Raw genomic sequence first — 70881 nt, forward strand, 5'->3', positions numbered from 1 at the left:
CTATTTAATAATGGGCGCCCTAATAATAAAATTCAAACAGAAAATATAGTATTACGATTAAAAACAAATAAATAGCTGGAAATTGTACTCATAAAATAACCCAGTTCAATGTATCTTGAATAGAAATCTAAGAAAAGAGTCGTCCTCAAAGACGGTTGATGAAACAAACCATTGAAAACTGAAGAGCTTGCTTGCTGCTGCAACGGGAACAAGGTGACTTAGACACGGTGGCAAGATAAACGACGCCGTAAAAATTAGATTTGGATCCATTAAAAATAAGCTTTAAACCCAAAAAATTCAAAGAAAAAAAAGAACAGGGACACGTAACAGGGAAGACAAAGGCCACAGGAAAATTCAACCCCAGTTTTCTAATGATTATAGTATTGAATACCCATCTTTGTCAAAGATTCTTTGATAGCTTAAGAATAATATTTGGATTTAGGTTAAAAAAATAAAATAAAATAAAATAAAAAACACATTATTGAAACGATAATGAATAGCAATGCTGAGATCTCGTTTTCAAGTTGTTAAAAGGCCCCGTCGCATTAATATTTCTTGAAAATATATTTTTCCCTGCTTTCAAGCTTCAATAAACAGAGTCATGGCTTTCAACTGCCAAACGTACCGCAAAGTTTTTCACATGATATTTCCTTTTCTCAGATTTTTCACCTTTTTTATTTACTCAATCCCACCATTCCCACCCACAATACCGAACCGTAACAACCTCACAATCAACATCCAAAATAAATAAAATGTTTCCTATAATTTTTTTTTTACCGCACCCAAACCTAATCCATGTCGCATAACCTAAACCGGTGGAGTATGATATAGACCGTAATCTTTCATTGTTTTGTAGGGACATAAATTTTCTATAAACTGGTTTGTAGGGAATTTCATACAATTTATGTATAAGATTGACGTGTGTTCCTTGACATGTGAGAAGAACATGTTGTTTTAATAGCATGTGCTTTTCACATGCTTAAAAACCGGACACTAGGTTGTACAAAATTTGTCTATTTTATAATTAGAATATTAATTATGATTAAATTTATTATTTTTATAAATTTATAAATTAAAAAAATAATAATAAGTAAATCCATATGGGTAACGATAGAAAAACAATAATTACACAACTTGTATATAACAATTACTCATATGGAGTGGAGCCTACCACCACATGAGCCCACCCCATATGAGTGATGGTTGTGTAGGAATTGTGTAGGCGTTGTTTTAAAAGATACTCTTGGAGCTACCTGAATCCCTAGCAAGCTCGAAAGTCTTTGCCCTTCTTAGTTAAATATAGACAATTTATTAAAATATTAATTAAATAAATGTTCCTTAAATTCAATGATAAATTTTCATATTTATTGTACGGAGATAGACAAAAAATATATAAAAAAAGACATAAATTTATTACAAACTGATTTGTAGGAAACTCATAAAAATCAGCATTTGAAAGCGACATGTGTCATTTAAGTTATTTAAAAAGCATGCGAGAAACACATATAATTAAAAAATAGACAGAAATTTCCTACAAATCAGTTTATAAGAAATTTTGTACAACCTACATGTAAGATCGATACTTTCCTTCACATGTAAGAAACACATTTATTATAATAACATATGCTTCTCACATACTTTTTTTAATAGCATTAACAAAAAAAAAACGTGTACTTCTCAATCTTATATGTGGGTTGTATGAAATTTCTTACAAATCGATTTGTAAAATTTTTTTATCCTTAAAATAATGTATGCTTCTCACATGTAAGGAACATATATCACTATTAAAAGTTGATTTATATAAAATTTCTTACAAATTAATTTATGCAAAATTTGTGTCCATAAAATAATAAACTAAACATTTCTTTAACCGTGATAACTGCTCGTAATCACCTTAAAAGTAACATTATCTCATCCGAATAAAGCGACGTTAACGATTGTCCCAGAACCGCTTTTGCTTAGCACAATGATGGTCCCAAAAATAAAATCGGACGTTGCACATTCACCCGGAAGAAAAAGGCAATCAATCTAACGGTGATGAACCAAGGTACCTGATTAAAACGTACAACCCACGTGGCGCGAAGTTAGCTCGCTTTATATATCTCTCTTTATCACGTGACTCGACCGAGTTCACCTCAGCTTTCGGAACAAAAGCAAGGGTGAAATCGTAAATTCCCCCCTCCTTACCATAGCTCCGCATACAGAAACTTCAACGACGTTGACGCTCCATCAGATTTTCCAGGCGCTTTAGCACATTCACACAGAGAGGGAGAGAGACAGGGAGAGAGACAGAGAGAGAGGGAGAAACGGTTGGTGTTTGAAGCTTGGAACCGACTCTCTCTCTCGCACATTGTTTTCGGTTTTGTTTTTTTTGAGATCGTGGAGGGTGAGATTTCGCCGATTTTCACTGTTCCATCAAACTCCGTTCCGTTTTTCTTTTCCTTCCTTTTTCTCACAGTTTCTTTCATTTTCCAATTTTAACCGCTTTATTCCAGCGTAGAAGCTTCATCGTCTCTGATTTTCCCTCAAATTTGCGCTTCGAAGCTACGTCTTTGGATACTTATATTTGGTTTCCTCGTTCTTAGCAAGTCTGCTTAGCTCGGTGAAATTGTATACCTTATAGAAAAAGCTTTTGAAGATCTACTGACCACTTCTGATTTTCAATTCTTGCGAAGTTCGAAGCGTATGTTGGAGATTCGAGAGGTAACTCGTTCGGATTTGAAGGGGCGTTAAGTATTTTTATTGAAGGATTTTACCGTTGGATTTAAATGCACGAAATACGGGGGTTTATTTTATTTTTCTGAGCAATTCAGGGGTTTATATAAAAGCGTTAGAAATGCCTCTTCAGAATAATATAAATATATGCTAGTTTTTGAGGCGGGTTTGGATTTTTGTGTTGCAGGACAGCAGGAGCACGGAGTTCGAGGAAGAGAGAGTAGCAGAGGGTTCAGAGAGGAGGCGGAAACGGCGACGTCTGTGGGGGCTCAGCGAATAATATCTGGGAGCTGCATTTCCGAACGAATTGGATTTTGGAGCTGTTCTCTTCGCTAACGGTTTCCTGAAAAGGACAAACAAGCCAGAGGTAAACTTCACGGAGTAAAAATTGTTGTGCTTGTAAATGATTAATCAGAGAGAGATGGGTGGTAGGTTGGGGGACCAGTTTCTTTGAAACGTTCCAAACTTGGTTGGCCATTGGAAATTTATGTGAGATTCCGTTGCTTCGTCTTCAAGCGTAGTGGGTAGCCACTGCAGTAAGTTTTTCTGTTCTTACATGCCATTGAGCGTTGTTGAAGGAAAGAAAAAAAAAAGGGAAAAATAAAAACAGTTTAGAATCCACGTCTTTTCTTGTTTGGAATAAAGCTTGGAACCAAAGAATCAATCAAAGTGAGTTTAATCACAACAAATCCATCGCTAACTTTCTTTTCTCTATTTGTTGGGTGCTTGGATGATACTCATAATTTGCTTGTTTTTGCAAATATAAAATGTGTTTTTTTTTTAAAAAAAAAAATTCTTTTTTGGGTTGTTGGATAAAACGCATGGTCAGCTTGTTGGTGCTGATGTAACTTTTGTTAGTGTTTTTTTGTGTGGTTCCTTAGCCTTTTGAGGTTGGTTGGTTAACGCCCATGATTAGCTTCTTGTTGCAGCTAATGAAGGGCCTAATATATTTTAACAAGGGCCTAATATCCTTTTTATTTTGCAGATATAAAACCGTCTTGCATTTTTGAGAAGCAAAAGCAACTGAGAGTACTTAACCGCTAGCTCTCGTTTTTCCTCTTTGGGAGTTTTGGAATTATGGGTTTATATTGATTGAATTGGTTGTTGGATTTTGAAGAGCTGCTGGTAGAAACTGGAGAGTGAGAAAATGGGAGCTATAGGTGGGGAAGAGCTAATGAAGTGGGAGAAGATGCAGGCAATGAGTGGTCGTGAGGAGAAGATTCTTGTGCTGGTGAGGTTGAGGCCTTTGAGCGAGAAGGAGACTGCATCTAATGAAGTAGCAGACTGGGAATGCATCAATGACACCACAATTTTATACCGGAACACCTTGCGTGAGGGATCCACATTTCCAAGTACCTATACATTTGGTAAGGACATGTTCATCTATATCTTTACTTCGTTCACTGCAAATCTTTTTCAATGTTTGCTTGGTTAAATTGCCGGGGATCCACATTTCCATGCCTCGTGGTTAAAATTTGCTGGGGTTTAATTGAATTTGTAGATGGCTGGGAATTACATTGCAGTCATACTATTTGCCTAGAGATATTTTCACTACTCTCCTTAAATTCTAATGCTTGGCTACTTAGACCAAGATTACTTTCATGATTTCTCTAAGTACATGTTCATCTGACCATAAATTCCATTATAGGTTCAAGTGTTGAAACTAGTCTTAGATCTTTCCAATGCATCAAACTTCAAGATGGGTGTTCTGTCTTTGGGTTGGATTTTAAAGCAGTTTTCATTCAGCAGTTGTTTTAGTCAGAGTTCATATTTTCATAGGGTTGGTGTATGTTATCTCATATCTTTTTCTTTGGCCATGTTTGGGTGATAGACAGAGTATATCGAGGTGACTGTTCTACAAGGCAGGTGTATGAGGAAGGAGCCAAAGCAATTGCTCTTTCAGTTGTCAGTGGTATTAACTGTAAGTATAATTTGGTGTCAGGGCTGTTTGTTTTCTGTATGTCGCTTATTACTTAACAACAAATTAAATATTTCCACAATTTTGTATTTTCAGCAAGTATTTTTGCATATGGGCAAACAAGCAGTGGAAAGACATACACCATGGTTGGAATAACTGAGCATACAGTGGCAGATATATTTGATTATATACATAGGGTAATAAAAATTACAAACGTGTTATGTTTGTTCCATTAGAAGTTTTTATGCTTCACAAATATATTTGTTTGTGGACCTTGTTAACATAAATGTTGTTCATTATTTCAGCATGAAGAAAGAGCTTTTGTTTTGAAGTTCTCAGCCATTGAGATATACAATGAAGCTGTCAGAGACCTCCTTAGTGAAGATAATACTCCTCTTAGGCTGCTAGATGATCCTGAGGTGAATGTCAGTTTTCCTGTAAATTTGTCCTGGGTATATCACTGTATATGAATTGATCTTGTGATATCTCATTTGTCATCAGCGAGGGACTATCGTGGAGAAAGTCACAGAAGAAACTTTGAGGGACTGGAGCCATTTAAAGGAGCTCCTTTCCATCTGCGAAGGTAAAGCATTTTACAAAATCCTGCTGTTTTTTAATATTTTGTATCTCTATATAATTTCGTGTATAATTGCAGCTCAAAGACAGATAGGGGAGACCTTGCTGAATGAGAGAAGTTCCAGATCTCACCAAATTATCAAATTGGTTTGCCTCTCCTTCCTCTCATTAGAGCGTTCACTTTTTATATGCATTGTTCTAGAAATTTTAATGTAAATCTTCTTTGGGTATTGACTCTTGCAGACGATTGAAAGTTCTGCTCGTGAGTTCTTAGGCAAAGGCAATTCAACCACCCTTGCAGCAAGTGTGGTATATATAAATTTATTTTCTTTTCAATCTGTCGTTCAATGGATAAAACATTGCCAGTAGATTTATTAGAAGATTCTAATTCAATAAATTAAAATACAAAAAATAATTAGATTGATAAAAATTTTATGCCTGTGTTTGTTTGCAGAATTTTATAGATTTGGCAGGAAGCGAGCGTGCATCTCAAGCATTATCAGCTGGGGCAAGATTGAAAGAAGGTTGCCACATAAACCGTAGTTTACTTACTCTGGGAACCGTTATTCGCAAGCTAAGGTTGTCTAATTCTTCCTTAATAATATTCTTCTGCAAATTCGTTTCTCAACCTATGAATTTTTTAATCTATCATTACTTAAGGTTGTGGGTATGGCTATTTGTTGGTTACTGATAAGGGTTAATTATATTTTGTCCCCCCAAACTATCACCCCATTTGCACTTACACCCCTAAAATACGACTCATTGCAACTCGCTCTCCCAAACTATGGATGGAAAATGCGTCATGTGGTTGGCACGGGACATTGGAGCATTTTTTCTTGACAAACTACCTCCAATTGAATTGAAATGCACTGTTTAACATTTATTAACAAAAAATAAAAAAAGAAGGAATTTAATATATGGTTCTCAACTCTTTATCTTTCATGATGGCTGTGTAAAAAATATGGTTCTCTCCTCTTTTTCACGATGGCTGGGAAGGGATGTAGAGAAGACGGCAAGCTCAGGCGGAGGGGGTCATTGGTGTTGGGGAGGGGGTGGCCGCTGTTGTGGATGTGGCCACCCCCTATTGTGGAGGGGGTTTGCAAATTAGGGTTTTGTCATTTTTCCACCAATGTCATTGGTCTATCAAAGCTTTCAAAATCAGTGAGAGGCTTGACAAAGAAGATGAATTGGATTGAGGGAATCAGATTGCTGATAAAGGATATTACCCATAAAATGATCAATGAAATACGCAAATGGTGAAGAGCCTGCACTTGATTGACTGAAGATTTAATTAATGACTTTCAATTGCATTTGGGCATTTTGTGATTTACTACTTTTAAAATGGAGGTATTCTGAGGAACCAATATTATTTTATATCAAACCAACATGCTTTGTAATTTTGTCTTTTGACACTATCAAAATGATGATTTGATGCAGTAAGGGAAGACAGGGACACATCAATTACAGAGATTCTAAGCTGACACGCATACTGCAGCCTTGCTTGGGTGGCAATGCTAGAACTGCCATCATTTGCACTTTGAGTCCTGCACGAAGCCATGTTGAGCAAACAAGAAACACTCTTTTGTTTGCTTGTTGTGCAAAAGAAGTGACAACAAAAGCACAGGTCAATGTTGTCATGTCTGATAAGGCCTTGGTTAAGCATTTGCAGAAAGAGCTGGCTAGATTGGAGAGTGAGTTGAGAAGTCCCGCCCCTGCTTCATCAACTTCTGATTATGCTTCCCTGCTGAGAAAGAAAGATCTCCGGATTGAAAAGGTTCTGACTTGCTCTCTCTCTCTCTCCCTCTCTCTCTCTCACACACACACACACACAAATTTCCCCATAAATGCTGCCTAATTTCTTATGCTACTAACATTTACAGATTTTACTGTGTTTATGAGCCAAAAAAAAAAAAAGATATACCTTGTTTGGTTCGCCGCCTGTGTTGTTTGGAGGGAGGTTATTGAAAGCGTGTGATATATGATATGATTCTTAAGAAGCCAAGAAGGGTAGGAAATTAAAATTGTATGAAAAATGCCTAGTGATAAGACTATGAAGCTTTTCACGAAACAAAGTTCAACATACTTGCAATACCCTACACAACCTTAAACCAAAAAAAAAAAAAAACTTGTGCCTCTCATAAGACTGAACTGTGTTTCTAGGACTCAGTCACTCATCTAAGGCGTGGGTGTCTGTCTAGGCCATTCATTCATCTACAATACCAAACTCAGTACCTGTTTTTATGCTTGACCAGATTCCTTGATAACTCCGAGGTAAAATAAAGTGTGTTAGAAATCATATTGAATATAGATAAGTCACATTTTTCTTTCTGAAATTTCCACGTAGTAGCTGAAGAGAGTAAAGTACTCTCTAATGTTTTCATTTTTCTTTAGTTGAGTACATCTGATAGGTTTGTTTCCAGAAGTAGCTGCATCTGACTCCAACTGTGCCAATGCCAATGCTTTATCTCACACTTTCTGAAGTGTCTATTTAACATCATCCGGGAGGCTAACTAACCATATGATCTAAATTCAAACACTACCTAAAGTATTTTACACCAAGATTTTTCTGTAGAAGCTAACATATAACCAACTTATAGCATTGACACTAGGAAATGGTGGTGAAAGATACATATAAATTGTACTTATCAAAAAAGAAAGATACATATAAATTATAAAGAGCAAGCAGCTTGTTAGGTATTGGCTAATTGGTTATATGGTTTGTCTATCATGCAGATGGAGAAGGAGATTAGAGAGCTAACTAAGCAACGAGATCTTGCTGAATCTCGGGTTCAGGATTTGCTACGCATGGTCGGAGATGAACAGAATTCAAGACAAGTAAATAATTTCCTAGTTATCATACAGTTTCATTGCATCTTCAGAATGCTGTTCAAACTGCTAACTCTTGGTTTCTTCTCAATCAGGCCAGTATTAGTGATCATCATAAATCACAAGCGGGAGACCTGTCCGATGATGATTGTTCAGTGTCAGATTCATCGAGTGTGGCTGGTTCTTATTATCCGAATGGAGGTGCCAGAAAGTTCAACAATCCTCATTATTATGATGGAGACAGCAGGAGCAATCCTGTGGACCCCTCCTACCAGCTTCGAGATAACACTGAAGACCATTCTCTTTCCGATGATACCTCTTCACCACTGTCAATTGGAAAGAAATTTATTAGATCTGATTTTATCCAGAGTCAAGAGAAGACTGCAGTTGGAACTGCAGAAGATCCTGATGACTACTGCAAGGAAGTTAGATGTATCGAGATGGAAGAGTCAAGCAAGAACAAGAACTCTGAATCCCATGCCTTAAGAACTGGTGAAAATGAAGAAACACTGGCTTTGAGTGTGTCTGGGGATGTAAGTGGCCAGGAACTGATGTCGACTCCTGTGAATGGAAATAGAGAAGTAAGTCAAATCCAAAATGGTCTTGCATATGTTGCGTTGGAGCAGAAACTCCACAATATAAAAATGACTATTGATTCTATTTTCAGTTCTTACCCTGATAAACCATCTCCGCAGGCCATTGCAGCTGGTATGACAAGTGCTAGAGGCCTCAAGTTAACTAGGAGCTGGAGTTGTAGGGCAAATCTCATGACTGGTTCTTCTTTTCCTGAGACAGGAGAACAAATTGAGAGTACCCCGCCTAATGGATTGGAGAAAGGTTTCCCTGGAAGACCAGAAGAAGGTCTCAGAAGGAAGTTCCCTTTATTGACTTATGGTTCCAACAGTACGATCTTGTCAAGAAATGATTCTCAATCTTCTTCTGAAAGTGCTTCCATAGATGAGCTAAGATCACAGAGCATCAGAACTTCTGCGGAGGAAATTACTGGCATCCACACTTTTGTTGCAGGACTAAAGGAAATGGCCAAACTTGATTACGAGAAGCAACTTGTTGATGGTCAGGTAAGAAGATTCCTATTTGCTTGTATTTTGACTTTTTGGTGCTAATATTACTTTCTCATAAGAGATATGTTACATGTACATCTCGCATAAATCTATTTTTAAAATTAACCATTTGGGTCCTACATATCCAATAGTTGTTCTTCTCATAAATGTTATTTTTATTTTCATCTATAAGTGGTCATCTTATATTTTGCATACGCCATTTAGTTGTTCCTTGTGGCATATATCGGTGGTGTTAATGGATTCAAGAGAATGTGAAATTGAACATTACACATTTCTGTTATCCTTTTGGTATGTGTCACTTGGAAATCTATCGTACTTATGTCAATAAGGGGTGGGAAGAACTGAAGACTGTTGCTATGATGATACATGTCAAGAAGTACATGTAGGCTGGAGCACTTTTGTATAATGAATTATGTATTATACTCATTTACAGTAGCATGATATTGCAACTCATGTTACGCTTGTACAGTCTTGGCAAATGTTAATAGAATTGTAAATTGCAAATTTTAGTTACCTTGGGCAGGTTTGTCTCTCATGAATTTTGCTTCCTCCATTTTGTGTACAAATGCTAGGTTCAGGAAACAGGACAAACAGTTGATAAGTTTGGAAAGGCTGTGAAAGATGTAGGAGTTGATCCAATGTTTCCAGCACTGGAAGCTCCTTCAGATTGGCCTCTGGAATTTGAGAGGCAGCAGAAAATGATTCTTGAACTATGGAAAACTTGCAATGTGTCATTAGTCCACAGAACCTACTTCTTCCTGCTCTTCAAGGGTGATCCAACGGATTCCATTTACCTGGGGGTGGAGCTAAGGAGACTGTCTTTCCTCAAGAAAACATTTTCTAATGGAAGTCAGGCTGTGGAAGATGGTCGGACTCTCACACAGGCTTCAAGGTTCTCTGTCTCTCTCTCTGCCTCTCTCTCCCCTGTGTGCATAATCATCTTTCGAGAAGTTGCATCCTAATAATGTGTCTAAACTGGAGTATAAAATTCAGTATAGAACTGGCCAAGTGAGCTTTTTGCTTGCTATGTCTTTGAAAAAACCCAATGAGTCTAAATCTGAAAGTTTAGGATGAGAAAATTTTCTATGGATACCTATTTAACTTTCTTAATTAAATATTATTGAAGTTCCCAATTTTTCTTGGAACTTTTCCACCCTCCAATCAGAGGCTAAGTAGAAATTAAACTTCGTGTTCCTTGCAAGATAGATATTGCTCCACAATTGTTTTATGCGTATGAACTAACATGGTTGTGTGGAGAGACAGCATGAAGGCTCTTCGTCGTGAGAGAGAGATGCTGAGCAAGCTGATGCAGAAAAGGTTTTCAGAAGAAGAGAGAAAGAGACTTTACCAGAGGTGGGGTATTGCGTTGGACTCAAAGCGCCGGAGGCTACAGCTGGCCAACCAACTATGGAGCAACACCAACAATATGAATCTCATCATAGAGAGTGCTGCCATTATTGCAAAGCTTATCAGGTTTGTAGAGCAGGGGCGAGCCCTCAAAGAGATGTTTGGGCTTAGCTTCACACCTACACTTGCAAAGCGGCGATCCTTTAACTGGAAAAACAGCAAGGCATCCCTTCTGTAAGCTTGTTTTATGCCCCCCCCCACATACATGTACAATTGTAGAGGTGATTTGTTGAATTGGACTGCCCATATAGCATTCTTTTCACGATCGAGATTGAGGCAGATTGTCTATGATTGTAATAGCAACTCTAAAAATCTGGCTTTCTGGTTTTGGTGTATCTTTCATGAATATAATATGTGCTTGTCAATTTCTGGTGTCTGCAAAGTGACTTGATCACCTTCTCTCTCTCTCTCTCTCTCATTTTTTTTTTTGGCTTAAATGGCGCAACTAATTTGAGGATTAATTTCATGGTCTAGATTATATTTTAATGATCTAATGGTTTATATATTGTCACATGGTAAATATATTGCCACATCATTTCAAAATTTTAAATGATGTGACACAATATACAACGTTAGATGTAATAAAATAAAATCCATACCATAAAATGGATTATTTCCATTTTGCTTGAAATGTAGAAGAGGATCTTATTATGTCAAAAAATCAATTAACCAATCACACATTAATGAACCAATCAACCAATCGGATGGAAATTAATCCCCATTCCTTTCTAAAAATAATGGGCCAGCCATATGACCTAATTGCACAACAAAACATCTTGATTTCATAATTTCATCTTCTGATTTTAATTAACCTTTTCAAATATAGACCAGCAAAAATTTGAAGAATAAAATAGTAAGGAAAAAGAATTTTCTTAACATTGTTTGGAAGGAATCAAGATCTTCTAGATTTTCTAAGGTTAGTTTATTGTGAACTTTTTAAAATCTTAATTCTAATTTTTAGTCAAGCGGTTTGGATTTGTTATCTTAATTGTTATTAATTCATATATTACAAAGTTGTATGGTGAGATAATAAAATCTAAATGGTTAAGATAAGGTGCTGACGTGCCACTTTTTTAAATGACGTAGCCTAATATATATGTGCCAATGATGTGTAATATCTAAATGATTTGGACCTTTTAATGTGGCATGACTCATTTGTTATGCCACATGTATCAATCTTATTGGCTATTATGTGGACCCACGTCAGCATCTATTTTTTTTTTTTTTTTTTATTCAAATCATTGGACGGCATGGATCATTTTGGACAGTTTACAGGCTACAGCTGGCACAAGTGCAAACCACAAATCACAAGACCAAAAATGTAATCTTCCCAAAATTATAATTAAAAAACCCTAATTATAAAATTATGCTAACAAATCTAGAAACTCCTTTGGCGAATGGCTAAAGGGTCTGTGGATGTGGATAGAATTACTTAATGGGCCACAGGTTGTTTTCTTTGGATCTTAACCCATCGCATAGGAGGCCAATTGGGCCAATCACAGAACCAACAAAGACTCGTGGAAACGGTGTCGTTCTCGTATCACTGCCTTTGACAAACCCAACCTGAAGGGGAGCAAGCAGAGAGAACGAAGAGTCTAGAGAGAGAGAGAGAGAGATGAGCTTGACCTCAACAGCAGGGTACGTCGCTCGGAGAGCAGCGCAGAAGGAGAGGGTTCGGATCCTGTACAGGCAAGCTCTCAAGGACAAGCTCAACTGGGCCGTCCATCGCCACATCTTCTACCAAGATGTACTCACTCACCATCATGATCGTCATTCTTCACAATCTATTCCATTTCCAATCCGATCTCGTTGAAATCTCAGTTCGCCTCACTTTTGACCTTTTCAATTTGTGATTTTTCTCTGTTTCAGGCTTCAGAGCTCCGCGAGCGTTTTGACGCCAACAAACACGTGGTTCGTTCTCTTCAAATTTTTGCTTCTATTTGTCTGTACATAGTTTATTTTTGTACAAAAATTGATATGTTTAGCTCATAGTAGAGTAATGTAGTAGCATATTTGCTCCTTTTTTTTAAAAAAAAATAAAAATAAAAATAAAATTATATCTGAAAAGAAAGAAAAAAATCGCGGATAATCATATCATATTTCTCGGTCTTATGAAAAATTTGCTGCTTTTTAAATTTTTTCTAAAAAAAAAAGTTGGATGGGAGCTAGTCAAATGGTTGGGATGAGGATTTGTTTAATCTGATTTTTTAGCGTAAACGGAGATTTAAAAGATTCTGCATTTTACCAAAATCGGTAGTAGATTTCTCGTAGTTAGTTGGAGTGAATGATTATAGTCGTATTTTCATAGAGAAGGAACTCTGGGTGAACGGCGTGTGTGAAGGTATTTCTGTGACATAGTTATATTCTGTACTTGTGTTTTTAAAATAAATGGTGATTTAAGATGATATCTGAGCTAAGGTCCGGAGCTCAAATTTTGAGTCCACAGTTTACCCAATTTTCAATTAAAATTCCCTACATGTTTTCTTGGAAAACACATGAGAGACAGTGTAAAAGTATTAATTAAATAATGAAATTTATCATTTCTTATTAATTTAAGCTTTTGGGATAAGTGGGTGATTTAATGGTACTCATGGTTAATACCTGAGTTTTGTTGTTCAAATTTAGTACAAATATTTTAAAAAGCTAATAAATAATAATAAGCAGGCATGCTTGGCCGACTGCAATTGCTGCTTATTGTAATCGGTTTGACGATATCTTAACCATGCCTGAATTATAAACCTATTTGTGTATGTATAAAGTCCATGTCCTTTGACTGACTGTAAATACCGAAGTGAGAAGCTCATTCCTAGTTCAAGGCTTGCGATAATGTTACTTGATTGTTATGAAAGAATGAAATGGCAAAATGCTATTAGAATCAAAACTATATGATGTGCTGTTTCCGTTTCCTGCAGGTGTTTATAAAACAGTGATGTGAGCTGGGCAATATATCTCTTGCTCACAGTTCATATATTATTCATATTTAGTTTCATATTTCCCTTGCTTAATTCTCCAGAGTCCAGATCCTGCAGTTGTTTTCATATGACTATAGAACATGTAGACCAGAACAGAAGTTCGCATGATATGATAATCTATAGTATGTGAAGAACTGGTCTGCTGAGTTTAAGAAGCCGTATAAGTGATGCAAGTTTTAATAATGGTACTAATATGATGTTGCTGCTGCTGCTGATGATGATTCCCTTAATGTACTCGAATATTGGGAGTTCACAGCACATCTTTGTCACTTAACTCTGTTCCTTTTGTTGCTTCTATGTTGTTTTATTTTATTTCAGTGGTGGATTTGCAGGAAGACCCTGACACAATTGATAGACTGATAGCTGATGGTGAAGCTAGCTACAATAAGTGGCGGCACCCTGATCCTTATATTGGTAAGCAGTATGGTGGAAGCCCCAGAATCTAAAATCTCGTTTAGGCTGCAGTTTGTTGGTGTCTGATTCAGAAATTAGGATTAAAAATACAGGAACTTGTACTTCATCACCTCAGTGAGAAATTTTGAGTGTTTATTGGTGGCATGTTGACCATATTCCAAAAGGTCTTGAAATTATGGGCAAAGAGAGAAATTCCATCCACTCTATTTTTTTTGGATCTTAACATGTATATCAAGTTTATGGTAGCTTGTAAAATTTGGAGTTCATAAAATTCTTGGCACATTAGACAAATTTGTATGCATTGACTTGAGGATGAAGGCTTTTTGAATATGTATTAAATTCTGTTAGGTTATCTTCATACGAGGAATGCTAGACATCCAAACATTTTTTTTTTTTTTCAGAATTTGGTTCCAACCTGATGTGTTACAATCCCATGAGATCTATTATTTTGGGAAATGTGCCACAATTTCATAGGATTGTGACACATCAGGTTGGAAACAAATTCTGGAAGAAAGTGTTAGGATCTCAAGCACTTCTCTTTTCAGATTATGTTGATGTTGCTCTTATTATTGTCATATGGACTTAAGATGATTTATGTGATTCTCAGAATATGTCATAAATTATGCCTATCTTTTTAGTTTTAAGTCTACCTATGCAGTTTGAAGCTCACTTATTCCTATCATCATATGTATATTTTTTTTTTCCCTTCGTTTTGTGCAGTTCCTTGGGCTCCTGGTGGTTCCAAGTTCACTCGAAACCCAATTCCACCATCTGGGGTAAGTCATTATGATAGTTCATTATTTGGCTTATCAAATTTGTTTTCCTTCCTCTTTTAACTAGTTTACTTCTTCATTTCCATGGACATATATGGATGTGGAATAACTTATTCCCAGTTACCATTTCATGTAAATGGGAGAATTAGGAATATATGGAAATGGATAGGTAATCTTAAACTTGGTCATTCGTCTAAAAAAAAAAAAAAAATTAAACTTGGTCATCACCTTTTTTCCCCCCTGAAAAATATCAATTTTATCTTTTAATTATGTTGATTGTGTAACTGTGGGCCTATAGGATTTTTTTTTTTGGTACTTGGAACTGGAAGAATTCTAACATATGAGCGTTCCACCTATTCCTCTTACATGGCATTCCAAAACTGGAATTTATAATGCCAGAAGGTATGAAAAAGAAAGAGGGAACTTCAATATGTTCAAGAAAAGGGTTGTGTTTTCATGTATTGGTTTGCCCATGTATTTTTATGTTCCATTATCCTCTCAGGTTGTGAAGTGTAAGTGTTTGTATTGTAGATTGGCGGATTTTTCAGTGCAATCAGGAGGCTCTAGAATTCACCATACTTTCAAGTTAATGTGATTTACATTTGTTCGACACGGTTGTGATATTTTGTCGTTCATGCAGATTGAGATAGTGTACAACTATGGTCGAGAAGATAATGACTGAACCTTCTTCCTTTTTATGGCAATGAATAAAGGTTAGTCATATGATTAGTTGCTTTACATGTGATACATGCTGCTCTTTTTTTGTAAGTTTAGATTTGAGATTGCAGCTTATATCAACTTTTTAAACGTCCAAATTGTGTTGATAGACTTTTTTTTTAGTACAACTGCATAAATCATTGCAACAGGTTTGAATAAATATGAGATAGAGAGCAATGGAATTTTAGGTCAATTTAGATTTTGGTTCTTTGTGATTGATGTTCCTGATTTGTTGGGAAAATATTATCTAAGATATCGCCGCGTCTTGTTGGTCATTACCCTCAAGAATTTATTTTTAGCAAAGTGTTCCCTTTTGACACGCACAGACAAACCCTAGCTAGTACTGCCGATGGTGATCAAATGGAAGACTTGGTCTCTCTCTCTCTCTCTCTCTCTCTCTCTCATTTGTGTAAGATTTCGTTTTGATATATATATTTTTTATTTTGTTACTGTTGCAGATTGAGAAGATCAATGACTGATGATGATGATCAAGGCTGGTGGTGTCTTTGATGTGTTTCTTGTGTGATGCCAGATGGTGGCTTTGAACTATGAATGCTTTTGAGATATGTTCAGTTGCTCATTAATGTGTACTTGGTTTTCCCTTGAAATGGGTCATTGAAAGAACCAAAGTGTTAGCTTAACATGCTACATAATTGCAACTTCAGCATAACTTGTTTAATGAACAACTCTATTCATTCCGTCCCTGATCCCTCCCCCCTTCCCTGCATTTTTCACAGCCTGCAATGGACAACTTTTTTTTTTTTTTTTTTTTTTTTGAACAAATAGCACAGTGCCATCTTCATTACTAAGAAACCGCCCCAAAGGGTATACAATCAGGACGACTATTACAGAGAAAAACAGGTACCCAAATACAAGCTACTAATGCCCAAAGGCGAAGAACAGAGCACGAAGGCCATCGGAGTGATTAGAGAAAAAGATTCTCTATCCACAAAGCTAAAAACCTAGCTTAAAGCAGCTACCATTATAGTAGACTGTGATCAAAGACAAGAATATACAATTTAAGACAAACAGAAAACCCCCAAAAACAAGAACCGGAAGAACCGCCGCCGGAGCCGACTCGTGTAGAGCACGCTCATTCTCCGGGAACCTCCTTGCGTCGGACAACCTTTAAAAGTCCAGATCATCACCATTCGAGATCGGAGAAGTGAACGGTGACCCACACGCGCATGATCAGGGATATAAAACCCTCGGCGCGTGCTGGTCACGCGTCAAAACCAGAATGAACCGCACGGGCTCTTCAAATGACCACCATGACCAGAGAAGGCCGGTGACCACAACAGAAAGGTCTTTGTCGGAGAAATTCCAGCCGAGTCTTGTAGATCTAGCTTTGACATCTCTGCAGGAAACCACCAACACCCGCCATTCACCACGGACCTAGACCAGAAATCTCCTGTTTGCACCAACACACAACAACAAAACAAAGAAAACGAAACTACCTCCACCGGATCTAGTTCCGGGGATAAAAAACCACCACTGGAAACAAAATCAGGGGGACAAAAATCATCCTCGCCCACGGAGGCTCAGGGACAAAACCAGCGCCGAGAGGGGGAGGCGTGAGGCCTCACCCTCCTGCGAAATCATCTCACACAGAGGTCTCTCTCTCTAGAAGTTTCAGACGTTCTCTCTCTAAAAGACGTATTTTTGTTGGACAACTATGCAACATTAATCAGGGTCGATATCAACATTAATTTTGTGAGGAGGATGTTTCGTATGCTGTGTGTTTGTGTTTTAAAATTACACGGTTATCAATGCACATTAATGCTCAGACAAGAGCACAGCTAGCATTCTGGACAAAACTGAAAAAAAAATAATAATAAAAAATTGTGAGGTAAAATTTTTATTTTCAAGGAATTATAATAATATTTAAAAAAAAAATTGGGAAAAACATGGTGGCCACCATGTAGCTCCGCCAACATGGAAATGGAGAAAGTCAAAGAACATACTTTTTTTTTTGTTTCCTGCAAGAGCTTAATATCAGTTAATTTAGGTCTTCAACAGCCAAACACGTAGTATTAACCAAATTAACCAAATGAATCAACCATTTGAAGGTCATACAATTTTCCCTCCAAAGAAGCCTGCACATCTTTGTAATCCCACCTGGGGCTTTACGCTGTCCAATCATCAATGTGCCAAACATCTTTCTCATGTCAATAATTCACCGTCAATACCATTCTTGATTGGAAATAGAAATGGATTAAGACATTTAATTTCGAAACATAAACATATCCACAAACCTAAAATGTTGGATGTGGACTTGATATAAATTTATCAAAAGAGATGGGTTTGTTTGTTATACATGCATACCCGAAATATCAAGTCCCATTACCATTTTATGTTACCATGTGCTTTAGTCTTTCTCTTGGCTAAGATGGATGACGAAGCAGCAAGCACCGAGGTGAGGAAGATGATCCGACGAGGCGCTGCAGCTGTGTGTGCAGTCGCCTTGCCTGTAGCCGGGCTTCTGGTCATCATGGCCATTCTCTTATGGACCATTCGCTCTGGATTTGAAGCTGCTGCTGAAACTCAAAGATATACTGATGACGAGGAAGGCTGCAGCCAGTGGGCTTTCCACGTTGGAGTTGTAACCATGTTCTTTGGTTTCTTGTTTCTGGCTCTTGGGATTCCCATACTTGCTGACTTGTTTCTAAAATTGTCAGAACGGTTGCACCAGCAAGAGGAGCAAAATGGCACTCATCCAGGTAGCAACATGAAAGCTGATATATCTCCTTGGATATAGGATCACCATAACAATTTAGCCCTCCGTTTCTGTTTTACTTATTTTCCCATCCTGTTCTAGTAAATGAATTGCATTGAAAAATATATATAAAAAAAGAAATCTGGAAAGGTCAGAAGGGTGAAGAATGAATACCACAGGCTTACTCTCTGGGATTTGAAGCTATATAAATCCCCCACAACCAAAATTATGGTAAAAGGGAATCTACTTTGAATTGTCTTGTCCAACCCCATCAACACAAAACTTGGCAGAAGCAAAAATGAATTATAAAGCACTAATGAAACCAAACAAAGGTCTGTTTTCGTAGATCTATCCTGTGAGCTTTTTCCGCCATCTGCACTCACAACTCTGCTTTACTTGCTTTATCTCTTTAATTCTCTTCAAGTTTTCTGAACGAAAATATCATATGTGAACAATGAAGCAGCAAGGGAGATGACAATCTGTAAAGCTATTGTTGGTATCCTTGTGAATGTGATCACAGTCTTCATGCTATCGTGTGCCATTTGCACTGGATTTAGACTTGCAACGGAACCCAGAGGAGACAGCAGATACCATTTCTTAACTTTCTCAATTGGACTGGTCACCATTGTCTTCGGTTCCATGTATTTTATCATTGGACTTGCAATGATTTTTGAGCTAGCGATAGATTTGTCTAGCAAGTTGCAGCAGAAAGAGAATAAGGGTGGCACTCATAAACGCCGCAGTATGATTGTTAATATCTTTTGTTTGACATTGCTGTTGTAATCTTCTGTTATTTAATGTTATACTTATTTGAATTATTTCCTTCAGATTGAAGTAATTATGATTTCAGGGCATGCAAATCATGGTTTCAGAAACTATCTTGCATTAAGAAAAATCCATATTTGTTTGGGTATCCCATCCTATCTCTCAATGCTTTAGCTTTCTAAGATACTCATCCCCCAACCTTGCAATTACTCTCCGGATCACGGTTGTAAGATGGGAGAAAGCCTTAACATAAAACAGCCTTCTATGTCTAGCACAAAGTATATACAAGATCTCTCTTCTCCTATTTTAAACATATTGTCTAATAGCTGCCTGGAAAAACAAAGGGGGATGGTATACAGTGTCTACTAATTATTCATATTCTCCTAGAAAGAACTTGTGTACCTGGGTAATGTCAAATATCACTCACAACAAATCCATATTGGATGCCAACCAAAAAATTGAACATTTTTTTTTCCTGGTAATTAACTGGAACCTAGGGCCATCTCATGTTAATATAATCCTTAAAGTGCTAAAGCCAACCAACTTACTATGACTGTAGAGTCAACTACACTAATCATGTTCTTTCACTCAGCACAGTAAGGGCAAAATATCATTGTTGTATCACCAACCAAAATTCTTTTCCCACTCTCTCAAATTGTTTAACATAAATCCTATCCCTGCCAATGTACCACTTGCAAGTTCAACTGTATAAGTATAACTCCTTGGCTGTTCAATCTCAAGCATTGTCGCAACGTGAATAAACCATCCTCGTTAACCTCCATACATCAAATCATATACATCATTCTCAATACTGTACTCCCAAGCTTCAACACCAATCACCAACAGCCAAGGCTTCTGTTCTCATGGTGTCATGCAGTTTTCTACTTGGATACGTGGCCATGGAAAGAGCTAAAGAGAATCTCAATTCTAATTACAACAATTAGCATATTCGCCAGGGTGCTCTCCTATGTATTCACCAAAAAACTTACTTTGAATTCTTCATTTTGAAACACTTCGTTTTGAGATCATGACACACTTTATCTACCTTCCATTTGGTTGCTAGGGAAACTTTTTGGATAATGCAGCAACAAACAGATGGGTAAGGCTCAGCTCGGTGAAACTAAACTTGGAAGGATAATTTCTTCTCTTTCCATAAAACTTTCTAGGCAACCAAACAGAGCATTAAGGAATCACTTAACATGAGTCATGTGTCTCCCATTATGACCCTCCAAACATACACCTAGGCTAGGCAACACATCAATCAAAAAACTGAAACTAAAATAAAAACTTTAGCACATTTTTATTTCTAAAAATATAAGTCAAACAATAACGAGTCAGGAAAACATACACATGAAAGAGAAATTCATTCACAACATAACCCATGAAAATGTACAAAATCTGATCACATAAGAAAAACCCATAAACCTAAAACCCCAAATACCAAAACCCACAAAACTACATCTGATCACCTTAAACCCCAGAAGAGTACAAACATAAAAGAGATAGAGATTAGTGTGATGAACGGGTTAGATGAGCTTGAAAGGAAGGGGCCAAGGAGTGGACCTGGGGACCTCGACCTTGTCCTTGATTCGCTCTATCATCTTCTCCTTCTTCGGCCTCGCGTTCCCGTACGACCCTTTGAATCTCTTCCCCTTCTTCGTCTTCTTGTCCCCACGCCCGCACAGGATCGGCGCCACCCCTCCTGATGATGATGATGATGTCAGAGCAGGTCGCTGCGTCGTCACTACCCGCTTCGCTACTGCGCCGCACCACTGCATCATCGCCATGATGTCTCTTGCTCTTTGCGCCACCACGCTCAAACCCACACTGTCCCACGGGGTTGAAATGGTAGGGGGTTGAGCATGGGCTGAGCTGGGCTGGGCTGGGCTGCTATTTCATGACCCAGACCCAGACCCAGACCCAAGATTAGGATTCCTGTATTTTTTTTAAGATATAAATTCATCATTTTAAATCTTAACCATTATTTTTAGTTTAATTGTTCAGCTTTTCTTGTTTTCCTATTTATCGATTATGATAACTTTTTCTTAATTTATTTTATCTCATTAATTAAGTTGTATGTGGATAATAAAATCTGGCCCATTTAAATACTAATAATAGTTAAGGACTGAGTTTGGCTTACCTCTATTGAAAAAAATTACTGAAAATTTTATGTGCAAAAATTAACAGCGGAGATTATAAGATTATTAATTAATTAATTGTTTTTTTTTTTTTTTTTTCACTTGAGACAATCTTTACCATTAATTTTAACACATGAATTTCACTAGAGATCAGCCAAAATTCCGATTTTTTTTTTTCTTTTATTAATGAAATTTTTACTTTTAGTAATGATACTAAACATTTTAGGGGTAACATCTTTCAACTTGGAAGCCTAGGTTCAATCATCCACAACAGCACATTGCGACTAGGCCCATGTAATAACTCCCTTCCCTTATTTTCATCTCTCCAAAAAAAAATCAACTCAAAACATTCTTAATCTTTTTTACTTTTTATATCACATCAATAATTTTTTTTTATTATTTAAATAAAAAAATTCACTACAATACAATTTTTTTTTTTTTTTTTTTTTCATTTTTTCATATAAATTCTCTCTACTTTATATTACATCAATCACTTTTTACTTTCACTCAACAAAAACATTCCCCTATAAGGGGAGGCGAGGGGAAATACTAAACGGGGCTTAAATCTATACTCACACGGAAAGGAAAGACAGTTTTTTTTTTAAATTGTTCTAATTCAGTTTATTAAATTGGTATATATTTTTAGAGCATTTTTAATTTTGAGGGTTTTATGAAAATGAAAAAAAAAAAATTAAATATGAACTCTTAAAAAATTACATTATAAATGTTATAGGTTTTTTTTTTTTAATACAGTAATTAAGACAAATTATTTTAATAGAATTACCATAATATGTGATTTTTATATGCAATTTTTTAAATACATATAAAAATCACTTACTATAAATCAATTTAAAAAAAAAAAATGAGTGATGGAAATGAGGTTGTGATTGCTGCGGCTCCCAAAGAAACACATAAAACACAAGCTTTATCACCAACACTGCACGAAGCACATTTGCTTGTCAGACTTTTTTGGTTGAGTCTGTGAGAGTTTCACAGTTCCGAAGTCATTCTCTTCAATGGAGCTCTTTGTAGCCACTGCTTTCTCATGGACCCACTCCATCTCTCCCTCTCTTCACATTCCTCAACCCTTTTCTGTGAGTACCCGTATCTCAATTTCTTTTATTTTTCTCGTCATAATTTCCCAGTTTTGTCTTTTGCTTACGCAATGCCTTCTTCTGTATTTTGACGGTTAAGACGTGTGAGACTAGGAGGTTCCGTGTTTGGTGTAGTTCTGATCAAACCCACCAGGTATGCTGTTTTCGAATATTGGGTTTTCATTTTACACAAAAAAAAAAAATAAAGAATTGTTACTTTGGGAACCAAAGTATTGTATCATGTTATTTTGTTTGTCTCTGGTTCCTTGGAGATATCATTTACGCTTTAAAGGTTGTTGTAGGCAAATCAGATGACTGTATCAGTGACCGGAGCTACGGGTTTTATAGGTAGAAGATTGGTGCAAAGGCTGCATGCAGGTAAGAACATCTTTCTGAAGTACTTGTAATCCTAGAGCTATATGCAAATGTAGGTGCATTGACCTTAATTGGCTGTTTTTTTTTTTTTATTATTAAAACCTTCTTTGTTTGTCCACAGTTTCTCATGATGTGATGGTAATTTCTACTTGCAGTTATGGACATTCATCCATATCAGTAGTTATGCATTATCTACCTCAAGGGCCTGTTGATGCTTCATGCTTTATGTGGCACTTAAAAGCATTTGATTTTAACTTTGTTTGCTAGATGATAGGTGAAATTTACTCTTCAAATGCTGTATAGATTATGTACCTCAAGTGTCAAATTCCAAAATATTGTTTACCATTTACAGGGCATCTAGGATAGGTATTTTGTTCAAATTTCCTCGTATCTTATTGGATGTGAGTTATTTTTTAAACTGGAAGGAAACAAGGTGCATTAACAACAAGCAAATCAATTCAAGGTTGGGCTGCATTAAATTGGTCCTTGGTGAAAACCCAATAGACTAACTATTTTCTGTCTGTGATGTTGAAGCTATATATGATCGGTTTTGTTAAGTTGTCTTTCTACTTATAGCATTCAGACCATGAGCTTCTGCATGATATGTATGTATCGAGTTGGGCTATCTATGGTCTTCCCTTATATCTACATTGCAATGCAGATAATCATTGCGTTCGCGTCTTGACACGCTCTAGATCTAAGGCTGAGTTAATTTTTCCGGGTAAGAAGGTAATGGATATTTGAAGTCAGTTGATTGATGCTTACAATTTGCAAATATTGAAGAAATATTACTTGTTATGAATGGTGAATGTTTTGAAAACTTGTTTAATAGAGAAGCTCTTTTGAGCAGAGAGAGTGAAATAAATTTTCAGTTGATAAAAGATATTATTTAGTTTCATTTTAAAAAGAATAATAACTGCACTTTTTTACTTATTTTTTGTTATTAATTGGAACAAATAAATGTCGAAAATATTTTCTTTCTAGGAGATTTGGCTTAATTCTTGAACTATGTCCTTGCGCTTGTAGTCAAGAACTTTCCAGGAATAGTGATTGCAGAGGAGCCAGAGTGGAAAGACTGCATTCATGGTTCAAACGGTGTTGTGAACTTGGCTGGGCTGCCAATAAGTACGCGATGGTCTTATGAGGTCAGTATCACTTGCTCATGCAACATATTATTTGCATGTGACTCTACCCTTTACCTTTTGAGTTTCACACAAGTGGTGACTACACCAAGAGAAGCTGCATATTGCATTAAAATCCCTGGTGCATTTTACTTACTTTTATATCCTTGATGTATTGGGATTTGTCATTAGACAAGTCAAAACCTGTCTTGTACTTTACTGAATATTGCTTGTGTGGCCAGTACTCTTTCATATATGTGTGTGCGTGTGTAGGTAAGTGTTGTTGTATGCACTTTATATGTTTTTGAGATTATTGTCAGTCTGCAATAATGCTGTAAACTACTGCCATCATGTCTCATGATGATGTCAATAGTAGGACGTAGTGTATCATATATTCTTACAGCCAGTGACATTTACTAATTTCTTGTTGTGTTCCAGATCAAGAGAGAGATTAAGCAAAGCCGGATTAGAGTCACCTCGAAGGTCAGCAATCACAGTCCAATCCCAATCTTTTCATATGCGCAAGTCAAGAAAAATTTCCTTCTCCTTTTTGTTTTTTTTTTGGGGGGCGGGGGGTGAATGCAAAAAGTGATGAGCATTTAGAATTTCTGATGTCTGGCTCTTCATCTGACCATTTCAACTGATTGTGAAGGTTGTAGATTTAATAAATGATGCGCCAGATGCAGTTCGGCCTACAGTTTTAGTTAGCGCAACCGCTGTTGGTTACTATGGTCTGCATCTAGCACCAACTTCTCTATTCTTTTATAGTACTATTAGAGAGGCATACTTCATTCTTTTCTTCAAATTGTTTGTAAAATATTTTCAGTGATTAAATTAGATGTCTGGGATTGCCCTAGTGTCCAACTATGGAGCACATTCTGATATTCACCTGGAAATTATTTTTCCATTGAATCGATGTTATTCTTTTATATTTCAGATAATGTTTCTAAGCTACCCCTTATGTTACTTTTGATATGAAAATTTTCATCCAAAGAAGTTTGATTAATGCCCTGTAATAAATCTTGATGTTACGCTTGCTTAGTAACTCAATTGACGAAATTGAAGCAAGGCTTCTCTCCCTCCCTCCCTCCCTCCCTCCCTCCCTCTGTGTGTGTGTGTGTGTGTTGCTTTACTACTTGTTTTCCCACTTTTTTTTCAATTCTTTTCATATTCTCAGGCTCTAGTGAAACACAAGTATTTGATGAACAAAGTCCATCAGGAAATGATTACTTGGCTGAGGTAGACAAATTGATTTTAATCTCCATTATTATTAATGCTTAATTTCCTTTAAGATATAGTAGTGTATCACATTGAAATTATTCTTAGATAAATGTTGCTTGGCATTATATTTGTCCATTATCTTGATTACAGCTTCCACATATTTGAATGCAAAATCTCACCATTGTTCTTGTTTTAACCAACGCTGTAAATCTTCTCAGGTTTGTAGAGAATGGGAAGCAACAGCCCTCAGAGTAAATAAGGATGTCAGACTATCACTTATTCGCATTGGTGTTGTTCTTGGTAAAGATGGTGGTGCTTTAGGTATGACTAATCTTTTAAACTCGCATTATATGCGTATAACTTTACTTCTCGTTATGACTTCTGATTTTTCAGTCTTCACATTTAAACTGTCAACCTGAAGAATACATATTGACCAATCTAGTCAATCTGTTAGAGTTGTGCGGCTTCTGAGTAGAGTCAGAAGATAGTGTCTCATAATTATCATTAGCATTCAAAGTCTCTTGTTTTCTAATCAAACTATATCTGGGAAATGCTGTTAGAATTGTTTGATTTATCTGGTCAGAGTAACTAACCATACATGTCTAGAGTTCTATAATACTATCAACTGTTAAAGTTGAAGAGGCTTGATTCTGCTGATGTATGGATACTTACATCTTTGAACCTTTGCAGCTAAAATGATCCCTCTCTTCATGATGTTTGCTGGTGGTCCTTTGGGCTCTGGAAAACAATGGTATCGTACTCAATTTGTCTTTCATAAAAGCTCACTGTGTGACAGTTATTTACTACTGAGCAATTTCAATTTGCATTGCAGGTGCTGAAATTGCTTTCCTTTTACTATAAACGAACTGAATATGCTATACTATCTGATAGCACTGTGAAAATATTTTTGCTGTAATTCAGTTGGTTTTCCCTTTATATATTTATTACTGAATAGGTCAAATTATATTGAGATTGATCAGATATGGTCCTTGTATTCATTTATTCTCCTCCATAACTTCAAATAATTGATTGTTCTCATAGTTGTGTAGGTTTTCCTGGATTCATCTGGATGACATAGTGAACCTAATATATGAAGCTCTATCCAATCCATCGTATAAAGGTAAACATTTTACATGCATACATACATTCATGGGAGTTTTTTACGCAACAATAATGGAAAGTAAAATGTAGGACTGAGATTAATATTCAGGCATTATGCTTTCTCCAGACCACCCCGCTTCTATTTTCCATCTTTAGTTTGTAAGCATGTTTTAGTTTCCTATGCAATCTGGTGCTTAAGAATTACTATCTGTATTTTTCGTTATTTGTGTCTTGTAATATGAAGATGATATAAAATATATGAAGCTAGGACTTCTTTGCCATTACTATACCTTTCACATTCACTGCGATTTCTTTATTAGCCTCACATTTGTTGTTGATATAGCTGTGCTAGATATTTCTCCTAGACCTGGTAAACCATTGAGCTCCGAGCTCCATCTTCTCTTCCATCAAAATCCTCACATTATGGTATAATTGAATTTTTATTTTTCAAAACCTAAATGTCAGGGGTTATCAATGGAACTGCACCAAACCCTGTTAGACTGGCCGAAATGTGTGGACAATTGGGAAATGCCATGGGCCGGCCCTCATGGCTGCCTGTACCTGAAGTTGCGCTCAAAGCAGTCCTTGGAGAAGGTGCTTCTGTGGTAAGAATTTGTTTATTTTGTTGCTTCTTCCTCTTTATCTATTCTCTTGGAAATCGTATTTCGCTGAAAAACATTGACTGAGCTCATTGCAGGTTTTGGAAGGGCAACGGGTGCTTCCCGCTAGAGCCAAGGAATTGGGTTTCCCATTCAAGTACCCCTATGTGAAAGATGCACTTAAAGCCATTCTCTCATAAGAAAGTCAGCACATGATGTGATAAAGCAACCAGTATATTCTTTATTCTTTGAGTAAAGGCTAGGCTTCAGCAAACATCAACAAACAAGCAGTCAGAATTTGGTGATTAGATCTAGTGAGACTGAGGTCTGCACGGAAACTGTCGGTAGGTTTTCTTATTTTCTTGTCAGCAAACACTTCTTTTGAAATGATCTGCATTTGCCCGTCAAAATGTATTGGGAGTTCTAGAGCATAAGTTACTGCTTTTTTTCTGATTTTGTGGTCTTTGCAGTAGTTTGGAATTGGAATAACTAGATGTGCTTCTTCTTTTGATCTGGCAAAAAATCTCTCAATTATAAATTATGAAGTTTATGTACCCCTTGAAAGCTTGCTAGTGGTTTCTATTGGAGCCGGAATTCTGCCTCATCCTATTGGTAGCAGCGATCTGTATGTCTCTGATATACGCTAACCTGTATTCCTCATATGTTTATAGTTGGCATATGCCATCTTGTCAAAATCCATACTTGCACATGCAGATTGTTCAATTTGATGAGTCCTCTGAAATGGAACAAATTTGTGAATCATGTTAGATCGCTCAAAGCAAATTCATGATGGATGAGTTCCAACAACAATCAAAAGCCAATAAAGTTTCAGGCAATGCCCATATGATTGACTGGTAAATACATAAGTCGGGGACAAGATTCATCTACATTCGCTTATAGGTGGCAACTCGTGTTCGCGTGTCAGGTTTGATTGTGTCGAAATATAGGTAATAAGACTATATTGGTGAATTATAACTCGATTCATTTAATGAAATGAGTTAAATCTTTTAATCTTAACTCATTAATTTTGTATAGGATTCATATCGGGGTTCACGCGTCGTGTTAAAAATTATCAGTCCTAAATGCTGTATGTCGAGTTGTAGTCGTATCGTGTCGAGACATGTGTATAAGACTATATAGGTCAATTTTAATCCGATCAATTTAATTAAAGGTGTCAGACTCTTTAATCCTAACCTTCTAATTTTGTGTTAGGTTCGTGTTGAATTCACAAGTTATGTCAAAAATGCCAAGCAAGGCTTTAAGGATGACAAAGTTTTTCAAAATCACTGTGAAGACCTTCTATTCTTTCTCTTCCAAGCCACCTTCATCTACAACTTTCTGCCCAAACCCCAGACCTAACTCCTCCACAGAACACATGGGAAAAACAAATTTTGACAAAACTATATACAATTCTAAAACAAACCGTATAATGCATATACTAAAATATAATTATCCAAAAATTATACAGAATTACATTAAAAACAATAAGAAATTACACATTTTAAAAGCAATAATTCCTTACTAACAATGAACTCTAAAATAGTAAAACAGAGCAATATAATCAAACATCTCACATCTAAATTTTACACTAAAATGGACAGCTTCTAACATATAACAAATACAACTACCTCTCAAGCTCCTAACATTGACTGGCCTTTGGATTCTTCATTGCAAAGTATGCCATAGAAAGTGTATTAAATCCATCAGTCTTTTTTCTCTTGGGGTTTCGTAGCTTCCATGGAGTTTTGCTGAATCAGTTTGGTCATTGTCTTCGGACCATTATTCATTTTATTGTACTTTATTCGACATAATGCCCATCTTTGAAACTGCAATTGCATTCAAAAGAAATTGAGCAAAATGGATTAGAAATTAAGATTGTTGAAACAAACCATGGAACACATGCACTATGATGAATGTAGACATGATAACCAGTCCCAGGAAACCAAGAAAAAGAAAGTCAAATACAAAACCAAGCAAAAAGTGTTACGAAAGACGTTGACATAATTTGCATTAGTTTATCTTAGAGTAATCGTAGCTTAATTAAATAAAGATAGTTATAGTTATTCATTTAAGTTAAGAGTCTTTTAATTATTTCTCCTAGTTAGAGTTAGAGTTATCTCTAACTAGTTTATTTGTATTAGGAGTTCATCTCCTATTCTATGTCTTTGTAATTTTCTTATTTATATGCGTAAATGATTAATAAAAAGTAAGCAGAATTAATCCAAAACCTTATGTTTGAAAATGTTTAAGTTCTTTCAGAACTTAAAATCTATTATGTTGCGTGTTTGCAAAATCTTTCACGTAACAAAAAGACATCTAAAGATCGAAAGAAAAGAAGAAGGAGGTGGGCATTCAAGAAAATGAGAAAAACAAGCAAAGAAAAGGAGAATAAAAGAGTGGGCATTCAAGAAAAGAAGAACATATATACAATGATTCAATGAAGGAGAAAAAGATCAAAAGGAAAAGTAAGAGGGAAGAAAAACATACAATGAAAGAATGAAACAGCCTAGTTAAAACCGAAAAGAATGAAAAACATTCAAAATTGCACAGTTGAAGTTGTAACAGAGGAAGTAGTGTCAAAACCGAAAGTAACAAGACCAGTTATAAACAGTTGGACGACGCTTTCATTTTTAAACATCATATGAACATGTTACGTCCTAAAAGGTTAAGGGTTTAACCAGAGAAATATGTTATTCGTACAATTGTTATACAATAATGCTGATGTGTTTAATATTTTTTTTTTTAAAAAAAAAAATGTGAAAATGCTGGATATATCAGCAATGCTGTATAGCTAACATATCTCTTAACCTCTCTAAAAAAAATAAATAAACTTATCTCTTCACCAAATTAATACCTAAAAGTCTAAAGCTTTTGGAGGTCTAACCATTAATAAGAAGGAAAATGTTAGATTTACAACACCAATACAACAACTGCACAATAACCTCTCACATGAAGGTGGGTCCCACACACTGGGACCCAACCTTATGTGAGGGGTAATTGTACAGTTGTTGTGATGGTTTAGTGCAAGAATCAAATTCTAAGAAATAAGATTTAGCAATCTGGTAGTTTCTTAAATGGCGGGTCATGACTTCTGACTCTAATACCATGTTAAATTATCATTTATCCAAAAAGTTTAAACTGATAGGAAGAAATATATTGAATAATTTAATCAATACTCTAACTGTACCAAATTGATTTTCGAGTAAGTTATTTATTTAAATTGGTCTCTACCATCAGTAGTTTGACAGAAACCATTAGATGCACGAATTATGCAACAAACATTGCAAAATTTACTACATTTTTTACAAACTGACATTGCGATATACTAGTAGTTAATAAAAACACCCTCATTTTGTTTATTGTTTCTGGATTTAGCATTGTTTGTTTCGTTTGGGTTTATTGTTATCGGAGCCCAGCCCTCTTGGATGAGGATTCTCTATAATTATTTGTCTGAATTTGAGATAATTCGGATAGGCGATTGCGAAAGACCACTTATAAAATACATCTAACCAGATAAGTAGTTGGACATCTCAATTTTTATTTGGTCATATGAGTTATATTAGTGGTATCTCACAATTACCTGCTTAAATTCTCTCAAATTTAAACAAATAATTGTAGATGATATTGATTAACCGCTCTTGATGCATCCCTCTTGATCTAATTGTTCTTTGTAACACTTATCCTTATTAATCAATAATTTACCTTTTTTTTTAAAAAATTACGTGGAAACAAACTTTTGAAGTTGGTGATGTATCGATTGTCGGTTGACACAAAGGATGCCACATCGTTTGTAGAAATTTATGTAGTGAAGCTGTCGGTAGTAGCTCTAACATTTTCCTTGGGCCTGGAAGGTTTTCGACAGTCGGTGGAAGCCCAAGAGGCCCAATCCTGAGAGATGTGTAGTACACCTGGCAGACACCCCCCATGGCGTGGAAACTACGCACGGGAGTACATCCTTAGCCAACATCACAAAACCGATTCTTTTCTTTTTCCTCAAGTTCCACACTGTACAATTCTCAGCGCTTTCGGTTTCTCAGATCAAAGACCAGAGCTTCGCTCTCTCTGTCTCTCAACCTCTTCGTCTTCGGTAATTTCAATTCGCCCCCTTAATTTCACTAATTTGCCATTCACTGTTTTCCTTTTTTATTTTTCAATCTGAATTTGATTTTGGATCTAATCACTTCTGCATTTTGTGAAGTTTCTTTCCAAATTACCCCTGTTTGCTTGCCGAGAAAGCTAAGGAAAAGAAAGGAAAATTTAAAACTTGAAACTTTATCGTGCCTCGTCTTTCTTTCAGTAAATTATAAATTAGAAAAATAAATTTTCTACTGGGTTTTTTCAGTTGTATTAGCTCAAGTTCACTGGAATTTTTCGTTTGCTGAGGTAAATGATGGAAATTTCAATAATCAAGATTTTTATTTTTATTTTTCTATGGTAAATTCGTAGCTAAATGGGGTCTTAGGGTATTTAAAGTTTATAATTTTGCGTCCACAAATTTAATTTAATCCGTTTAGGTCTTGGAGTCTTTGATGAATGCCTGTAAAATTTCGTTTCTATTAGTTTTGTTTTAGTTATAGCTCAATTTTTTTACTTTTTTTTTTTGATAAAACTGAAAAATAATTGAGAAAGGCATTCATAGATGATAAGAAATCAAAATTTGGAATCTGTAATTGTTTTGTCTTATTGGTATTTGGCAAAACTCGGATAAGCTGTAAACTTGTTGTGAGTGCCTCTGCTTGGTGATATGTTTTGTGTACTGAGATTATTTGATGTGTTTGGTGTATGAGGCGATGATAAATTTAATGGATAATTGTTTGGTTTTCTTGTTCTTGCAGGGAGCTTTTGGAGGTTCAGTTATCTGGTGTGACCATCTATTCGTGGTAGAAAATGGTATGTTTTCGCTTGGACTTCTCTAGTGTTAATCACTTTGATGACAATGCCTGCTGTGGCTGATTTATTGGCACTTGAGAAGTGTTCATATTCTCATGCTATTATTGTCAAATGTGAATGATCGAGTGGGCTCTGAGGGGGAAAGACTTGGGACAAGAATTTATGATTTGTTAATGGTTAATTATCTCGTATAATTTATAAGTATGCCCTATTGTTTGTCAAATTTCATTTTTTTTTTGAAGGATGATGATTATTTATACTTAATCCTTCTGGTTGTGAAAGTGCAGTTTTTCGACGGGTATGGGTATCATGGGACATCATTTGAGCAGACATATCGATGTTACCCTGCATCTTTTATTGAAAAGGTGGAAATGTCTTCATCTCTTATTTTAATCTTCTCTAATAGAGACTTTTTCATCTTTACTATACTAAGTTATGCACACTTGCTCCGCTCCATACATCAGTGGTATTTTAAGCTTGGCAACTTATAATGGTTCAAGACCTTGTAGACTGATCATATCGCAGTTGTGCATTAAAAAACAGTATCACAGCTAATTCTGGTTCTCAGAAATCTCTAGCTCTTTCATCTTTAGGAAGGCAATTAATTCACACATTTGTTTTTAGGTCCTGAGGAGAAAGAAGTTAGAAATTCTTGTTTCTCCTAGGAAAAAATTTTGCTCTCTCAGCACATATGAATCAAATCCTATGTGCTTGCATTTGTGATCTTGGAAGTTTATATTCTTTTTTTTTCCTCAACTTTTCTGTTGTTTAACTCCAATTTATTTTATATATCCTGCAGCCACAACTTGAAAGTGGTGATAAAAGTAAGTTTTTCATATTCATCCCACTTTCTGTGATTAGATTTCAGTTATATGTGTATTATTTTTTTTTATCGTTTGAAATCTTGTTGTTTCAGTTATAATGCCTCCTTCAGCCCTTGACCGCCTTGGTTAGTTCTTCTAATTTGATCTCTTATTATGCAGTATTTTATTTGTGGTTGATGTAGTTTATGTTCCTCGTTGCCTCATATCATGAATGCTAATGTGGATAACAAACTTGCAGCGTCTTTACATATCGATTATCCAATGTTGTTTGAACTTCGGAATAATGCTGCTGAGCGGTTTTCTCATTGTGGGGTTCTTGAGTTCATTGCAGAAGAAGGCATGATCTATATGCCTTATTGGGTAGGCTTTCAGAAGTGCTTTTTGCTATATTCTTGGAATTAGTACTGCAATTTGCTACAAGTAAATTTAAAGTGTCAGAGATGTCTTCTCATAATTTAATGTGCCTTTTCTTTTTTTCATTATTTCTATATAGATGATGGAGAACATGCTCTTACAAGAGGGGGACATTGTGCGAGTGAAAAATGTGACTCTTCCGAAAGGAACATATGTTAAATTGCAACCCCACACAAAGGACTTTTTGGATATCTCTAACCCAAAAGCTATGTAAGTTGATGATTTTTATGTTATTAATCATTAGTTAGTGGTGGATATGGTATTTCTCAAGATAGTGATGTCCTCGTTTGGCAAAGAAGGGGATTCATGCAATTGAATTCCTATTGCGTGTGAATGTAATGCATCATGTCATGTCCTGTTTCCAACAGGTCTATGGTCTTTGGTGTCATGTGAATTCAGGTAATGCTGTGAACAAGGAGGCCCACTGTTGATTCTATAAAGAAGAATGGAATCAAAATGAGGGGCTCTTATAAAGGAGGACAATGAAACAAGTTAATAAATAATAACACAGTACTTTATTGTTCTGTTCTTGTCATGTCCATCCCTTGTTTACCATAGAGTGTATTTCTGTGGTCTATCTGTGTAGTGCTGACTATCTGTTCCATATCATCCACTCAACTAGCTATTCCCTTATTATTCTAAGATATAAAGATGTTATTCATCCTGTTATGCCTGTTGTTTATTTGCATAGATAAGTGTAGAATTTCTATTGTATGATTTTACTTCCTTTTTTTCATGCAGCTTAGAGACAACGTTAAGGAATTTTTCCTGCTTAACCACTGGGGATAGTATTATGGTGGCATATAACAACAAGAAGTATTACATAGATATTATAGAAACAAAGCCTGCTAGTGCAATAAGCATCATTGAGACGGACTGTGAGGTGGACTTTGCACCTCCCCTGGATTACAAGGAACCTGAAAAGCCTGTTGCATCTGCTCATCCAGGCAAGGGACCAGCTCAAGGTGCATATTTTTCCTTTCTGCCTCGTTATGCTTTGTTTGTCTCAGTTTCTTTCTGTTATCATTGCTTTTTTACTCATAATGGAGAGTGAATGTGCTATGTAGTTTCTCTCTTTTATCATATCTCACATAAAAGGAGGTACTCGACCTATTTCTAGGGGACACACAAAAATTATCTGGATTAAATTTTTGTTTATTATGGTACTTAAAGTTTCTCTTAGTTAGATGAAATCACTTGATATCCAATTTTGTGCACTACTTGGTACATTCTGCACTTTTTTGTTAAAAATATAACATAATAGATGTGCTTCTTTCTTTTACTTCCCAAAAAAAAAAAAAACTAATTTAATTGTCTCTTTTGTTCTTGCAGCTGAAGAGGCTCCAGCTGAAACTGAACCTAAATTCAACCCTTTCACTGGAGTAGGAAGACGCTTGGATGGGAAATCTTTGGCGCATCAGTCTGAACCAGTTTCTTCCTTAGGGTCCAAAGAGAAGCGACCTGACGCTGCCAATGGTAGTAATGCAAAGCCTTCTGCAGGGTCTAGTTCACAAAGCACCAATCGTCAGGCTCAGGGAAAGCTTGTGTTTGGATCAAATGTAAACCGTGCTCCTAAAGAAACAGAAAAGGTACCAGTGTTTCGTCCTTTGTAAACCGCTATATCATACTTATTGGGACATGATTTTTCTACATCACATTACCCTACATTAACTCTATACCAAGATGCATGGGTCCGATATATGTGGGTCCCATATACATGGGTCTTACACCCAATGTGTCTTAGTGTAGAGTTAATGTAGGGTAGTGTGATGTAGAAATAACACATCCCGATACTTATTTGGCTCTCCAAAAGGATCTAACAAAAACACTGCTGCAGGTAGCTGCAAAAGAATCTAAACAAGAGCAGCCCCCAAAGAAAGAAGAGCCAAAATTCCAGCCTTTTTCTGGGAAAAAGTACTCATTGAGGGGTTGATGGATTTTCAAACAATCAACTGCTTTTAGCTTGTTTTGTTATCCTTCCCCTGTACCTATGTGGATCAAGACATACAATAGAATTATGTATTCAACTGGGATGTTTGTACTATCAGAAGATGAAATAGTAAGGTTCTCATGTCAAATGAAGAAATGAAAAGAAAATCTTATTTTATTTGTTACTGAAATTTTGAAGTGGGCGTGGGCGAGCAACTGTGCCTGCAGAACTCCTTAACAAGTAGGATTTAGCCTTATGTTAGAGGGAGCGAGTTTTGATTGGAAGGTGAAACTAGGGGTCCACTCTTTTTAGCTTTTCTCTAAAGAAAGGAAGTAGTATCCCCTACAGCTTCCCAGCAAGCGAGTGGGCCTCCTGCTCGGCAAGGAGGAGAGCCCCTACTCGAGCAGGAGCTGTCTCTCATTCTGTCTCCCTTACAATTTCTCCTTTGCTTCATCCGGTGGTGGTAATAATAGGAATCTCCAAATAATCGTCAATAGGCATTTGTAGGCTTACTGTTTTCCTTTATTGATTTCTTTTAATTGTTTTTCTATGTTCTTCTAGAATGAATGTTCTTTAGCATTTAATCCTTTTTTTTTTCTTTTTCTTTTTTTACCGTCTTGGCTTTGGGTAACTTGATATTGGGCTTCAAATTGAGGGTCCCAAAATTAGTTGTGCTGCACTGTAACAAGACCCTACTCCTTTATAATTAAAACGAAAGGCAATTCTGTATCTTGAAGGTCAGATGAACAATCAGGATTTCCTTAATATTTTTAGGGTATTCTATTGGATAGATTTATTTATGCCCCGTTTGTTTCGGCGTAAAATAGTTTCCGTTGTAAAATGGTTTCGGGGAAGTCATTTTTCAAAAAAATATTTTCCGTCGAAATTATTTTTCGGTGTTTTGGCGCGTACGGAAAATTACAAATATTTTTTATATTTTAATTTAATCATATTAATTTAAAAAAATTAAATTTTATTCACAAAATAAAAAAATATTAATATAAAAATATTTTTTAAAATTTGGCATATACAAATTCCTGCAAAAGTTGCCAGAATCCAGCCATTTTCACCGGATTCCGGCACAAAACGGCCGGATCCCGGCCAGATGCCGAGGGTCCGGCCGTTCTGGCCGGATCCGGCCTCTCCGGCCAGAACGGCCGGATCCGTCCAGGATTCCGGCCGTTCCGGCCAGTCTGGTCGGAATCCGGCATGATATCCCCGGAATCCGGCGACATCTGCCGGACGTCCCCGGATTCCGGCTTAAGTTGTCGAATTCCGGCACCGACCGGAGTCGGAATCTGACTTGTCGAAATTCGGCAATAGTCAACTGCTTGAACGTAAAGGTCGACTACGTTGTTTAAAAAAGAATCGACTGCTTCTACCATTTACGGAAAATGATTTACGCTTTTAAAAAGCGTAAATCATTTTTCAAAATTTATTAAGCATTTTTGGTCAAACGGAAATCATTTCCGGTTGACCATTATTTTCGCCCCTACCAAACACCGGAAAATACCGAAACTATTTTTCAGAAATCATTTTACGCCGAAACAAACGGGGCATTAAATCTCAATTACTGTTTTCAAATTAAGTTTTGAGGATTTTGTCATATTAGCATCTATCATCTCATAATTTACCATATTTATCCCCGTTTATCGTGTCATTATTTACATTGACGAAGACCTGCCATAGCAATTAGGGAAAAAAAAAAATTAGAATCCCCTACAATTGGAGGTCCATTATATTATCCTTGCCTCCTCTTGGGCCTTGGCAGGGGTCTATGAAAGGGGCTCCTTTGCTCGCGTAAGAAAGCCCGCACACACCTTCCCAACAATTTCTCCAACCTCCTCTCGTCCTGTATCTTTGGACAAGAAATTTTAGGGAATCTTTATAAAAATAAAAAATAAAAATAAAAAAATTTGATTTAAGTTTAATTTTTAAAGCTACAATGTCATGATCAAAAGGCTCTAGCCCACAAGATGGAACCAATTCACTTCTAGTCCTCAAGATCTCTTTGGAATACAAAAGTTTTTTATTTTTTATTTTTAGATATTTGGAATACAAAAGTTACTTTGTAATGCACAAGTTTCACCGGGCCATCTATGGATGTGTTTGGCTTTGCGATTTTGTATACTAAAAGTGTGATTTTAAATTAAATCGCATAAAATATATGGTTTGTGAGTGCAATTTGAAAACGTAAGAAATTTGTGTTTTCAAATTGCAAGTAATATGGTGGGTTTTTTTTAAAAAAAAAAAAAAAAAGAAAGAATGCACGATTTAAAGGTTAAGCTGCGATTTTAAAAGTCAAACTGAGATTTTACCAAACGCTTAACTGCATTTTTAAAAATCACATTTTTAAGTTTTAAAATTACTATTTTTAAATCGCAAATACGAACGAACCCTCAATCAAACACAACAATGTCTCACACAACTCATAAATGAAGAATAATAAGGAAAGGTGATAAGAACTAAGCGTTTTTATCGCTTAAAAATCAGAAAATAAGAAAAAAAAATAATAAAAAATAAATTAATGCTTTGAGGCGATCAGACTTTTAATTAATTATTTTCAGAGAATTCCCTTTAAAAAAATAAATAAATTACACCCAGGAAATCAACTTCCAAATCGCTTAAAACGACTGTGTATTTTCCTTGATGATTAGCCATACAACATCTACATCCTTTTACAATAAGTAATAAAATTATTACATAATTAATAGAGAATCAACTAGTAATGGAATGATTGCAGCCATGCAATGCAATTATTATAGAATATTTCCTAGTAATACAGAGATTTCAATAATGTAGAATTATTATGATAATATTACATATATAATATTACAAGGATCCTGCCAAAAAGGCCACTGCATTGTGAAAGGTAAAGTGGGGCATCATGAATAATGTTCAGGAATCAGGATCGAATCAATTCACTTCATCTGTAAAAAGTCATTTTGTAAGGACAAGTTCACATGGCCGGCCGTCTAAATTAAACAAGCAACTATCCTTTGACAAGATGATAGCCTACTGAAAAGTAAGGCAGGCATCATGAATGTATTTCATTCCTGCTTAGTATCATTAATATCTCTATGATTTTTCAGCCCTGAATATGCTCGTGTACAAAGGATAAGGATCCCGCGTTGTTAGGCTGCTCGAATTTTATTAGACTGTTCTAAATAGATCGATTCTGCAACTCTTCGATCCTTTTCAAAAATTCGAAAAACCATGAGATCTCTTATTATTAGACAGTCTGAATTTCACTATACAACTCCACTCTCTTAAGATGTCCGAATTTTTGTAAATTCAAGCGGGAATTGATCTTCGTCGATGTTTAAAGGTATGGGTTACTGTTGTGGAAAGTAGATTGACATTCCCTAACAAGGTATGCTGATGCCAATACACTTTTCCTCAATGTAGTACACTTTATCTTGTTAATGCCTTGTTTCCTTTCCCTAAAGTAGACAACATTCCATAACAATAGGACCTTTATGCCTTGTTAATTAGCGTTATCAAGGGCGGAATCAAAGTTGGAATCTGCAGTAAAAATTTGAGTCAGAGAGCCATAATCCATCCCTTGGAAGACATGAATACCGTGGGAATCGAATCTTAACTTTATTACAAAAGGGCTTTCATTAGCATATTTCTTGGGTTCAAACACGGCAATGACCAATATATCCAACCAAGTTGCAGGATACCATTGGATTGCAACACATCGCAATCATGGCAGCCTCTGCTCGGTCTTTTGGTCAATGAACTATGACAGTAGATGTATTTGGATCTATTTTCTAAGGGTGGGGTGAATATTCGATTGCCACCTATTGACCGCTACCGACATGATACATCCTACCGACTTTCGACAGTTAGCAGTTGGAATAAAAAAACTGTTTCGACGTCGGTTCGGTTCGGTAGGTGGTAGAATTTTTATTTTGTCAATTAACCGAAAACCGAACCGAATTAACGACTTTGACCCCTCAATTTTTGCATCACTTGTTTATCCCAAAAATATGTTCAGTAAACACTTATTTTCTTTTAATGTTATGGTTATCTTGCTCAAAAAACAATAAATAAATAAAATAAAAATTGTTTGATCAGCACCAACGTACCCATCTTCCTCCAACCTCCTTCCAAAAAAATGAATGATATAGACAACAGGAAACCATTTTTATCTTAATCTGATACATGAAATCTCGACTTTATAATTTTGGATTTTAATCCATTAAATCTTATTTTAGATTTTATTATGTTTTGGAATTTTATTTATGGATTCCGTCAGTTATTTAGTTTGGATTTAGTGACAATACCAATAGAATTCAAGTGTTATTAGGAATCCAAGTCTTATTAGGCTATTAGCAGTCCAATTAGGTTTAAATCTCCATAAATGTTGATGCATCTACTTTTAATTCAAGAGAGAAGGTGTTTCACAAGACTTTTGCAGCAATTAGGGTCTTAAGAATTCTGTGATCCAACCCTATCAAAGAACCTTAATGATTATTTACAATACCAGAATCTAAACAAGAGCAGCCCCCAAAGAAAGAAGAGCCAAAATTCCAGCCTTTTTCTGGGAAAAAGTACTCGTTGAGGGGTTGATGGATTTTCAAACAATCAACTGCTTTTAGCTTGTTTTGTTATCCTTCCCTTGTACCTATGTGGATCAAGACATACAATAGAATTATGTATTCAACTGGGATGTTTGTACTATCAGAAGATGAAATAGTAAGGTTCTCATGTCAAATGAAGAAATGAAAAGAAAATCTTATTTTATTTGTTACTGAAATTTTGAAGTGGGCGTGGGCGAGCAACTGTGCCTGCAGAACTCCTTAACAAGTAGGATTTAGCCTTATGTTAGAGAGAGCGAGTTTTGATAGGAAGGTGAAACTAGGGGTCCACTCTTTTTAGCTTTTCTCTAAAGAAAGGAAGTAGTATCCCCTACAGCTTCCGAGCAAGCGAGTGGGCCTCCTGCTCGGCAAGGAGGAGCCCCTACTCGAGCAGGAGCTGTCTCTCATTCTGTCTCCCTTACAATTTCTCCTTGCTTCATACGGTGGTGGTAATAATAGGAATCTCCAAATAATCGTCAATAGGCATTTGTAGGCTTACTGTTTTCCTTTATTGATTTCTTTTAATTGTTTTTCTATGTTCTTCTAGAATGAATGTTCTTTAGCATTTAATCCTTTTTTTTTTTTCTTTTTCTTTTTTTACCGTCTTGGCTTTGGGTAACTTGATATTGGGCTTCAAATTGAGGGTCCCAAAATTAGTTGTGCTGCACTGTAACAAGACCCAACTCCTTTATAATTAAAACGAAAGGCAATTCTGTATCTTGAAGGTCAGATGAACAATCAGGATTTCCTTAATATTTTTAGGGTATTGTATTGGATAGATTTATTTAAATCTCAATTACTGTTTTCAAATTAAGTTTTGAGGATTTTGTCATATTAGCATCTATCATCTCATAATTTACCATATTTATCCCCGTTTATCGCGTCATTAATTATTTACATTGACGAAGACCTGCCATAGCAATTAGGGAAGAAAAAAAAATTGGAATCCCCTACAATTGGAGGTCCATTATATTATCCTTGCCTCCTCTTGGGCCTTGGCAGGGGTCTATGAAAGGGGCTCCTTTGCTCGCGTAAGAAAGCCCCCACACACCTTCCCAACAATTTCTCCAACCTCCTCTCGTCCTGTATCTTTGGACAAGAAATTTTAGGGAATCTTTATAAAAATAAAAAATAAAAAAATTTGATTTAAGTTTAATTTTTAAAGCTACAATGTCATGATCAAAAGGCTCTAGCCCACAAGATGGAACCAATTCACTTCTAGTCCTCAAGAACTCTTCGGAATACAAAAGTTTTTTATTTTTTATTTTTAGATATTTGGAATACAAAAGTTACTTTGTAATGCACAAGTTTCACCTGGCCATCTATGGATGTGTTTGGCTTTGCGATTTTGTATACTAAAAGCGTGATTTTAAATTAAATCGCATAAAATATATCGTTTGTGAGTGCAATTTGAAAACGTAAGAAATTTGTGTTTTCAAATTGCAAGTAATATGGTGGTTTTTTTTTTAAAAAAAAAAAAAAAGAACGCACGATTTAAAGGTTAAACTATGATTTTAAAAGCCAAACTGAGATTTTACCAAACGCTTAACTGCATTTTTAAAAATCACATTTTTAAGTTTTAAAATTACTATTTTTAAATCGCAAATACGAACGAACCCTCAATCAAACACAACAATGTCTCACACAACTCATAAATGAAGAATAATAAGGAAAGGTGATAAGAACTAAGCGTTTTTATCGCTTAAAAATCAGAAAATAAGAAAAAATAATAATAAAAAATAAATTAATGCTTTGAGGCGATCAGACTTTTAATTAATTATTTTCAGAGAATTCCCTTTAAAAAAATAAATAAATTACACCCAGGAAATCAACTTCCAAATCGCTTAAAACGACTGTGTATTTTCCTTGATGATTAGCCATACAACATCTACATCCTTTTACAATAAGTAATAAAATTATTACATAATTAATAGAGAATCAACTAGGAATGGAATGATTGCAGCCATGCAATGCAATTATTATAGAATATTTCCAAGTAATACAGAGATTTCAATAATGTAGAATTATTATGATAATATTACATAATATTACAAGGATCCTGCCAAAAAGGCCACTGCATTGTGAAAGGTAAAGTGGGGCATCATGAATAATGTTCAGGAATCAGGATCGAATCAATTCACTTCATCTGTAAAAAGTCATTTTGTAAGGACAAGTTCACATGGCCGGCCGTCTAAATTAAACAAGCAACTATCCTTTGACAAGATGATAGCCTACTGAAAAGTAAGGCAGGCATCATGAATGTATTTCATTCCTGCTTAGTATCATTAATATCTCTCAGATTTTTCAGCCCTGAATATGCTCGTGTACAAAGGATAAGGATCCCGCGTTGTTAGGCTGCTCGAATTTTATTAGACTGTTCTAAATAGATCGATTCTGCAACTCTTCGATCCTTCTCACAAATTCGAAAAACCATGAGATCTCTTATTATTAGATGGTCTGAATTTCACTATACAACTCCACTCTCTTAAGATGTCCGAATTTTTGTAAATTCGAGCGGGAATTGATCTTCGTCGATGTTTAAAGGTATGGGTTACTGTTGTGGAAAAGTAGATTGACATTCCCTAACAAGGTATGCTGATGCCAATACACTTTTCCTCAATGTAGTACACTTTATCTTGTTAATGCCTTGTTTCCTTTCCCTAAAGTAGACAACATTCCATAACAATAGGACCTTTATGCCTTGTTAATTAGCGTTATCAAGGGCGGAATCAAAGTTGGAATCTGCAGTAAAAATTTGAGTCAGAGAGCCATAATCCATCCCTTGGAAGACATGAATACCGTGGGAATCGAATCTTAACTTTATTACAAAAGGGCTTTCATTAGCATATTTCTTGGGTTCAAACACGGCAATGACCAATATATCCAACCAAGTTGCAGGATACCATTGGATTGCAACACATCGCAATCATGGCAGCCTCTGCTCGGTCTTTTGGTCAATGAACTATGACAGTAGATGTATTTGGATCTATTTTCTAAGGGTGGGGTGAATATTCGATTGCCACCTATTGACCGCTACCGACATGATACATCCTACCGACTTTCGACAGTTAGCAGTTGGAATAAAAAAACTGTTTCGACGTCGGTTCGGTTCGGTAGGTGGTAGAATTTTTATTTTGTCAATTAACTGAAAACTGAATCGAATTAACGACTTTGACCCCTCAATTTTTGCATCACTTGTTTATCCCAAAAATATGTTCAATAAACACTTATTTTCTTTTAATGTTATGGTTATCTTGCTCAAAAAACAATAAATAAATAAAATAAAAATTGTTTGATCAGCACCAACGTACCCATCTTCCTCCAACCTCCTTCCAAAAAAATGAATGATATAGACAACAGGAAACCATTTTTATCTTAATCTGATACATGAAATCTCGACTTTATAATTTTGGATTTTAATCCATTAAATCTTATTTTAGATTTTATTATGTTTTGGAATTTTATTTATGGATTCCGTCAGTTATTTAGTTTGGATTTAGTGACAATACCAATAGAGAATTCAAGTGTTATTAGGAATCCAAGTCTTATTAGGTTATTAGCAGTCCAATTAGGTTTAAATCTCTATAGATGTTGATGCATCTACTTTTAATTCAAGAGAGAAGGTGTTTCACAAGACTTTTGCAGCAATTAGGGTCTTAAGAATTCTGTGATCCAACCTTATCAAAGAACCTTAATGATTATTTATCCTTTCTCCTTTCTATTTTTCTTTGAATTTTCTTAACCATATTAGATCTAAATTTGCAGCTATTATTTCTGTCAATCTAGTCATTAGAAACCTAAACCACTCATTTCTCAAACAACTTCAGAACAACCACAAAAAAAAAAAAAAAAAAAAAAAAAAAAAAAAAAAGCCAAACATTACTGTTCACAGCCATGAATCAGATGTGATTTTCTTCCTTTTTCTCTTCTGTTTTGATATCCACAGCATACCCATCATATCCCCCCATAAATATAACACAATACAACCTATTCCAGCACAAATACCTTACCCAAAAAAACCCTAATTTTCCTTACTAATGACCCTAACATGGGATTCATGATTCCTAATTCTGCTCTAAGGAGTCAACTATAACTATTAAGAGCTTGTTTGCTATTGCATTAAGGAGTTTAAAAAAAAATACAGAAAGAAAGAAAGGTGTTTTTAGTACATAAAAAAGTTGTACCTGTTTGATAATAATGGGACTTAGTTTTTTTGTTCATTTTTGCTTACAACCTTTGGGTGGCCAAATGAGAATGCTCTTTTGACTCCTATAAGACTTTCCTATTTATTTTTTGGACCCTCCTAAAACTCAATTTTGGTTGTTGCTTGTTAAGCAAGTAGCTGGCAGTTCTTGAAATTCCTAGCTATCACAACATTTGTGTGTCTCAGAGGTCACAAACCACAGGTCCCTACATCTTTTATCCCGTTGTTTCAGAAATGCATCCAATCTTGACCACAAGACGTCTAGAGCTAGGCCACACAGAAGCCCACAAAATATTGGTCAACAAACTGTGGCTGTTGAAAAACAAAGAAGTCCATTCAATCCGCCCTTTCAAGACGCGTGAAAAGGCAAACCCATCTGCTGCAATAAGCCAACAAGACAGCCCACTGCACTAGAATGAAAATGGCACCATCTTTAACGTGGAATGATGCACTTATATCTCTCATATATCTTTTGTACATCTCTATATCATTAAGTTTCAAATCTACCATAAGATCTAATGTGAGTCTCATAAATTCAAATTTAAATTTAAAAATGAAATATAAAAAAATTTATATATAAGAGAATCTCTCTTTAATAACTCTCCTAACCTCCTTTTCCTTCAAACCCATTAAGCGTCTCCAGCAATTTACTACCTTTAATTACTAGCAATTCGCCAATTCCGATAATAATTGCGTAAAAAACCCATTTGAAATCCGCTGCCGAAATAAATTGTGCAACCCAACTAACGTGAGCCTCAGAGAAGTCCATCCAATCCAAACAACAAAATTACCAGGGATTTTTATTTTCAAACTCTCCAACAAATAACTAGAATATCAAAAAATAAAAAAACGACCTTAGGAATATAATGTCGGGTCCGTGTAATAATATTGCCCTCACGTGAGAGAGTGCCCAGACTAGAGTGTATAGACGGGAATTAAGATGTTTTACAATTTCTTAAAAATTATGAATTCTCAAATTATATAAATTTAAGTCGTTTCATGTATTTAATGACCTAAAAAAATGTTATATATTAAAAAAAGGATAGAAATTTTCTACAAACTGGTTTGTAAAAAGTTTCATACAACACACATATAAGATTGACACGTGTTTTTTTTTTTTTTTTTTTTTGAACAAAGCCATAAGGCATTACAAAGACAGACATGAGGTACAAAGAGACCTCAACATCCTAATTCAGAAACAAGTTTGACTTGAAGCAGTTGCCTAAACAATACACAAAATTACAAGGACACCTTTTTTGAGCCACTCTCTACAATTAAGCACACTCTCAACAAGTGTCAGTTCCTCTATAATTTGACAACTCAAAAGCGAAGTCTCCGAAAGCTTCTAGAGAGAGAAGCTCCCAACTTTCTAGAGAGAGTTTTCTTTAGGGATCTGCTTGCCGGAGGGGGAGGTCTCACGCCTCCCTCCTCCCAGGCTTTCTTCCTCCAAGCTCTTAAGCTTGGAGTTTTTGTCCCTCCATGGTTTAACCAGTGGAGGATTTTTGTGTTCTTACCTTTAGGGTAGGGTGTTTTGTTCCACTCGGACTAGTTCCGATAGTGGTTGGTGTTCTCCTGATCCTTCGGGGTTGTGGAGTGTTTTCTTTAGTTTACTGCTTTGTGTTGTTTGTTTGTTTTTCTTTTTCCAGCAGGAAATCTCCAGTGGCTTTGTTGGTTTTGGAACCGTCTGTTCTTTGAGTCCCCAGTGTTTTCGCTTTGTTTGGCAGTGCTTGGTAAAGTTTTATTTTTGAGCCAGATCTATGCGTTTTCATTGGTGATCTCCCATCACGCGCTGCATAGCTGTCTTCGCCACCGCTTTCCGGTCTGACTGTCTCAAGCTACGGTCGTGTCTCTATTCCCTGACCGGCGCGTGACCCGTACGCGCAGGGGAACTTGCTTCCCAGATCGGTGCGTGAGGGTTGTGCCTTGCTTCTCAGACCTAGTTTGTGGATACTGATGATGGTTTGTGGTGGCTGGATGCTGTTGGGTGTCTTGGGAGATGTGAAAATCACATGCTATTTAAATAGAATAATGATTCATTGCCACCTAAATATACAACTTTTCACCACCTTACCTATGTGGCAAGGTGGTCCTCCACTATTTTTTGAATTTTTTTATTTTTTAAAAATAAATTAAAGTGGGGGACCACCTTGCCACATAGACAAGGTGGTGGAAAGTTGTATATTTAGGTGGTAGTGAATCATTACTCATTTAAATAACATATGTTTCTCATATGTCAATCTTATTTGTGAATTGTATAAAATTTCCTACAAACCGGTTTGTAGGAAATTTATCCTCAAAAAAGTGAAATGTTAACCAGACAACAACAAAAAATAAAAATAAAAATTCATTTCAAAATATTTTTTCTTTCACTTTTGAAGAGACTTCTTTTTAAGTAAATCAAAAGGTAATTTTTTGGTCATATCAAATAAAGTGTAAGAATCTGATATTAAAAATATACTATCCAATGCATAAAAAAATCTAAACCTACATAATTTAAAATTATAGAGAATCCTGATCGTGTATGGACACTGAGTTTAACGAGGTCATCATGCTGCCCGACCACCTGACCGACCCGACAAAGCGCCAAAAATAAACAGCACTCGGATGGTAGAAAATAGAAATACAATCACAATTACTGGTTATAATCATGTTAGGTCGAAAGGGAGACGCAAAATTGCTCACTAAAAAGACAAACAAAAAAACAAGCAGACCCCACAAGCCATGATTGAAGAGAATCTCCTAGTCTTACCCATTTCCATTTCTTTTTGAGATGTTGGCAAAGCACAGAGGCCAAACCCCAAAAGAAACCTCTGGCCCTACGTACACTAGCTACAACGGATCGCAAGTGGGTTAAAGTGAAGAACAGATCAAAACCAGAGAGAGCCACAAACATCAGTCGAGCTGTAATGGAAGATGCATGCATTTCAGGCTTCACCTCAAATACAACAACGTTAACAAAAACTACAAACTCTTGAAAGGTCTAGTTTAAAAAAAAGAAAAAAAAGAAGAAGAGACAATTAACAATGAGGGAAAAAGATCCCGAATTTACAAAAGGGTGGATTCGGTTCCCATCCCCTCTTCCCTCCTAGTCATGGCAAAGGAGTCAAAGGACCCCCTCTACTGCTTAGCATCCTTTGCTCTTCATGAAATTCAAAGAAACAAAAAAAAAAAAAAAACACCTTGATTAAAAAGAAAGCTTAAAAAAAATTGACATGGACAACCAACTGATAGGGGATGCCAAAGACAAAGAAACTCAAGCACAGCAATAAGACCACTGCTCATCCTCCGTAGCAGCAGCGGAATCAGCAGCAGCATTGTAGTCGTCCTCGTTGCAATAGTAAAAGCCGTTGTTGCCATTGATGGCAGTCAAGCTGCAAGAGGAGGCTGCCGCCACCAGGTAAGGCATGCTGCGGAAGGAGCGTGCGAGGCTGTTAGCTAGCGCAGCGTTTGCAGCCATGCTGCTGCGGCCACCGTCGCACTCCTCAGCGCGGTGCTTGAGCGTCTCGAACATGAGCTCCGGCTCGTGCTGCATCAACCGAAGGACGTCCCCGCACGATGGTCCCGGCACTGCGCGTGTCACCGCAAAGCTGTGAGGTCCGTCGCTCTGCAACACCCGGACCACGCTTGGCCCACCGAACAGGTTGTGTAGTCCTCCGAGCGCCTCCTCGTAAGCCCCACCCAAGAACATCCCCAAGTAGTAGCGCCCATTGCCTTCCAGCTCGTGCAGCGGCAGACTCGCCTCGCCTCCGATGAACTTGTCGATCTTACCGTCGCTGTCACAGGTCAAATCGGACAGAATCCCTTTCACGGACGGCCTTTGATCGTGACGGTGAATGGGGACTATTGGAAAGAGCTGGCCAATGCCCCAGAAGTCGGGAATTGAGGTGAAAACAGAGAGATTCACATGGTAGGTACGGACTGGATCAGCTGTTCCTATTGCCTTGGACACAATATCACATAGCCCATCAACGGCTGCGAGCTGTTCCATCCCCAGAGACCCTTCCTTGAACTGATCGACGCAGCGTTGCTTCAACTGGTCGGCATAGAGCAAACAGGTCTCATGCTCGCCCTTGAGTGCCGCAGAATACAAGCTCCCGTAATCTGCACGAGCTTCGTCCGGAAGCCCATCGACAAAATACTGGAAACCAAAGGAAGGCAACGCTGGGGACTCGCATGCACTAGCGGAAACCGCTTCAAAGATCAGAACAGAGTGGTGGGAGACAATAGCTCGGCCGCTTTCACTGCAAATCACCGGGTGCTTGACAGACCTGCGGTCGCAGGCAAACCGAATTGCTTGAACCACAGCAGAAGCATACTCTTCGAGACTATAACCGACCGAGATATCGGACTCAGTGGATTTGGATCCGTCGTAATCGATGCCCAGACCGCCTCCGATGTCGATGACCTGCATGTTAGCGCCTAGGCGGACTAATTCGCAGTAGATCTGTGCGGCTTCGCCGACCCCATCGGCCAGTAAAGCCGTCGAAGGGATCTGAGACCCAATATGAAAATGCAGCAATTGCAGGCAATCAAGCATGTCCACCTGGTCAAGCTTCCTCACCACGCTCAAAATCTGAGTCGTTGTCAACCCAAATTTCCCTTTCTCGCCCGAAGTCGACCCAAAATGCCCCGAATGCTTCGTCCTCAGCTTAGCCCTCATACCAATCACGGGTCGCACACAGAGCTTCCTGCTCAAATCGATAACCAAATCAAGCTCCTCCTCTTGTTCAAGCACAATTACAGTGTTCAAAGCCAGCTTTCTCGCAACCAGTGCGAGCGAAATGTACTCCGCGTCCTTGAAACCATTGCATATCAGAAGGGCCTCCGGGCTACCTTTGCACAAGCAGCTCATCGCCAAGAGGAGCTCGGGTTTCGACCCAGCCTCCAACCCGAACCGAAACGGCGACCCGAATCTCACTATGTCCTCCACCACGAACCGGTCCTGGTTGCACTTCACTGGGTACACGCCCTGATAGTGGGCCTTGTACCCCTGGGCCCCCACCGCGAATTCGAAAGCCGACTGGAGCGACTCCAGCCGATTCTTGAGTACGTCCGGCAAGCGAACGATCAGGGGCAGCTGCAAGCCGAGCCCGCCCGAGTGCTTGGGGTCCGACACCTTCTTCACGATCTTCATCAGATCGATCTCCTGGTGCGCCATCGTGGCCGTTCCGTACGGACGCACCGAGATGTTGCCGGACGCGTTAACGACGAAGTACGGCGCTCCCCACCCATCAACTTTGTACAGCGCCGCCGAGAGGGAAGGCGACCAATGGAACCCCTCCACGTTGGTTGCGCCGGAGAGCGGCACCGTCGGCCCCTGAATAGAGGCCTCCGGCGCGGAGAAAGCAGCGTGGCCGGGAGGAAAATTGGCTGCAACAGCGTCTACGCAACACGCCATGGCCGGCATCTCTCAAAAGCTAATTACAACAGAGAACAAAGTAATAAAAAGAAATCTTTTTTTGTTATATTGAAAGAATTGTTGGTGTTTGTGTTTGTGTTTCCGATGTTTGTGAAGGTGGGGGCTTTAAAACCCGCCGAGGCCGAGGCCCCGGCTACCCCCTCAAAAGAAAGCAGTGAGGAATCTATCGGAAAAGAGAGGCCCCCTCTTCTCTAACCCTACAGCCCCCAATCCCCACGCCTAACCCTCAGAAGAAGAAGGTTTTGACGGCTACAACAGAACGCTGCCGTATTTGATTTGGAAACCAATCAAAATGTTATGCTCCAATAATGGACTTCACCATGCAGATCTGGGGAATAGGAAAGGAGGAAAACCGGACGGAAACCTAAAGGAGGGGGCTATTTGTGTGTCTGTCTCAAAGAAGACGTCCAACGAGGGTTGGGTGGGCGAGAATTGCATGGAGGGAGGAGAACCCATTTATAGGACCGGTGAGGCGGGGTTGGGCCGTGGGCCCGGGTCTTGGGCCGGGACGAAGATCTTTTTCAATTTCTCGTATTTTATCTCCTTTTTTTTATAATTGTTTTTTTCTATTTTTGTCTCTGGGATTCCGCTCATTACGAATAATCAGCGTCGAGTTGCCGCGTGGCCTGGAGATTGTGGGACCCTTTTCCTCGCCGTGTTTCTCTCCCGAGGCTTCTCTCTAGTTCCAAACTCCTGTCCCGATATAACGCAGGATAGTTCAAAATATCGCCATAATGTTTAACTAGGAAACCAGCACGAAGTTTCTTGTGATGTGGATTTCCTTTAACGGCCCTGATTTGGCCACGGAGCCATTAGTTAGTTGCCGATATCGGGGATCCTTACGGGTGTAGATTTGAAGATGGTCACGTGCAGCTCGCGTGGGACAATGGGCCCCATTTGGGGGACCTTTATCCAGTGGATTGGCTGACCTTGTTTGCAAAAAGTCGAAAATGCACTTCCAACCTTCTTTTTACATTTCCAACTAATTTTTGTCTTTTTGTTTTTTACATTTTTACCCAAACAAGGCCTTTCCCGCCTCCCAAGTGTAATGAGTTTTGCACCTTACCTTCTAAGTGTTATTAGGCATAAATTCTTCCTTATCATGTGATCTTCATTTGCTTAGAGAATATAAATTATTTAGAACTTCCTAGACCCAATCCATCACATCCACAGAATTTTTCTTAGTTAAAAAAAATTCTTTTAATTTAATTTATTAAATTGATATATGTTTCTACTGCGAGTAATTCAAATGACATTTATCGGTTTAAAGCTGAATTTAAGATATGTTTTTCTCAAATGTATATGGAGAAAAACTTATTTATCCTTCATTTATTCCAAATTGGGAAGTAATATATTCCATTTTGTCATTCTCTTTTACAAGTTTCTATTTATTTCTATTGAAGTGAAGTGTGGTTTAGGGATAGATTCTTCTCTTCTCATCAAAGTAAACATCATCAAAGTGACCTTTGGTGTTTTAAGAATTAGTCTTTTCTTTGAAAAAAAGTATGAATCTCTTAAATAATTTTGTATAGTTGCAAAAGCAATTTCTTCCTTTTTTTTAAAAAAAAATAAAGATAAGTGGGAGCAATTCCCTCCAAAAAGCTTTGTTGTCTTCTCATAAAGAGTTTTTCTCCAATTAACAGAAGACTTTTAAATTTTCTAAGATAACAATATATATACGAGCAAATTTGTTTAATCCAAGTATAACATTTAATTTTTTTTTAATGAATAAGTAATCAATATTATTACTGACTAAACAACAAAAGTACAAACAACGTCCCACAAAGACAAACAATACAACACAACACAACCAGAGCAAAAAATAAGTCCAGTTACAACAAATCGAAACCAACAAAAAGGCTGGTATTAAATCAGTACAGTATCATCTACATTCCAATTAATGCTGACATTTTTCTTATTCTTTTTGAATTTTCCTTTGCTTGAAATCCAAAAACAAACTTCCCAAAAAACCACCTTTAGGATCTGCTCCTCTAAAGTATTACATTTAAATTGAACAGAGTATCTATTCAAATTAGGGAAAAAATGAATGAATACATTGAATTGGATTTCATTAGGCAACCTATACAAACAAATGTTTAAAGCTACAATCCGATTATTAATAATCATTCATGGTGTACCCAAAAATAATTTCCCAAACGACCCTTTAAATTTCATTATCTTTCTCAATGTACAAATCATAAAATCGAGATCGAAGTGTTCCCTCGCCGGCTCATCCAAGGAAGTCACTCGTGCTTGTTTTCCTTCTCTTTGCTGATGTCGTCAACTAGGAGTATGATGTCTGGTCAACTGATTATTCAAATAAAACTAAATGTATTTATTATTAAAATCGTCTTATTTAATGATCAAATTTAAATCATTAATAGCTATTCGAGTAGATGCAATGGATGGACACATTGGTTCATAATGGAGACGACAACACGACATGTTCAATTTCATAGAATAAAATCTGCATCGAATTATGAAACAATAAAATTCATTGACCCAATAAGCTCGATCTACCTCAAATAACATATATTATCCATCTAAGAAAGAATCAAAATCTATTAGTTGCAATAATTCATCATCAAATAATTTTATGATCACATTTGAATAAAGCATAAACACCTATTCGGGTATCTCAAAAAGTGAATATCCATAATCAAGTAGGTATATATGGTGAAGGAACACGTACATTAAGCTGCATGCATAGATTGCTATTGATATTGTTCAATGATAGAATAAAATAATATTTAATATTTAAACTTAAATATATGTAATATATGCACATATATATTTCAAACATGTTACTGACAAAAATGTGTGAATTATTCACGAAGTTAATTTATATAATGTCCATGATCATACATACATATTGATTCAGTCACACATTCACATACATCATGCATGCATATGAAGCGAAATGCAAAATGTAAGTGTCAACTAATTCAAATAATAAATTCTAGGAAGGATTTAAGGCTTTGAAAATAATAATACATATATATATATATAGGAAAAAAAAAAAAAAACTTACTTAAATTACCACTTAATTCTCAATGTTCTTCAAATTTTTAATTTTTGCAATGTTTCCGGCCCATGGTTAAAATTTCCGGTTGAACTTTTTCCTCAGTCCATACTCTAATCATGATTTGTTTTATCGCTGCCTTATCTAGCCCATGAGCTACAAAATTTGCTACTCTACAAATATGCCTAATTTGCCAAACTAGTCAAGTAGAAAGAACCATTTGTATATCGGCTACCAATTGTCCGAACCTGCACCAATTTGGTCCAAAAGCATTAACCGCATTAACCACCTGTGAGGAGTCCTCTTCTAGAATAATATCATGTAATCCTAGGTCACAACAAAATTCTCTAGCACATAAAGCCGCTTGAACTTCAACCACCACTAATTCTTGCCTTACGCGTATAGTCTGACATTTAGCCGCGAGGCTCGCAATTACCTACCCTTCACAATCTCTTACAATAATTCTAATACCCATGCGCATATTTTTGGAGTCAATGGCCACATCCTAATTAACTTTATACATACTATTGAGCGGTGCTTTTCCATATTTATATGGTAGAATTCCCATTGGGGGTTAAAACCTGTACATCTATAGCATTAGCATTTGAATATTCTTTTAAAACTTGGTTAGCTTCAGAGATTAATTGGTTTGGGTGACTGAACACCCCCCATGAACCACAATGTTACTGCAGAACCGAATTTGACAGGCTAAAACTGCAAAAAAAACATATTTCCTCTTGGCTACATCTTCCCATTATATACTCCAATTAGTCAACAAAGTTATTACTGTTCATTGAGCTGTTCTGTATCTTAGTTGCACATGCACCCCATACATCTTTCGCTGAAATACAACCCCATAGGATATGGTAGATCATTTCGCACTCCACCTGACAAAATTAACAAAGGGGGTTTAGAACAATACCTCGCTTTTACATATTCACTTTTATAGGAAGTATATTATGACTTCCAGTTTAACTTAGATGGCAAGCACATCACGTGACCCAACGTGTGACGATGCAAATTGTCTATTATACTTCCATAAAATTTGTTAAAATACAAAATTACTTTTATTTTTAAAAAATAAAAATAAAAAATCAATGTACGGTGACCCATGGCCAACCATGGGAAGCTATTTTATAGTTATTTTTTTATCTTACAAGGTTCTTTTTTTCATTTTAGGTCACGCTAAATGCATGTCACCCCTTCGTTAAGATTTAACCAAAAAAATAAATAAATAAATACGAAGGGAAGAAGACATTGCAAATTGCATGTCAAATTAAGTAGGGTATATTGCCAAAAAGTAGAAATTTGGAAAATATTACAAATTACAAGTTCGTTTGACAAGATTTTTTCTTTTTCCCTTTTTTTTTTTTCCTCTTTTCAAAAAAAAATAAAAATAAATAAAACATTAGCAAAAACTACAATACACAAAATACTCGAAACATAAAATTATTATTATTATTATTTAAAAAAAAAAAGAAGCTATAACACAACATGTGGTGAACATAAAATTATATATATATATATATATATATATATATATATATATATATATATAAAACAGATGATGCCGCCCCATGCTCTTTGTAAAGTAATTTTTATTTTTTTGAAAGGCTTTGTAAAGTAAACTTAGATTCCTTTCAATACCCCCGTCTTTTTTTTATTGACTTAGATGGGGTAAGAAAAAATTACGTCACTGATGACTCTTACTTTTTAAAGAGTTAAATTTTTTTTTTTTAAAAAAAAAAAAAAAAAAAAAACTACATTAAAATAGAGGAGAAATCGGGGGGCAATTCCATATTTCCATTAAAAAAAAAGGGCAGTGAAAAGAAGAAGAGGCGGACCAGGCGGTGACTTACCTCCCTCGGCTAAACCTTATCCCTCCCGAGAGAATCTGGAAATTTGACGCTTCAAATTTTGAAAAAGTTGACGCCTCTGACGGGTCCCTACTCCCCTTAACTTTCTTTGACGCGCATCACACGCGTAGCCAGCGGAAAAGATCTCTTGGCTTGGAAGTGGATCTCAGTGTGATGATTGGACGGATGGGATGACGATGATTGACGATTGACGATTGACGATTGACGATTGATCGGCGGGGTTTTACCTGGCCCAGGTTTATTCTGTCACTCACCGCCCCACCCCCGTCAAAACAACTACGCCACAGCTTGCGTCTTAGCTTCTAGGATGCCAAGTTGCGAGGCTACCCTTTATCATCAGTTTATTATCCTTTTGTCTCTGTTTTTCAAGATCACGGGGCCTCTACATCTCCACCGCCCGCTACACGTAACATGCATGAATTATTATTAACGTGCGAAATTGACGATGCTGACCTTGTGGATCACGCCAGACCCATCCACCCCCCATTTTACTCTAAAATCCAAAATATATATATATATATATATATATATATATATATATATATATATATATATATATATATATATATATATATATATATATATATATCCTAATTAAATACTCTTTAATTCAATTATTAAATCAACATCTATTTTTAGAGCATGTTAAATAAATATACACATGAGAATCACATGCACTCTAAGGGTATGTTTGATCTTGCGATTTCGTAGACAAAAAGTACAATTTTAAACCAAATCGCATAAAATAAATCGTTTAGAATTTTGTTTTTGAAAAAGAATTTTGATGTATTGTAATGATACAGTTAGGATTTGTTTTTGCTTCTATATATTATTGTAGTTAGGTCAAGATTCTAAGCCTAGTTTTATCTCCCTTCTTTCTTTCTTTCTTTTTTTATTATTATTAAATTGAATTTGGTCTGCAGGCACTCTCGCTGACTTTAGTCAATTTAGCCACGTACCAATCGGCGATTAAATCAAACAAAAAGAAAGCAAGTTATCTTGGGAGGAATAGGAAATGCAGTTTCAAGGAAATTGGTGACACAATTCAGGTGGACTTTCGGGCTGGTTTGACAAAGACATGTACAGAACAGAACAAAGTAGTGGCCAGTGGGATTGTTAATTTTAAAATTAGTAAAAAGTGATGATGTGATATAAAATAAAAAGAATTTGTATAAAAAAGTAAAAAAAATTTGAATTGTAGTTAATTTTTTTGTTTGGATAATAATAAAAAATTATTGATGTGATATAAAAAGTGAAAAAAGTATGAATATTTTAATGTTTATTAGTAGTGAAAAATATAAAAAAAAAATGAAAAAAAAAAAAAAAAAAAGTACATAAACAGTACTGTTCTGTAATGTTGCTTGACAAACAAACCCGAAGAGACTACCCCTTCGTCCCATGTGCAAGGACACATGTTTTACCCGCAACTCCTTGTGATTGACTATTTGACTTCAATGGTTGCTTTAATTTGTTTTTTGTTTTTGCACGTTTAGGTGGAATTGTTTTTTGTTTTTCCCTTGGTCGATGTTGATTTTCAGTGAACAAAATCTAAGATTCTTAAACATGTAATCATTGGTTACGAAACGACTGTGCTTGCTTAAACTAGAGTTTTCGTAATGACCAAATCAACCCATTTAACAAAAGGGCATTCGTGTCATCTTGTTCTATACCGCGTATGCCATCACCATCAAACTCCAAAGATTTGAACTCACTTTTGTTAGTTCGATATATACTACCTTTGATGTCGATGTCTAAAGCATGATCTCGTAGATATACCTTAAGTATACATTTGTACGGATCTATTTCTTCCAACACGAAACTTCTATTCAACCCCCCCGGCCATCTTCTCTCAATTGGAAATCGAATATAAGTTGTAACTAATTAACCACCCGTATATATGTTTTTGTTTTTCCACGTGTCCAAGAAGGCCAATCCACCCTCTGGATGAACCCTGTCTTGTGGATCAACTCCACTTGAAGGAACTACCGACTGATGGCCGGTACCCTGATCGCCGAACACCCACTTGAGGGACACGTGGCAGCCTACTATATCGACATTGCCTCGATGATAGTATTTTATCTCTTGACGGCTCCATTCACCTTCTAATTTTTAATAACTTAACACTATGTCCATACATAATACCAAGACATTTTAATCCAGCTTATAATTTGTCACATTCGTAATTCCACCTTAAAGCCGCAACTTTCCTTCAATCTTATACTCAACGAGTTGTATTCAATCTCATATTCGACATGATGGCTAATTCTGATAACAAATGATACAAGCAATATTAGATAGAATTCACCTTTGAAAATCAGCTTATAACGGGAGGGTGTCCAAGAATTTATATACATATGATTAAGATTAAATTTATCGCATGTGGGACACAAAGATCGTAACAGCAACTCCAAAGCGAAGACAGAAAATAGTCAACTTAGTTGAAACAAGCTAAAACCCACCAACGAGTGAGAATTTAAGGAACAGAGGTTGTGGCGTCGATTCTCTTGAAAGGGGGATGGGGCTTTGGTTAATAGTTAAAAAGATGGTTTCTCTTAAGAAAATAGAAGAGATTATCTAATGTTTTCCTCCTAATGGTTTTAATGTTACAAGTGGACTATTATTAGAAGATACAAAAAATCGAAGAAATTATTCCAATAAAGAATATACGCTCTCTCTCTCTCTCTCTCTCTCTCTATATATATATATATATATATATATATATATATATATATATATATATATATATTGATGCAGGAGGAAATCAAACGCAACTATAGAATTAATTGATCTATGATGTGGCGATGTGATTGGCTTGATTTAAGCAAGAAAGGAAATGGTCAACTACTCAAGAAGAAAAGAATAGATCTTTGGCAATTGTGATTTAGAAGATATTTTCTACCGATTTGTCAACATCCATTAAGAGAAAGACCAAGAAGGAAAGAAAAGACTATCAACAAATCTCTTGATTTATCTTTTAAAGAATTTCCATATTTATATTTACGTTGTCGTTAAGTAATATTATAGTTATTATATTTTCCCTAATATGGTAATTCTTTGGTACCAAGTATTTCCTATTAATTTGGAGATATTCTTTGACACCAAGTATTTCCATAATATGTTTATTTGTATTTATTTCAAGTCTTAGGAGATTTATTAGGCTTTTTGGGATTTTGCTATTTTTGGTAATTTTTCAACTATATTAGCCTTGCTTGTGGGCGTTTTTCAGTAGTTGTTGATTATTGATAATTTTATCAAATTCAGAGTTTGTCTCTGTTTTCTTTGGGGTAATTTTCTTGTTTTCTTCCTTGCAAACTACCTGTTGGTTAGCCTACAGAATAATCTCTATTCTGTTCCGACGTCATATATATATATATATATATATATATATATATATAAAAAAAAAAATTTGAGTTGGAAAGAATATTCTCGTAAACTAAAGGAAGAAGTTGGACGTCGACTGTAGGTTGTTGCCAACTTTGCTGCAGAGAGCAATAGCCGACTGGGCATTTGGGTCTTTCAACGTGAACCACGTTCACGAGATGGAAAGTGTGAATTCAATGGCGTAGGGCAGGGTGCTTTCCGAGGTGGCGGTATCTGATAGGGCGGCAGGAATCTAACGCAATCTCTCTTTACTTTAGTGGGCTTTGGGTCGGACAAGCGATTTTTCCGGAGTTCTGATCTAATAAAGTGGGCCACACCCAATAAGACCCCACCCAGAACCTGAGAGAGGATCTGCTTTTCTTTTTTTTTTCTTTTTTTTTTTTTCCTTCTGCTAATGTCCAGGCAAAGTGGGGCCCTTTTCTAGATTCTTGACCGTTGTGGATTTCAAATGTATTTTAAGATTCCCAAACTCAAAGGCCGCTGAGGCACACTACACTCCCCCTTGTTGTGGCTGAATCTGTAACAGACCGAGGTTTTTTTTCCTTTATTTATTTATTTATTTCTGTTTTTTCAGAGCAGACCATTTTTTTTTTGACTTTATTGTCCCCATAATTCTCCATATCCATAGACTCCATGTGAGGAGCGGTGAATAGATATCCTCAATAATTTTGTTGTCTAATAGTTTAAATAATAAATGTTAGATAGCTGTTTTGAGGTTCACCTATTTGAGTATGATTTGGGCAATCCATTCACGTGTTTATTAAATAAGGCTCTTTATAAATTCTCTCATATTTATTGTCCGAAAAAATATTATATATGTTATCAAACCCGAGTTTGGTAGACGGTATACAATTTTTTTTTTAATAAAAAAAAGTGAAAAAGAAAAAGAAAATGATTGTCATATTTACAATGTAATTGTGCTGTTTCACGTCTTGTTCAAACAGATGTTCGGACAATCTAAACAAGTAGAGTTCACGTTCTAAACAAGTAAACCTCATATTATAGAATCTCACAAAGACTAACCCTTTTCCCCAACCAAAAGGGATAATTAATCTTGACCAAGGTTTTTTTTTTTCTTCAGAGCAGACCATTTTTGACTTTATTGTCCCTATAATTCTCCGTCTCCATAGACTCCACGTAAGGAGCGGAGAATAGACATTTTCAACAATTTTCTTGTCTAATAATTTAAATAATAAATGTGAAAGAGATATTTTGAGATTCACATGTTTGAGCACGATTTAGGCAATTCATTCACGTGCTTGAACAAATAAGCTTTATTAAAACTCTCTCATATTTGTTATCTGAAAAAATATTATATTTGTTATCAAACCTGAGTTTGATAGACGGTCTACAATTTTTTTTGTTTTTAATAAAAAAAGCGAAAAAGAAAAAGAAAATGATTGTCATATTTGCAATGTAATTGTGCTGCTTCATGTCTTGTTCAAACATATGTTTGGACAATCAAGATAGGTGGAGTTCAGGTTCCAAACAGGTAAACTTCACTCTCACAAAGACTATTCCTATGCGGCAACCAAAAGGGAATGGAAAAATATTTTTGCACAATATAAATGCATAACTTGTGCACAACACAAGACACATGGATGTGACTCATGTGAGTGAGACCCACCACATGAGTTCCACCCATATATCTTGTGTTGTGCATCAATCACTTCTCGAAGGAAATATATATGTCACGCTTTTGTGGTCCCTCATTCAAAATAAAAAAAAAAAAAAAAATGAATTTGAAATCTTTAGAGCATGATACACTAGACATTTATATGGAGTGTTTATGCATCAAGAAGTTGTTGGAAGCCGTAGGAGCTGCCTATTTGAAGAACATGACCGGTGCTATCTTCTATGCTGTCCTTTATTTGTTATTTAAGTTTTTTTTAGTGTCCTCACAAAATTGAATAAACTTTTAAAATTATTATTAGATCAAAATTTAATAGTAATTATTAAAAATTTAATAATAATTTTAAAAGTCATATCAATTTTAAAAAGACACAAAAAAAAAATATTTTGGGTCTTCTTGCAAACATTACTCATTTTTCTAACTCTATTTAAGCCACAATTGATTAATAAAAAGTATTCTCAATTTTATTCTTCATAAAGTGCATTTGACAGAGGTCTAGGATCATAAAAATGTAAATAAGTAACTAATACAATATTATTGAATTTAATTTATATGTTTAAATTTTTTAGATAATTAAGATGATGTCTCAATCTATTACATCAATCATCACTTAGAAACTTTTTAGTTATTTATCCCTTTGCAAACTAAAAAATTAGACTTATCAAAATTAGTATCTCTATTTCTTTTTTATTTCCTTTCCCCATGCTGCTTGGCTTTTTTTCTTAATAATTTTTTTTAGATTGCTAGCCCACCATGATATCTTGCTTTTAGAGCATTTCCAAAAAAATAAGTAAAAGATTTATAATAGTTAGATTTTATTATTACGAGCTATTTTTCGTCTACAGCAGAATAGATAAAATATTTTTTTTTTCCTTCTAATATGAATAGTAAAACATCTCAAAAAGAATAGACAAATGGTTTATAATAGTCAAAAAAAATTTGACTATTATGAGTCATTTTTCGTCTCTAACAGAATAGGCAAAATAGATTTTTCTTTTTATTTTTTCAGTGTGAATAGTAAATAGGTTCTTCTGCCTATTCACTATTTACACTACAAATAATTTTTTATTATTTTCTCTCTCCATTTCCTTCTTTCTCTTTGTCTCTCTTCTTATTTCTTTCACACTTTTTTACGCACAAATAATATTTAAATGCAAGTAGAAAGTAGAATAGAAAATTTTTTGGAGATAATATATATATATATAAGTAATTAAGATAAAAAATTGTACTTTTTAAATAATTACTTTGGTTATTATCGTTAGAAATGCTCTTATATATGTTTTATTTTTTTCTTGGGATAAATATATTTTAGCCCCCTAAACTACCACCCTTTCTCCGGATGGCCCCCCAAACTATCAATGCTTAGATTCTGGCCCCCCAAACTATCACTTTCTGATTTTTTGGCCACATCCATCCATTTATGCCGTCAATTCTAAACAGAATTTCGAAAATACCCTTCGTACACTTTGAAATTCCCACAGTTAAGGGAGGGGTATTTTCAAATTTTTGGCCAATTTTTGTTAGAATTAACAGTATAAATAGACGGATGAAGCTAAAAAATCAAAAAGTGGTAGTTTGAGGGGTCAGAATCTAAGCATTGGTAGTTTGGGGGGCTATCCGGAGAAAGGGTGGTAGTTTGGAGAGATAAAATATATTTAATCCTTTTTTTCTTCTTAATGCTTATGCTCAAGCATCATATGAGAGGATGTAGAAATGGAAAGGGGAAAAAAATAAAATAAATAGAATGAGCCACTGGTTCACAAATGGCCTTTGTTGTGAGCCATCAATTTTTTTTTTTTAATTTTTTTTACTTTTTTATAAAGTATAGTTCAACTTTTGAAGAAAATTCCACCTAATTTCTGGTTGCCATTTCTTTAGGCAGATTCCATTGAACATCATGTGACATGTCTGTCAAAAAAGGGTTGCATTCGATGGTACTGGAATATATATAGTACTCGAAAACAAAAGATATATTTATAATCTCTAATCAATCATCAAATTAATTATATTTTTTATTGTAAAAGTAAGGGAAAAAACAAGAGGACACTTCAGTTGACCATTCTTTATTGCAAAGACTGGCTCATTCTGAACAGTTTCAAATTGGATACTGCCTCTCTCTTTTAATATCCTGACCTTTTTGGGTCTCGAAAAGCTAATAAATAAAGGAAAATTCTGAAGTTTAATGTATATATTTTTTATTTTAAAAGAAAAAAAAAATACTATGATAGCCTTATGGGTTTTCAACCCTACTCGAAAGGGTATTTTGGTAAATCCGAAAGGCCACTACTTTAAGGGATCTCTTCAAGAGCCACCTAATCTAAGTCCTAGAAGCAGGACTTGTATTTTTTTTTTTTTTTTTTTTTTTTGTGTCTTTTTAAATATTACGTGACTTTTAAAATTATAATTAGATCAAAATTTAATAATAATAATATCAAATTTAATTATAATTTTAAAAATTACGTTGTAATTAGGAGGCCACAAAGACTCTTATCCTCTTATTATTCAGCACCGAAAGGTAGTGACACTGCAGTGCCGCTGTCCATGTGGCTGCCACCACTCAACCCTCATGCACCCCCCTTGACTTGTCTCTTCTGAGTTGAACAACAAGAATAGTATTATAGACTAGTTCTTGAGTTTAAATTTTATCTTCCTTATTTAATTCATATTTTAATTAAATATTTCATGTATTGAGTTACATTTATTAAAGTGGAGTGTTAAAATATTAATTAAATAATTAAATATATTATTTTTCTTGAACTTAAACTTTTAAAATTAGTAATAATTCAAAATTACAGGCGTGACAATAGGGCGTTTGTAAGTGTGAAAAACCATATGACCTTATTTTCTGTTGCTGATTTAAAAGTAATTTCATTTCATATAATTCTTGATCTAACATATAAAAATAATGATCTAATGGAAGTTAAAAGTAGAAAAATATAAACAAATGCATTAAACTTTCAAGATAATAATCGATTGTCCGTCTATTTAAGGCTTTATTTTTAACTTCATATACTTTATCGAGATTTACATGATCACAAAAGTTAAAGACAACTTTATTTCTCTAGTAAAAATCTATTGAGATGTGAGTAGAATTTATTTTAAAAAATGATATATATCTTACTTTCTTTAAAAATGATATTTGTTTTACTTTAGACTTTATGGTTTAGGGTTTTGGCTTTTAAAGTAGTAGTTAGAAAATAGAAATAAAGCATTATGAAATAATAATTTAAGAGGAAACTTCACAAAACCTATCTGAACTTGCACTTGACTTGAAACTACCGTATTAAATTTAAAAAAATTTCAATTTCACTCCTCAATCTTTGATTTTTTTGCAATGTCTTACATCCGTTAGGGTTTGACATTAAATCAGAAGGTAAAAAGAGTGAAATGATCTTTATGCTCTTGAAACTTTTATAAAAAAATTTCAATTTATCATAATTTTCAAATCAATTTTTTTTTTTTAAAAAATATTTTTTACAAAAATTGAAGTCGTGACCCAACATGGGTCACGCCTGACCCACGACTGGGTCACCTTGTGACCTTGTGCTCTGTGACCTAAAGCGGGTCACCGCTAGACCCATAGCGAGGTTTAGTGGTGACCCATGAGTCTTTTGTTTTTATTTTTATTATTATTCAATGGGGAAAAAACAAAAAGTGATGGTATTTTCTTCATTTTCACGGGACCATTATAATTTAACATCAAATCCTAACAAATAAGAGGATATTGCAGCATATTTAAAGATTGAGAGATAAAATTGATGGGTTTTGAACTTTAAGGTGATAGTTTCAAGTCGACCGGAAGTTCATTAAGGTTTTGTTAGGTTTTTCCATAATTTAATTAACTAATAGTTGTTTAATACAAATACACTAGCTAACAAATATTTGTTGTTTTATGAAGTACATAACTAAACAAAAATTAGGTATGTTTTATTATAACAAACACATTTAGTGTAAGCTAAATTAGCTTTATCTATTCACTTTTTGCTTTTTGGATTTGTGTGCTATATACAGTGGTCCACATCCTCTTCTTAAATTGTTATAATATTCTTATTTAGAAGTTTGTCTCATTTAAAACCATTAAAGAAGTTTCTACGTCTGAGAATTGAATTTTTTGAAATTAGAATTTAATTTTAATTCATTACGCGAATTTTGAAATTTGACTTTGTGAAATAAAATTTAAAAAAATTTGAAAAAATTGAATAAAATATGATTTGTTTTTGAAAAAAGTAGAGAAGAATCTTGATTCAACCTTGTTGCCAAACACACTATTAAGTAATTCACTTCAAGCTTGAAGGAGTTCCCATAAATTAAGCCGAATTTGGATAGTTTTAGGCTTAAGTTGTCAAGGAGTTGTTCTCATATTCTACTATACGCGTGTAGATCACTTCATGTATATAGTGTGTAACGTTCTAGATATGTATGTTGGAAGAATTAAGTATCCCTATTATTATCTTTATCCTCTGTTATTGGATAGGAGGTTGTGAGAGGTGGCCGGCCTCATTGTTCGAGCATAAGCCCCCTTTTATGGGCCAATCCCTACAAATGAATTAATGCGATATTTTCTTTGGGTACGAAATTATAAGAAATTCAAATCTTATGTAGAACGCAAGCTTTGCCTTTTTAGAGTTTTAATGAATGCACCGAAATGAAAGGAGGATGTGAGCTTTGCCCTTAATTATAGTGAATGAGCCGAAATAATGCTCCATTTGTTAATGTTTTTTAATTTTTTTTTTTTTTTTTTTTGTTTTTTGAAAAAAAAAAGTGTTATGATTTGATATAAGAATGAAAACTGTTTTAAAGTATGTTTGTTGATGTATTTTGTTTTGAAATACAAATTTCATGAAACTTAAAACACAAATTTTGGTTGCCAAAGTTATATTATAATTCAAACCGAGCTTTTGTGACGTCAAATTTTGGTTGCCAAAGTTATATTATAATTCAAACCGAGCTTTTGTGACGTGAGACAGTGGCATCAAATCTCTGGTCGGTGAGTTCCCTCGACAAAGAGTAATGCTATTCTTTATAATAATTTTTTTTTTACCATTAGACGTTGCGTATTTTACGTGACTTTTTTCTTCTTCTTATAATTAATTAATATGAAAAATCATTTAAAATACGTAACGTCAATAAGTATAAAATGAAAATGAAGGGTATCATTACTCATAAGAAAAGAGACTCGATACACATACATTTTTTTTGTATATCTCGTATTCATGTAAGTCCTACAAATTTAATAATTAATTTAAAAGAAAGATGTATATAAAAAAAAAAAGTACACACACCATAAAACTCGGAATTATAATATTGAACATTATCTTTGTTGGGGTGAGTACAGTCCACGGAAATTGCCTTCTTTGGTGGCATGAATATTCAGCGTTTTATTTATTTATTTATTTTTAAAGGAGTTTGGACCACAAAAAAGGTTCACTTGCAAAGGAGGCGTTCCCTTTTTTCCAGATGAGCTAAAAAGCAACGGCAGTTTTACCAAATTGATTGGGTTGGCGAATTAAAGAACGTTACAACTAACCTGATTCACGTAAAAAAGTGAAGGGCGAGAGATAATGGCATATTGCGTAGGGTTATCTCTACATATCCGTCTTAACGTAATGGTATCTCCCATTAAACTTCCTTTTTTCTTTTTGGGTCATCATCACGTATTCTCCTTCTAAATGGAGAGTAAATATTATAACCTTTGATTTGCTTTGTTTCATCGTCGCCTAATCAAACAATTTGGATTGAGGCTAGCTTGCTTTCATCATTATATTCATAAGTTTCACTATTGGATCAATTGACCCACAAAAAGGGAAAAAAGGAAAAGATTATCAGATTATAATCCGATCAAGTTTTTAAATAAAAAATTGGGTCGAACGAACTGCTATTTAAAATATGTTATGTTAGTCGGTGTGAAATACGGATGTGAATGGTTGCATTACAGCTCATATATTAAACTGACATGTGTACTTAATTAGAGCATATGATTTTCGTATGTATTTAAAAATGTACGTGAGAATCACGTACATATTTTAAAGAGATCAAATCCTCTCTATTTCAATTGAAATATAGAGAAATCATGTTACGGTTCAGATTAGATTTCACATATCTAAAGATGTGTATATATATTATAACATATTTTTTTGAACGAAAGATCTGAGTATTTCATTGATTAAAGATCATGAGCATAAAGTTCTTACATTACAAAGCATAAAGTTTTGTAAAATTATAGCCACATGTTATGTGGTTACAAAGTCATAGATACAAACAAAATTTTTACAATACAGTGCTATCTATGACATTTATCTTCCAATTAACACATGTACAAAATAGTTAAAGAACAGATCTGCTCCAAGTAGACTAGATCTAAGACGAAGGTAGGCAAATATCTTAGAGTAAATTATTTAAAGGCCGTGAGAGATAACCCCTCAAACTGAACTATCTAGGCTGTGAAAGATAACCCCTCACACCTGATTAACCTTCATTTCATAAATCGTCCATGATAGCAGATTTAAAAAGAATAAAACTCTTATTCAAAGCAAAAATCACAACCAGCAAACAGCAGCATCGACCTAGAATGAGATGAACGGCACAACACGGAAGTAGATGGACGGATGCATAACGAAGAGACCAAAATTACTGATCTAGTCAGATAACACCTACAAACAAAAAAAAACCAGATTGAAAGGATGAAGGTATGAGTAAGGAGTAGAAAATGAAATGAAGAAGATGATGGAGCAGATCTGTTATCTCTTCCTCTTAGATTTGATTTCTAAAGGGTGAAGTCTAGAACCAGCATGAGAGAGGGAGTTTCTTGAGACCGCTACATTATAACATGTTGAATATGTTGTCATGTCATTTAATATTCCAAATAACATAGCACTATACATGTACACCATTAAATAGAACAAATTAAACAAAATGTAGACCGTATCTGCTCTAAAAACACTTGTCAATTTAATAAACTTGACGACCCAACTTGGAAGAAAACTATGTCAATCAATATTTAGCACTTATTTTTCCTTTAATTTTCTGAAAGTAAGTTTGGTCATGAAAAGTGATCCCACATGGAAACAAGGCGTAACATATATAAAATAATGGGAGCCAACAGAAGTAATGTTCCATGGGCAAGCAACAAAGATAATTAGATAAAAAGCAGGGCGATGTGAAGGAGAACATGGCCTTTCATGTGCAGAGAGGGAAGGGGGGAGGAGATAAGGAATGTGGGTTCCAACGTTGTCGACTTATTGAATCATGACCTAATTTTTTCAGGTTGCGAGCCATCACCAACTTTGACACGTATCACTCATCACCTTCGATGGATGTTGTTCCCCACTATTTATCATAATATTACTATGCCTTTAACTTGTACGTCTCTCTCTCTCTCTCTCTCTCTTTTCTTCTTCTTCTTCTTCTTTTTTTTTTTTTTAAAAAAAAAAAAAAAATTCTTTTTTAATGCACGGCAACCATAAATAACCAATTATTTATACTAATTAAACAAAGTTGGTGAAATGATTAACTGAATCATTCTACAGAAAACATGGAGCCCTAGGTTATTATATCCAATTATCTTGCCAAATGGGTTACTTCCTTCGTGTTCTAAGAAGTATTCCCATCTCCATCTTTTTCCTCTTTGTTTAGTCTACTTGATCTTTTAAAGATTTCCCTGATTGATTCTCATTTGTATTTTTTTCCCCCCAAGTAAATAACTCAAGGCTCCACGCATTAATTCTCTTTTTCTTCTTATGCTCTGTTTGTTTCTGTGTAAGATGATTTTCGTCATAAAATATTTTCAGGAAAGTTATTTTTCAGAAAAATATTTTTCGTTGAAATCATTTTTCGGTGTTTGACACGTATGAAAAATTATAAATATTTTTATCTTTTTATTCAATTATATTAATTTAAATAATTAAATTTTATTCACAACATAAAAAAGTATTAATATAAAATAATATATATATATATATATATATTTTATATATTTGGCGCATACGAATTCCGACAAAAGTGGCTGGAATCTGGCCATTTGTGCCGGATTCCGACCATCCTGGCTAGATCCTGGCCAGTTGGGAGGATCCCGGCCATAACGGTCGGATCCGGCCAAACTGGCTAGGGATTCGGTCTGAATGGACAGATCCGGCCAAAACGCCCAGATCATTACTAAGCATTTTTGGTCAAACGGAAATCATTTTTCGGTCGACTATTATTTTTCGCTCCTACCAGTTGTGCCATTTGTGCCGGATTCCGACCATCCTGGCTAGATCCTGGCCAGTTGGGAGGATCCCGGCCATAACGGTCGGATCCGGCCAAACTGGCTAGGGATTCAGTCTGAATGGACAGATCCGGCCAAAACGCCCAGATCATTACTAAGCATTTTTGGTCAAACGGAAATCATTTTTCGGTCGACTATTATTTTTCGCCCCTACCAAACACCGAAAAAATGCCAAAATCATTTTTCAGAAACTATTTTATGCCGAAACAAACGAAGTATAAGTGAATAACTAGGATTTCTTATTAGGAGGGCCAAAACATTATTAAATGGCCAAGTGTAATTTTAATAGGGGTCAAACTTAATTTATAGGCCGGAAAATATACTTACATACCTATGTATAATTATTTTAAGATTTATTTATTTTTTATTTATATATAAATATTTAACCATAAATACATATATATTTATATATAAATTTATCGTGTATCATTTTTTAAAGTTTTTCTCAAAACTAATTTAAAATATTTTTTTCCAATTGAGTCTAGTAAATTGACACGTGTCCAAGTGCACATATTCTCACATTCATTTTGGACTTTTATTTATTTATTTGAAGGATATGTCAGTTTAATTGGGTGGGAGGAAAACTGTCTTATTTTTAAATGTAAATTTAATTTGACAAACCCTTTGAGTTTGAGTTTTAAGATGGGATTGAAAAGTTTCAAATCCGGCCCAAACGTATGTAATCAACAAGTCTTTCTCTTTCCCAATGAAATCTGCATATCTACGACAAATGGTCGAAGAAGTAGAAGCATGTTGGGCCCTAATTCTGCTTTTATTCAAGGCTGGCCAGCATGGTGATGAAGCCCATGGCCCATGGCAAAAGAGTCCCTGGATCCAGACTGCTCCAATGATGCTTGGCCCAAAATGGTTGTAGTGCTTTGTTTTAGGGTACCGCTATTTAGTATACTGTTATACGACTGTTATATATTTGTGATAATAACGTGACGGAGAAAATCAATTTTTTATTATTATTATTTTTATAAGTGGTGATTTTTATTGTTATATCATCAAATTGTATGACAATTTTATAAAAGTCTATTAAATAGCATTACTTTTTTTTTTTTTTTTTTTTTTTTTTCTTTTTTTTAAAAAATTCATGAACTTCGATTGTAATCATGGTGAAAACCTTCCATGCATTATGTAGGTTGAAATGGTGTGTTTCACTATGCGTTAAACAAATCACTACCAATTAGCATTACAAATTCCCCAAAATATCAATTTTATGGGTACATTTGTTAGTGTTTGGTTTTTAGTTTAAAAGAGTGTTATGATGTCCTTAACCTATATTACATTATTTCAATACTGTTACTAATGATTTACTCAGCACAAACCCTAGTTTTTTTTTTTTTTTTTTTTGGCTGGGCATTCTAGTGCATTTGTGCATTTTTATATACAAAAATTTATAAAAACATATTGGCCGTACAAAAATTGTGCACTTGACTTAGACTTGTGATAATTACCCCCCCTTTTTCCCCCTATCTAGCTAATTCTGGATGTGTTATTGTCCTTAATTATGCAAAAGTAAAGAGATGTGCAGATTTTGTATGTATTCATCCAAAAAATTGAGTAAACAAATTTTGATTTGTTAAATGAGTAATCTTTTTTTGTATGTATTCATACAAGGTTCATAAGAGACAAGATTAAAATAAAGTAATCTTTTTTTTTTTTTTTTTTTTTTTTTTTTTTTTTTATGTATTCATGAGTGTCCATCGTGAGTTGGCTTCTTAGTTGTCATTACCTTGTTTACAAGGTGAGAGTTATTGTCAACGGAATTGACATATATGGTCTTAATAGGCCCCCGCAATCTAAGCGGAATATCCAAGACACTAAGATTGGTACGAAGAGTTGTAAACCGGTTTGAGACAAGGGGCTTGGTAAAGATATCAACGCGTTGATCCTTGGTAAACATAAAGTGGACCACTAAGTTTTTGGAGGCGATCTTGTCACGTATGAAGTGAAAATCAATTTCAATATGCTTTGTACGTGCGTGGAACATTGGATTGGCAATGAGATAAGTAGCACCGAGATTATCACACCAAAGTGTCAATGGATGAGGTAGAAAAATGCCCAATTCTTTTAAGAGGGATTGAAGCCATTGGAGTTCAGAAGTGGTGTTTGCTAAAGATCGATACTCTGCTTCAATACTAGACCGGGAGACAATGGCTTGTTTGCGGGAACTCCAAGAGATTAAGTTAGAACCCAAATAAATGCAATAACCGCCAGTTGAATAGCTATCATCGGAACAACTAGCCCAATCAGTATCAGAGTAGGCATGGAGTTGAGGAGAGGACTGTCGTCGAATAAATATCCCATGAAATAAAGTGTGCTTCAAGTAGCGAAAAGAGTGATTGATGATGGGGTGTTGAAGAAACTGACACACCTTATTGACAACAAAAGACACATTTGGCCGAGTGAGGGAGAGATACTACAAGGATCCCATGATGCTGCGATAGAGGGAGGGATCTGCGAAGGTTTCATTGTCAAAGCGTGATAAAGTTGTGGAAGAGGACATGGGTGAAGTAACTAATTTCGCATTGACCATTTTGGATATTTTCAACAAGTCAAGGATGTATTGCTTCCGTGATAAGAAGAGCCCATTAGCATCATGTAGAACCTCAACACCGAGAAAGTAGTGGATTGGCCCAAGATCTTTGACTGGAAAATTAGACCTGAGTGTGGTGATTAATGCTGCAATGGCCTGCGAATATGGACCTGTAGTTAGAATGTCATCCACATAGAGAATGATGAAAATTACAGAGGAGCCGTGGCCATGAGTAAACAATGAAGATTCTGATTTGGAACCTAGAAAACCAAGCTCCAGAAGGCGTGAACTGGGGTGGGAAAACCATGCTCGTGGTGCCTGCTTCAGGCCATAAAGAGACTTCTTTAAGTGACATACGTGATCCGGGAAAGAGGGATGCACATACCCTGGGGGTTGAATCATGTACACATGTCAGGATATGCAGATTCTGCTAGAAGGAATATGTAAACAACGATATCCTTTATGTTAATGACTGTACCCCAAGAAAACACATAGTTTGGGACATAAGGCAAGTTTGTGTGTTGTATGGATGGAGATGAGGCCAGCATGCACACCCGAAAACTTTCAGGAAATTGTAATCGGGAGATTTGTGAAAAAGTAATTCAAATGGGGATTTGTGATGGGTAGCCGGAGAAGGTAGCCGATTAATAAGAAAAGATGCCGTAAAAAATGCTTCATCCCAATTTTTTAATGGCATGGAGGCTGAAGCTAACAGAGATAATCCAGTTTCAACTAGATGTTGGTGTTTTCTTTCAACTGAGCCTTGTTGTTGATGGGTATGAGGACAAGAAATTCTATGAGAGATTCCTTGTTTGGCCAAAATGGAATTAAGGGAACGACATACACCACCCCAATCTGATTGTATAGCCTTGATTTTGCGATCAAACAATTTTTCAATATGCTTTTGGAATGACAAAAAAAGAGTTGAAACTTTCGATTTTGCAGCCATAGGAAAAGGCCAAGTAAACTTCCTAAAATCATCAACAAGGCAAACATAGTAGTCTAGAATTAGAGCCAGATAATGAGTGAGAAAAGGAGCTCCTGCCATAGCCTCTGCCTAGATAGTTGTCATGATAACGGTTTGCAGATTGAGAGGAGGAATAGTTGTTGCTGGTGGAGCCATGAGGACCATGTGATTGGCCTTTGTGCTTTGGGTTAGTGAAGCGGGTAGCCGTGTTGGCTGAAGGAAAAACAGCTTATGTAGATTGGAGATTGTGCTCCAGCTGCATCTCATGTGTGAGGAGATAGGCATATAATTCCTCAAGGGACATGGGATCAGCCAGGGTAGTCACAGATGTGACAAATGGATTAAACTCAAATCCTAATCCAGCCAACAAAAATGATAAAAGCACAAAATCAATTAAAG

At 35.7% G+C, this 70881-nt stretch overlaps 7 protein-coding genes across 10 annotated transcripts; 5 read left to right on the forward strand and 2 right to left on the reverse strand.

The window, feature by feature from the left end:
* Positions 1–2200: 2200 nt before the first annotated feature.
* Positions 2201–10889, forward strand: LOC133881557 (kinesin-like protein KIN-7E). Of its 4 annotated transcripts, none has more exons than XM_062320503.1 (16): positions 2201–2703; positions 2911–3082; positions 3701–3744; positions 3833–4082; positions 4547–4636; positions 4730–4830; positions 4939–5052; positions 5135–5216; positions 5289–5356; positions 5453–5518; positions 5664–5788; positions 6647–6983; positions 7943–8044; positions 8131–9114; positions 9696–10009; positions 10381–10889. In XM_062320503.1, exons 4-16 carry the CDS (start codon positions 3863–3865, stop codon positions 10700–10702), a joined length of 2925 nt encoding a protein of 974 aa, XP_062176487.1. In that variant the 5' UTR covers positions 2201–2703; positions 2911–3082; positions 3701–3744; positions 3833–3862; the 3' UTR covers positions 10703–10889. The 4 variants fall into 4 exon arrangements, with proteins under 4 accessions (XP_062176487.1, XP_062176485.1, XP_062176486.1 ...); XM_062320501.1 differs by having other exon boundaries at positions 2202–2386; positions 2496–2703; positions 3701–4082; XM_062320505.1 differs by having other exon boundaries at positions 2215–2703; positions 3701–4082; positions 8131–8616; positions 8731–9114; positions 9690–10009.
* Positions 10890–12063: 1174 nt separating this feature from the next.
* Positions 12064–16098, forward strand: LOC133880848 (NADH dehydrogenase [ubiquinone] 1 beta subcomplex subunit 9). Its single transcript, XM_062319810.1, has 6 exons — positions 12064–12271; positions 12394–12435; positions 13829–13910; positions 14631–14686; positions 15324–15396; positions 15859–16098. Exons 1-5 carry the CDS (start codon positions 12140–12142, stop codon positions 15363–15365), a joined length of 354 nt encoding a protein of 117 aa, XP_062175794.1. The 5' UTR covers positions 12064–12139; the 3' UTR covers positions 15366–15396; positions 15859–16098.
* Positions 16099–17755: 1657 nt separating this feature from the next.
* LOC133880901 (uncharacterized) lies at positions 17756–18934 on the forward strand. Its single transcript, XM_062319858.1, has 2 exons — positions 17756–18120; positions 18580–18934. Exons 1-2 carry the CDS (start codon positions 17790–17792, stop codon positions 18897–18899), a joined length of 651 nt encoding a protein of 216 aa, XP_062175842.1. The 5' UTR covers positions 17756–17789; the 3' UTR covers positions 18900–18934.
* A 1223-nt stretch (positions 18935–20157) lies between these two features.
* LOC133880902 (small ribosomal subunit protein bTHXm) lies at positions 20158–20728 on the reverse strand. The gene has a single exon (XM_062319859.1). It carries the CDS (start codon positions 20666–20668, stop codon positions 20408–20410), a length of 261 nt encoding a protein of 86 aa, XP_062175843.1. The 5' UTR covers positions 20669–20728; the 3' UTR covers positions 20158–20407.
* A 1240-nt stretch (positions 20729–21968) lies between these two features.
* Positions 21969–27086, forward strand: LOC133882122 (epimerase family protein SDR39U1 homolog, chloroplastic). The gene is made up of 13 exons (XM_062321228.1): positions 21969–22113; positions 22214–22267; positions 22416–22491; positions 23150–23209; positions 23515–23633; positions 24048–24092; positions 24262–24340; positions 24787–24848; positions 25049–25151; positions 25521–25581; positions 25880–25950; positions 26397–26536; positions 26629–27086. Exons 1-13 carry the CDS (start codon positions 22036–22038, stop codon positions 26728–26730), a joined length of 1050 nt encoding a protein of 349 aa, XP_062177212.1. The 5' UTR covers positions 21969–22035; the 3' UTR covers positions 26731–27086.
* A 3373-nt stretch (positions 27087–30459) lies between these two features.
* LOC133882591 (uncharacterized) lies at positions 30460–34778 on the forward strand. The gene is made up of 10 exons (XM_062321795.1): positions 30460–30617; positions 31366–31420; positions 31708–31785; positions 32220–32244; positions 32337–32369; positions 32483–32604; positions 32738–32868; positions 33400–33623; positions 33991–34247; positions 34496–34778. Exons 2-10 carry the CDS (start codon positions 31418–31420, stop codon positions 34589–34591), a joined length of 969 nt encoding a protein of 322 aa, XP_062177779.1. The 5' UTR covers positions 30460–30617; positions 31366–31417; the 3' UTR covers positions 34592–34778.
* Positions 34779–46373: 11595 nt separating this feature from the next.
* LOC133882230 (arginine decarboxylase-like) lies at positions 46374–49240 on the reverse strand. Its single transcript, XM_062321351.1, has one exon. The coding sequence runs from the start codon at positions 48783–48785 to the stop codon at positions 46632–46634; it is 2154 nt and encodes a 717-aa protein (XP_062177335.1). The 5' UTR covers positions 48786–49240; the 3' UTR covers positions 46374–46631.
* Between the last annotated feature and the right edge of the window lie 21641 nt (positions 49241–70881).

This window comes from Alnus glutinosa, chromosome 11 (assembly GCF_958979055.1).
Source record: "Alnus glutinosa chromosome 11, dhAlnGlut1.1, whole genome shotgun sequence".
NCBI lineage: Eukaryota > Viridiplantae > Streptophyta > Magnoliopsida > Fagales > Betulaceae > Alnus > Alnus glutinosa.

Excerpts from the sequence above, each read along its gene's own strand:
- LOC133881557 (XM_062320503.1), top strand. The coding sequence starts at position 3,863 with ATGGGAGCTATAGGTGGGGAAGAGCTAATGAAGTGGGAGAAGATGCAG. Across the intron at positions 4,083-4,546 it reads TCCAAGTACCTATACATTTG|ACAGAGTATATCGAGGTGAC; the intron begins GTAAGGACATGT and ends TTTGGGTGATAG. Across the intron at positions 5,357-5,452 it reads CTCACCAAATTATCAAATTG|ACGATTGAAAGTTCTGCTCG; the intron begins GTTTGCCTCTCC and ends TGACTCTTGCAG.
- LOC133880848 (XM_062319810.1), top strand. The coding sequence starts at position 12,140 with ATGAGCTTGACCTCAACAGCAGGGTACGTCGCTCGGAGAGCAGCGCAG. Across the intron at positions 13,911-14,630 it reads GCACCCTGATCCTTATATTG|TTCCTTGGGCTCCTGGTGGT; the intron begins GTAAGCAGTATG and ends CGTTTTGTGCAG. Across the intron at positions 14,687-15,323 it reads ACCCAATTCCACCATCTGGG|ATTGAGATAGTGTACAACTA; the intron begins GTAAGTCATTAT and ends TCGTTCATGCAG.
- LOC133880901 (XM_062319858.1), top strand. The coding sequence starts at position 17,790 with ATGGATGACGAAGCAGCAAGCACCGAGGTGAGGAAGATGATCCGACGA. Across the intron at positions 18,121-18,579 it reads GCAAAATGGCACTCATCCAG|CAAGGGAGATGACAATCTGT; the intron begins GTAGCAACATGA and ends ACAATGAAGCAG.
- LOC133880902 (XM_062319859.1), bottom strand. The coding sequence starts at position 20,668 with ATGGCGATGATGCAGTGGTGCGGCGCAGTAGCGAAGCGGGTAGTGACG.
- LOC133882122 (XM_062321228.1), top strand. The coding sequence starts at position 22,036 with ATGGAGCTCTTTGTAGCCACTGCTTTCTCATGGACCCACTCCATCTCT. Across the intron at positions 24,849-25,048 it reads GAAATGATTACTTGGCTGAG|GTTTGTAGAGAATGGGAAGC; the intron begins GTAGACAAATTG and ends AAATCTTCTCAG. Across the intron at positions 25,152-25,520 it reads TAAAGATGGTGGTGCTTTAG|CTAAAATGATCCCTCTCTTC; the intron begins GTATGACTAATC and ends GAACCTTTGCAG.
- LOC133882591 (XM_062321795.1), top strand. Across the intron at positions 31,786-32,219 it reads CTGCATCTTTTATTGAAAAG|CCACAACTTGAAAGTGGTGA; the intron begins GTGGAAATGTCT and ends TATATCCTGCAG. Across the intron at positions 32,869-33,399 it reads ATCTCTAACCCAAAAGCTAT|CTTAGAGACAACGTTAAGGA; the intron begins GTAAGTTGATGA and ends TTTTTCATGCAG.
- LOC133882230 (XM_062321351.1), bottom strand. The coding sequence starts at position 48,785 with ATGCCGGCCATGGCGTGTTGCGTAGACGCTGTTGCAGCCAATTTTCCT.